Source organism: Phlebotomus papatasi, chromosome 1, assembly GCF_024763615.1.
Source record: "Phlebotomus papatasi isolate M1 chromosome 1, Ppap_2.1, whole genome shotgun sequence".
Taxonomy (NCBI): Eukaryota; Metazoa; Arthropoda; class Insecta; order Diptera; family Psychodidae; genus Phlebotomus; species Phlebotomus papatasi.
Genome location: NC_077222.1, coordinates 16147096 through 16218907, shown reverse-complemented (window position 1 = coordinate 16218907; position 71812 = coordinate 16147096). Strand labels below are relative to the sequence as shown.

Genomic DNA, 71812 nt, shown 5'->3' with positions numbered 1-71812 from the left:
GAGATCCAGTGGCTTCCATCCCTGTCCCTTTTCGCGCAAATCAGTCACGTCCTGCCCGAATATTGACTGCCCTCCGGGAAAAGAATGAGGAAAATTGTTCAGAAAATTGCATGAGACTTTCGCCGAAGGGAAAAAACTCACCTGAATCACTTCAAATTCATTGTCCTGCCTTTCGCGATTGCTCTGTTTCGTTGCCATTGCATGTCAAAGTGCGTCTTGGGAAAGAATTACGATTAAAAGCGTGCGAAAAACACCGGAAAACTACATTTTTCCTGCGACTCTTGTCACAAACAGCACTAATTCAACTGACAGCATAGATGGCGAACTGCGGCGAAAAAAAATTGGCGCTAAATTACTCGCCACGGGGTAGAAAATAATTTATTACACGCTTTAAGGTAGAAACATATTAACACAGTAAAAATCACAATTATTGTGCTATTCTTTTTTCATTCATTCTAATTAAATAAAAATCTGAGTTAATGAAATCAAAAATTGGTAATATAATAACTAACAATTTTATAAGAATTATTTAGTAAGTAAATTCTCGTAAAGCCTACCAAAAATCAATATTTTATAAGAAGTTGATAATATTCAATACAAATTCGTGAAGATTCCCCATAGCAAAAGAAAGCGGAATAGGAATAACAAGCGAAAAATTCCTCGGAATTTTCCACTAGTTTCCTTAAAAAAATTCCATAGGAAATTTTCATAATACATTCTAAGGAAAATTTAATGGATTTATTCTGGATTTTTTATATAGAATACATCCATAGAAATGCTCATGGAATTTATGTGGATTTTTCCACCAAAATAAAATGGAGAAAAAATGAAGCTGTCACATGCACCTCATGATTTTACTTCCGAATATTAAAGAATATAGCAAAGATTACGAGGATTCTAATATGTTTTACTAAACCAACAATAACGAATTAACACTTTGAGCAATAAAAAAATATTTTATAAAAAAAAATAATTTTTCCTAAAATATATATTAAATGACATAAAAACAGTATTATTTTAGGTTGGCGGCCTATTTAATGTAATCACTTCACTATTATCTACACGAAACGCAGTGTCGCAGAATTAATTATATTATAATTGCCACATGAATCACTAAAAATTTTTGCGGAAGGTTTGGAAAAATTATCCACGTTGTCACAACACCATTTTATTTGTTTGACATTCGAGAAAGAAAGTGGAAAAAACCATGGGAAACCCTATGGAATGATAGTGGAAATTTCCATATGATTTTTCCAGCTTATCCCGCGGACGTTTCACATGTGAGTTGCTAAGATTCCAATGGAATTACCGGCTCCAAATTATATAGGAAAGCTTAGTGGAATTTTAGCGCCAAATTCCGGCGAATTTTGCAATTTGGACGCAAGTTTTCCACTGGAATTTTCGCGGAATTTTGCTATGGAGTTAAAAACTCATTTGAAATTCTGACGGTAAGTAGGTCACAACTTCACCTATTTTGGTTCCCAAATGAATAAAAAAATACTAAAATTGAAAGTCGTTGAATTAAAATCCCAAAATAGCATAATACGTTAGTGCAGAAGGTGCAGAAGCTCTCAACAAAAAAAAAACTAATTTCCAATTTCAGTTGTATTCTGTTGCACAGGACTACTATGACATATTGATTTAATGATTTATAAATTGACATATTCATTTTATATTAATATGGGATGTGGGAATGAATTTGGAAGGATTTCACTGGGAACGTAGTACCCGATCAGTAGAAAAAAATAATCCAGAATCCTTTCCAATTTATCGGAGGAAGAAGACGAACTTTTTCACTCATGAATTACATTTTATAAACTAAAGCCGTTGTTTTATTTTAAAAGAAGTGTTTTCCCTAAATATCCCCTTTTTCTTGAATCTTACATTAATTTCGTGACAATTCACATAAAATGTCATGGTGAGTTTTCAGATTTTCTAAAAAAAACAGCCATTTTTTCTAGAACTCAGAAATTAAAACGTTTTGTTGCAAAATTTTCGCATTGTTTGACTTTTCGTAAATTTGGAAAAAGATTGTGTGAGATTTCAACACGGATTTCTTTAGGAAAGACATGTCGAAAATTATGTGTATGTGAGAGGTTTAAAGACAAGTTTAGCCGTACAATCTTACATCTCAAGTTGGTTCTTTCTAAAAATCTAATTTAAAAATTATTTCTTATTTAAAATGTTTTAAAAATTTGAATTCAATAAATTTTCGCCATTTTCATATCTTAATCGTTGTGAGACTACATTTGTCCGTATGGTATCCAGATATGGGGTTCTGCAAGCAAGTCTTAAGCATTATGCAAAAGTTTCAGTACAAACTGTCACGAAAAATTTCAACTGCCCTTAGTATGTTCGCAATGAAATCATTAAAGGGAGTTGTAAGTACTCTCAGCATACCAAGAAATCTTATCCTTAAGCAGCAACAGTCCTTGTAACCAGTTAATCAATAGTTTCAATCAACTAGTCAATCAAGCCAGACATGGAAAATACTTTAATGACTATTCGTAGTAGACAAACCAGGAGTTTGTCTACTCCTAACTAAAACTAATAAATCCTAAAACTAATAAATTTAGCAAAAGACCATCCTTTCTCGTAATGAAAGAACAAAAAAAGGAAAATCAAGAGGTGTGTAGTTTGTCAGTCGATTTTCTGCTAAAATTCTTTTTTATGTTAAATTTACAATATCACGCAAGGGTACCTGTTTTGTCTTATTTTTTTCTAGAATCCTAGAAACTCAATATTTTCTAAGAAAATTCTAGCTTTTCACAGTTAGAAAATTTTCAAAATCTAAAATAAATTAAAAATATATGAATGAGGATAATTTCCTTGTATCCCCTGTATTATTTATCTAAATTTAGTATTTGTTTATATTTACCAAGATCACCAAATATTTATAAAGAAAAAGCATAGAAATGTTATAGCGAACGGTTTCGGACTTTGCACACACTGTGGCTTCGAACGCTTCATATCTTTCCCATATTCCATTAATGAACTTCATCTAATTTTCAGGAAATGTGGAACTGAAGACTAGTTCCTAAAATATATGGCCACAAGGTTAAATTCATTAAATTAAAATTCATTTTAAGACCAAGATAAGGACTATGTATAAAATATGAAGTGTTTGAAGACAAAGTGTGTGCAAAGCCTGAAAGTCTTACTAAATATTTCTTATCAATTTTTTTTAAATAATTTTATCAAACATTTAATTACTTTTACTGAGTGTTTTTTTTTATTTTTAACACTTTAAAACCTGAGCCAAAAAATCACGTTAAATACCAAAGTGGCATAAACTGCCAGCGCTGATATTCTGAACAAAAGAAACATTTGTTCAATAGTTTTTTTTCCATAAGACTTCTACTACAGTTCTAGGACTCATAAATTCATTTTCCAATAAATATTTTCCCATTTTCTTGACATTCTTATATATATTTTCTAAAAATTAACAAAAAATTCCCAGGTGAATTTTTACAGATTTTCGTAGCGAAAAGTCAATTTCCATTGCATTTCCTTTTTCCTAGCAATTTGGCAAGGATTTTAGGACTCATATCAATATATTTTCCTGTAACATTTTCAAATTCTCATATGTGAAGCTCAGAGGCACATATGGCACATATCCTATGCTTTAGCCATAGGATATGTGCCATTTTGCTTCTGAGCTCCACATATATAGTTTGCGCTTTTTTAAAAAGCATTATACGTGAAATTCCAACAGTAATTCGAAAAAAAAACGAAGCATAAAGTAAATTTCCACCTTATTTTTGTCTACAGTACCACTTAACAACAATTCTAGGTCTTATATCACTTAATTTTTAAACATTATTTTAACATTTGCATGTATTTTTTGCGATTTTTTCGAATCGTGACAAAACTAAAAAAAATGTTAACATTTTTTTTAGGTTATGTGATATAAATCATTCAAATGTCCATTTCTGGTGCCAACTCCATATAAAAATGGTACCATTTTACGCCAATTTGGTATTATATGCCCGTTTTCTGGTTTTCTCATTATTTTTTTTTTAAATAATAGGAAAGTTATAAACTGTTTTTTCAACTAAACGAAAGCTAATTAAATTCCCTACATTAGTATTATCACTTTAGCATAATATTGAACAGAATTCTTGCTATGAATCTCTAAACTCAAAATTGGAGTAAAATGCCACTTTGGGATTTAAAGTTTTAATAAAAAATAATTGAAAATGAGTAGAGTAGCCAGAGGCATGACATATCCTATGTTTTCCATATGTTTCTAGCGCGCCGAAAACTTTTGAGTTTATTAGCTGTTTTCTCTCATTGTAGAATGAATTAGCAAAAAATACTAATACAAAATAAAAGTCAATTTAATAATGAAGAAGCAACAGACAACTCCAAATTGGCAACCTACGTAGTTTTGTAGATATCTCGTGAAATGTGTATGGAAATAGGAAAAAAAATTATACTAAAACTGGTCGCATTTTTCAGAGCTAATGTCACCCCCTGGAGAGTAGCTGTGTTAATATGTTTCCACCTTCATATAAATTTACTACACTTCGTGTAAAATACACCAGATTTGCGTAATTTATGTAACAATTGCAAACTCACAGCTTTTGTCAGGATGTTGAACATCACACAGCACGCTCGTTCCCCCGTAAACCCCTGGAAATCCTGCCTCATTGGCAATCTCTTCCACAGAAAAGTGCGGAAGTGCAAGCACATCCATCGCAGCTTCTCATCTACTCCCCAGGACGCCACTGTCGAGGCTGTTTTCTCCAACAGGTGAGACTTTTCCCATTTGGAGGTTATGTTTCGCCGGTTGTTATTGTTCTTTCTGTTGCAGTCGAACGCTCTCCCTGACTTCCGGGAAGTATGCCAGATTTGCCAGTGGCAGTGTCGTGGCCGAGATGGGAGATACAGCTGTGATGGTGACCACTGTGGCCAAGCAGAAGCCCACAAGTGGAGGATTTGTCCCTCTGATTGTGGACTACAGGCAGAAATCTGCAGCTGCCGGACGCATTCCCACCAATTTCCTTCGGCGAGAGCTGGGGCCGTCTGAGAAGGAGATTTTGTCTGCCAGGCTCATTGATCGCTCCGTTCGACCGATGTTTTCGCCAGATTTTCGGTATGAGACTCAGGTTGTCTGCAATCTTCTGGCTGTTGATCATGCCAATCTTCCGGATGTTTGTGCGGTGAATGCAGCTTCTGCTGCTCTAAGTGTCAGTGATATCCCGTGGAATGGGCCAGTTGGAGCTGTCCGGATGGGGCTGTGTGATGGGGAGATTATTGTTAATCCCACGCGGAGGGAATTGCAGGCTTCTTCGTTGGATCTTGTGGTCACAGCGACTAGGCAGAACCTTGTGGTGATGCTGGAGGGAAGAGGGGATATTGTTCTGTTGAATGACGTGCAGAAGGCTATTAAGCAGGGCACCAAGGAAGCTCAGCATGTAATTAATGCCATTGAGAAGCTTCAGAAGGAGCATGGAAGGCAAAAGAGGACCTTGGAAGCTCTTCCGGAAGTGCCAGAAGATGTTTTTCAGGCCATCCGGATGGGTAGTGAGATTCGCTTGAGGGAGATTTTCAGGGATACGGCTCACGACAAAATCAGCAGAGATGTAGCAGTCCAGGCTGTTCGAGTGGAAGTTCTGGAGAGCGTCAAGGGCGACTTTCCTGATGCTGAAGTGTCCCTGCTTGAGGGTGCTTTCAATAGATACTGCCGGGAAGTTTTCAGGGAATTGATCTTCGAGCGGGATTTGCGTTGCGATGGAAGAGGATTGGATGACTTGAGGAATATCAGTTGCAAAATTGATCTTCACAAGCCACTCCATGGATCAGCTCTGTTCCAGCGTGGGCAGACTCAGGTTTTCTGTACAGTGGCTCTGGATTCCCAAGAGAGTGCCATGAAGCTGGATACCATCTCTGCTCTCGATTCCGGAGCCAGAGCCAAGAATTTCTTCCTGCACTACGAGTTTCCGCCTTACGCCACCGGCGAAATCGGGCGAATAGGCCCCATTGGTCGGCGAGAAATGGGACATGGGGCTCTGGCTGAGAAGGGACTCCTGCCAACGCTTCCCAGCGACTTCCCCTTCACAGTTCGCCTGACGGCCGAAGTTCTGGAGAGCAACGGATCTAGCTCGATGGCCAGTGTTTGTGCAGGATCTCTGGCTCTTATGGACGCAGGAGTTCCACTGTCTGCCCCAGCAGCCGGCGTAGCAATCGGCTTGGTGACCAAATGCCAGGATCCCAAGCATCTTGAGGATTACAAACTCCTGACAGATCTTCTCGGCATTGAGGACTACATGGGTGACATGGACATGAAAGTGGCCGGAACTCGCAAAGGAATCACAGCTCTGCAAGCAGACATCAAGGTTCCCGGACTCCCTCTCAAAGTTGTAATGGAAGCCTTGCAGAAAGCCACTGACGCCAAGAGTAAAATCCTGGACATCATGAAGCTCACAATCTCCGAATCCAGGCGCGTGAAAAAAGACAGCTGGCCAGTCAGTGACAAGATCACCGTGGAACCTCATCAGAGATCCAAGTTAATCGGTCCCGGAGGAGTTAACCTCAAAAAGATCTACCTAGAAACAGGAGCTCAACTCACAGCAGACTCAGAAATCACATTCACTCTCTTCGCCCCATCCCAGTCGGCCATGGATGAGGCCAGAGAGATGATAGAGGTATTCCTGAAGTTTGATCGGGTGCCAGATCTTGAATTTGGAGCCATTTACACAGCCAAAATTGTGGATGTTAAAGACATTGGCGTCATGGTTACTCTTTATCCATCAATGCCCCCAGCCCTTCTGCACAATTCCCAGCTGGATCAGCGGAAAATCGCCCATCCGTCAGTGTTAGGACTAGAAGTTGGTCAGGAGATTCAGGTGAAGTACTTCGGGCGGGATCCCGTCTCGGGTTTCATGCGGCTCTCGAGAAAAGTGCTCCAAGGACCAAGTACAACAGTTAGGAACCTCGATAGGAGTGAACAATCCGACGTAGCGTGAGAATAAAGTTTTGAAAACCAAATAAAAGGACTTACAATTTTTGTTCCCGTAGAATTATTTTAGGTTATGTTCACTGGAAAGCTTATCCCGCTCAAAAGAGACCAAAAGATCCTAATCTGATATTCACTAGAAGTCACTAGTTTCTAGCTCAAATATCTCAAATTCTCGTGCAAAACAATGTTAAGGAGCTTCTTTGTTGAATAAGCCACACGTTAAACTTAGAAAAACACTAAAATTTTAACAATTTGCTGAATAAAAAGAGTGCAAATAATAATTGTCCAATGCAGACGACGGGAATGCTGTGAGTTAAAAACTGTGACACACTCACAGCATTTACCCTATAACAATCGCTTCTGCAAACATGATGCATGATCGGTTCTTTCAAATTCTTTTTGCAAAGCCAAGCAACTCAATCTTGTTAAAATTTTGTCAAAAGCATGCTATCTTCCAATTTGACAGCATTTTTCTGATTTTACGCAAAAAACACTTTTAATATTTATAAACGCTCACATTCTTTTAAGAATGTCACAATGAATGGCCCAATAATCCGTAAAAAGTTGACATTCATTTGATCTTACAATATTTTCGACAATGGGGAATGCGCTTTAATGGGGAATCAAACCTCAATTCTAGTTCGATTCGATTTATTCGCTGGGACTTTACTTGATTTTTTAATTTAATCAATACGCAAAATACGGTTTGAAAATTGTTTTATTTCTTGTTGTTGTGATTTTAAAAAGTGCCAGCCGTCAGCTGGCGCTGCAACATAACAGTTAAAAGGTTTCTAACCACTCTCACCACCATGACACATCAGAGGGCTAATTTTTGAAACTCTCACTCGCACCCGCGAGCTCTTTAGTGGCCGAGAGAAATTGACTCGCACACGCCGCAGATTCAAATCCTTCCGTAACGACTTCTTTATAACATAAACTACTCGTTGGACGTACTAAAGAATCTGCGGGGTGTGCGAGCCAATTTCTCTCGGCCACTAAAGAGCTCGCGGGTGCGAGTGAGAATTTCAAAAATTGGCCCTCAGAATTAGCTTCATTAGACATTTGCCTTGAGTTCAATAAAGACGTGAATTACGAGAAAAGGAATTTTACTACAGTGGCGACGACAAAATGTCAGAAGAAGGTGATTCGTCTAATCGTAAGGAAGAGAAAAAACTGCAAACGATGCAGTCAAGTACAGGAATATCTGGGCACCAGAATATTCAACTTACCTTGCCGACAAATTTGGAGTATTTCCAACCCCAAAAAGGCACGTGGAGTCGATGGCTGATGCGACTTGAGGAAAATTTTGAATTCTTTGGAATTACTGCAGAGGATAGCCAGAAGAGAATGTTGACGCAGTACATGGGCTGCGAGGCTTACGATAAGCTGTGTGACAGAATCGCCCCAAGAGTTCCGAGGAACCTAACCTACAAGGAGATTGCAGATCTGCTGCAGAAGTACTACGATCCACCTCCACAAGAAATTATAGAGGTTTATAAGTTCCAGAAACGGGAGCAAAATGAAGGGGAGTCTTGTGATGATTATTTGGCTGCGCTGCGCAAACTGGCTGTCAATTGCAACTTTGGATGCAGTGAATGTGATTTCCTTCTGAAAGCGTTGAGAAATCAATTCGTGATTGGGTTGAGAAATAAGGCAATTCAAAAGCGCCTGTTCGAGAAAAAGGATTTGACACTGGACCATGCTGTGGAGATAGCAAAAGCCATGGAGTCATCCGAAGAAGGACAGGAAGTTGTAGCCGGCAAGCAGAAGATGGACGTCAATAAGGTCGCCGAAGCGGAGAAGAAGCTGCCAGAGAACAATGTTCCAGAGAAAGAAGAGGAACAGGGTAAGCCGCCCATCAGGAGATGCTATCGTTGCGGAGTGAGTACCCATTTGGCCAATAAGTGCCCTCAGAAAGATGCTATTATTTGTTACGCGTGCAACAAGAAAGGCCACATGGCGAAATTCTGTCTCACCACCGGAAAGAAGGAGCAGAAGGGAGGAGAAAAACTCAATAAAGTTGAAGATTTAATGTATCAAGAGAGTAAATTTGTAGGGAAAGTTTGGTTAGGTGTCAAGGTGGGTGGAAGAGACATGAATTTCGAGGTAGACAGTGGATCTCCGATATCCATTATAAGTTCTCATGATAAAGATACCCTTTTTCCAAAGGCGGAAATTTTTCCTACAAGTAGGAATTTTGTCGGGTATAATAATTCAGAGATTGATGTGTTGGGTTATGTGAAGGCTACCGTGGAAGTGAGGGGACGTGTCCTTCGAGACATGAATTTGTACATTGCTCTGGGTTCTAAGAAAGCACCTCTGTTGGGCAGGGAATGGATACGAAGACTTAACTGGCTTAACTGGAATCAAGTAATGTCGATTCATAAGGTCTCAGAGAATATTAAACTTGATGAAGAGATTGTAAATCTGAAAAGGGATTTTAAAAACGTATTTGACGATTCCTTGGGAAAGATAGTGGGGATTAAAGCGGAACTTAAACTTAAAGATGATGCGAAGCCAGTGTTTTTGAAAGCAAGGGGTGTACCATTTGCAAGAAAAGAAGCAGTCGGGCGTGAGATTGATAAATTGGTGGAAGAAGGGGTTTTTGTGAAAGTAAATCAAAGTCCTTGGGCGACACCAATAGTTGTAGTTCCAAAAGCTTCTGGGAAATTGCGCCTTTGTGGTGATTATAGCACTACTCTTAATCCAAATCTCGTCATAGACAGGCACCCATTGCCAACGGTTGAGGAGCTTTTCTGTGATATGGCAGGGGGAGAAAAGTTTTCCAAATTAGACTTAACCCAGGCTTACATGCAATTAGAAGTTCGGGAGGAAGATCAAGAGATGTTAACGGTGAATACCCACAAAGGGCTTTACAGACCTACTCGAATGATGTACGGAGTATCATCTGCGGTTGCAATTTGGCAGAGAGTTATGGAAACATTGTTGCAAGATGTTCCGGGTGTCAAAGTGTTCCTTGATGATATTCGTATCACAGGGTCAAACGATCAGGAGCATTTGACAAGACTTAGGGAAGTCTTGAAAAGATTAAGTGAGAAAAACATGAGAGTTAACTTTGAGAAATGCGAATTTTTCGCGAAAGAAATCAGTTATTGCGGTTATATAATTGATAAAAATGGCATTCACAAAGATCCTAAAAAGATTGAAGCGTTAGAAGGGATGCCACGACCCAAGAATCGCGATGAAGTCAGAGCCTATGTTGGCTTTATCAATTATTATGGAAGATTTTTTGAAAATTTAAGCACAAAGTTGTACCCGATTAATAATCTCCTTAAAGAAGACAGTGATTCGGGAATTAAATGGGATTCCGATTGTGAGAAAGCTTTTCAGGGAATGAGAGATGAAATGAGGAAAGAAGTTTTTCTGGGTCATTATGACCCAAAGGAACAGTTAGTTCTGGCTGTTGATGCCAGTCCCGTAGGGGTTGGGGCTTGTATAAGCCATAGATATAGAAACGGTACGGAGAAACCTTTGTGCTTTGCGTCTCAAACGCTGACCGATACGCAAAAGAAATACACTCAGATAGACAAGGAGGCTTACGCGATTATTTTTGGCCTTAAGAAGTTTCATTCTTATCTGTATGGCCGTCATTTTATTCTAATCACCGACAATAAACCTTTGTCACAGATTATGAATCCACAAAAATGCATTCCGCATTACACTGCCCTTCGTATGCAACATTACGCGTTATTCCTAAAAGGTTTTGATTTCTCGATCGAGCACAGAAAGGCTGCTGCTCATGGAAACGCAGACGGACTATCGCGTTTGCCACTACCTAAGACTTCAGAATACGAAACGGATGATCCGGAAATTGTTCAATTGAATTCGATCAATACATTACCTGTGACTTTGTCAGAAATTCAGCATGAGACTAAGATAGATAAGGAAGTTAAGAAGCTGATTGAGGGCCTTAAATTGGGGAAAGTTATTTCCAAGGAAGATCGGTTCAATATAAATATGGAGGAATTTTCTTTTAAGCAGGGCTGCTTGGTCAGGGGGGAAAGAACATATATTCCGGGCAAGTTGAGAAATGTAATACTTCAGGAGTTGCATGATGGGCATGTGGGTATGACGAAGATGAAGATGATGGCGAGAAGTTATTGCTGGTGGGTCGGAATTGACAGAGACATAGAGAAATTGGTGAGCAACTGCACAAATTGCCAAGAGAATCGGGCAAACCCGTCTAAAGTTCCAGTCCATACATGGGAATCAGCAACTAAACCATTTGAGAGGGTACACATTGACTATGCGGGGCCAGTGTATGGGAAATGGTTGCTAATAGTTGTGGATTCATATTCGAAGTGGCCTGAGGTAGTCAGTGTTACAGACCAGACGACTGAAACTACTATTACAGAGTTACGAAAAATTTTTTCTACACATGGCCTACCAGAAGTGATTGTATCTGATCAAGGCAGGCAGTTTATGAGCTGCGAATTTAAAGAGTTTTGTAAAAACAATGGAATTGTGCACAAAACGGGTGCTCCTTACCATCCAGCTACAAACGGGCAAGCTGAGCGGTATGTAAGGACAGTTAAAGAAAAGCTTTCCGCATTGAAAGAAGTTGATAGACAGGATCTGGACAGAAAACTCTGTTCAATTTTGATGAATTACCGCAGAACCCCCCATAGTGCGACAGGCGAATCCCCAAGTCAAAGACTTTTTAAACGACAAATCCGATCTCGCTTAGATTTTATAATTCCGGGGGAGGGGGTGACTGAGAAAGAGGCAGATCAGTCAGAAAGAATACGCGAATTGAGAGTTGGAGAGAGGGTAGCAGCACGGAATTTTAGAGATTATGAAGGAAAGTGGAAATTCGTAAATATACGGAATAAATGGGGAAAACTACATTATGAGGTAGAGCTAGATGACGGAAGGTGTTGGAAAAGACACATTGACCAACTGCGTAAAGTAGGCAGAGAAGCGGGTTTTCCCAAAGACGCCACATACGTTAATCGTTATTGGAATGATGATGATACAATCAGTGAGCCAGATCTGTTAGAAGTGTCCGATTCCGATTCTCAATCAGAGGACGAAGTTTTCGAAGATGCTGTAGATGATCCCAGCTCTAGTACAAATGAAGTGTCTCTCGAAACAGGTCCGTTACCCTCGCACCCGGAACCTTTGCGTAGATCCAAAAGGACTATTAGGCCACCTGATCGACTTAACCTCTAGAACATGTCTTTTCCATAGAGATTGGATTTTCTTTTGGCCATCAGCACATTGTTATTATTATTTGCATTGTATAAGGGAATTAACTTTTAGGGGGGGAAGAGCTGTTGTGATTTTAAAAAGTGCCAGCCGTCAGCTGGCGCTGCAACATAACAATTAAAAGGTTTCTAACATCTAACCACTCTCACCACCATGACACATCAGAATTAGCTTCATTAGACATTTGCCTTGAGTTCAATAAAGACGTGAATTACGAGAAAAGGAATTTTACTACACTTGTGCACAATCAAGGGGTAATTGTTTTCTATTTTTTCTCACGATTGTTTCTGGTTGAAGCTAGATTTAATTTAGCTAGGTTGAAGCTAGAAGGTAGATTTCACGATACAAGAATTGGGTTTCTCGGGTTTGGCGAAACAAAAATTGGGTTTCTCGATGTATTTTTGAAATTTCTCGTGTTAAGCGATGCATTTTTTTGGGTTTCTCCGGTTTCGTGAAACGTTTCTCGGACAACTGACCAGAGCTTCCCAATATATATAACCCTTTGTGTTAAGATTTTCTAATAAGATTCGAAATTAAAGTTCGTACCATTACCATAAGATCTAAGATCACTTTGCAGAACTCAAAATTTTTTCTGTATTCATTTTATTTAATTTTTTTCTGAAAAATACTTTTATTTGAATTAGTGATTCCAGCGTTTTTCTGAAGTATTTCAAGAATGCGATTAGGCATTCTCTCGATTAAAGGACAATGGGCAAAAATGTATGGGAGTTGGTCTATGTGGCGACCGCAGATAGGACTAGACGCAGTTTATAGGTAATGGTGTAGGATGAAGAACCACTGAGACCCAGGACGATATTCGCCGGGAATCCTTGTAAAAACGCCTTTATTCTTTCGAAAAAATACTATTTTGACATCGAATTACTCAATATTAGCTAAAGGGATCTTTATGAAATTCGGTATGGAATCAATGTATGACTTAAGCTATTTATCCATGGATACTAACCCCTCCCGCCATTCCTCCTTCCAGTAGCCCCAATACAAAATGTGGACTTTTTTGCATTTTAACTTCCCTCTGAGAAGAAGTTGAAAGCTGAAACTTGGTATGGAATCAAGGTTTATGAAAGGTTCCTTAACCATGTATATAGGACCCTCCCCCCTCTACTCCTTCTTGTAGCGCCCATACAAAATAATGACTTTTTCCACTATAACTCCTCTGTGAAAAGAAGTATAAATCTGAAACTTGGCACAGGATCAAGGGCAATGGAAGGCTTTTTAACCGTTTATATATGCGTTTTCCCTCACTACTCCTTCCAGAAGTCCCCATACAAAATGAGGACTTTTTACACTATAACTCCTCTCTGAGAAAAGGTAGAAAACTGAAACACGGCATGGAAACATGATTTATGAAAGGCTATTCAGTCATATAAAGTCTGTTTACGATTTCAAAAGAATATAAATAAAAATCACAGTTAGAAGAATAAAACCAAATATGTAATGATTCTACTGAAATGGATGAATGCAATGAGGCCATACCCCTCTAAAACACATTTAAAATACCATACATACATATTATAAGATCATTAAAATCGGTTGAATAATTTCGAAGCTTAACCCATTTCTTGTTAATTGAAAACTTTGATAACCTGGAGCGCCACTTGCGGTCGCCTTGTGAAGTTATCCATATCGTCATTTTGTAGGATTTTTCGAGACCTTACGATGGAGTATTCATTGAATAAATTTGCTTGATAAATCTCTTAGATAAAAGGTTTCAGATTTTGGCTGTGAGCCACCATGATTCAATGTTCTCCTACGCATCTTATGCATTGTAAAGACATATATGCTTTTATGTCCATTTCGCGAATATGCAGTCATTTAATATATTTTATGTTACAATTTATTCTTTCCCTTAAAAAAAAGATGGAATAAATGCGCACATTTCGTATAAAAGATTATTTTTCTCTTAAGAAAATAGTTTTTTTGCTCTAGAACTTTTCCCCCATGGTTTAGTTTAGAACTTTGGTCCCGGAACAAAAGTTGTTATCTATTCCATGGCCTATTCAATGATACAGGTCTCATTGGTGGTCGCACCATAGACCACTTTTGCCCATTGTCCTTTTCGTTGAACTTATCTTCAGGCTTGTTCCAGGCATCCAAAATTGCAGATTTTAATTCCAAAGTTGTGAGAAAGTAAGGCAATTTTGTTCAAAGTACAATTTAATCTCACATAAATTTCGTTAGTTTTTAAAAAATCGTTCGAATTTGGGAGGTGAGAAATGTCAAAAATACCCCCCGAGCGTTCGAATTTAGAAGACTCTACTGTATACATTCAGGCGTATTTCAAAAATTATTTCATAAATTGACTCCCAATGGTAGGCAAACTGCATAATTGTATGTGCATAATTTCGTCAGGTGCATAATCTCGAAGTGCATAATACCGGGACTGAGTGTAATAATATAAAAAAATAATATAATACTTAAATCTTACTTTAAGAGGGATTTTGTGGTGTAGTTCCTTTAATAATACACTCGACTCTTCGTTATCCGGCTGACTGGGGGACAAAATTACATTTAGGTTTTTTGAATGATCAACGGTTTTTATATTTTGTGCTGTGTGAATTTATTTTCTGTCTGACGAAGAACAAGAGAATTTTCTTCATGGTGTGCTTATGTTTCATTTTTTATCACAATGTATTAAAAACTTCGATACAATGTTAATAATACTTTAATTCACTCTGCACAAAATTCATGTTTAGTGAAAATAATTGTGAATATATCAACCGCCAGTGTGTGGCAGCTGTCACCCGGATAACGAAGTGCCGGATAACGAAGAGCTGAGTGTAATATTTTTATAACAAAATTGTGCATGTTTTGGACACAAATACAGTGCCCGCTTTGTAATCCGGATGATTGGGAGACAAAATGACAGATGTCCGCTTCGTAATCTGGATGGATTTTTTGAATTTGTTCAACGTCTGTAAATATAATACAAGATTTTTTGTAGAATTAGAATAAAAGTTTTAAAGAAGTTTAAAAAGACATAATTAGAGAATTCTATATACCATTATACTTCATTTATTAAACAAAAACATCACAGGATAATTAATTTTCATTGTTGAACACACATGCATACATATCCTCAAAATTATTTTAAATGTAACCGTCAATAACTCGTCCGGATTACGCTGATCCGGATTAGAGAGCGGGCACTGTAGTGTAAAAACGAATTTATTGTAAATTGAGTTGGCAGACATGTCCGCGGACTTCGCACTGACATCCGCGGACGCGCTGTTGGTGGGTAGTGAAGTTTATAGCACAAAATTTTTGATGGGTTGGTGAAGTTATGGTGAACAAATGGTGGACGGAGCAATTGTGAAATTGACAAGTGAATTTCTCGGTGGATTTTTGCAGAGTAGGAACAAATTGAAATAGATGAAAAGTGGCTAAAACAATCAATTGGAGTATGATAGTAACGTTATGATATTGACCTGTGCGATATATGCCCATGTTTGACCGCAAATTGTGGATTTTCTCGGGGCTGTGTGCTGAGCATATTGTTTGAGCATTGTGTTCGCCTCAACATCACTATCCCAAACCAAAAAACCAACCTGACATCTTGGAAAAGCACACAACAAAAAAAGGTGAGAACTTTTTCTGCTCCATGGGGGCACTTTTTGGGCCCATCTGTCCCATCCTGTTGTCCTGCTTCATGTCAAAACTGCCAATTTGACGCTGAAATTGCCCAGAATTCCGTGATTGACGAGGTTTTCTTTTGGGTGTTTTCTCCACAGAAGGATTTGTCCAGCATCACAGATTCGGGCGGAAATGGAGCTCAGAGTGGGAAATAAGTATAGGCTGGGCAGAAAAATTGGTTCTGGATCGTTTGGAGATATCTATTTAGGTGAGATATGGGCTATTTTCTTTCAGTTTAGTTGTCCAGTCAGCAGCTTCTGCACAAAATGCAGTAGGCTGTTTTTCTCTTTGTTTTCCCATTTGAGAAAAACAAAATGGAAATGACAATTCCTCATTGGAAGTTCTTTCCGGAAATCTTACTGAAAAAGTCCCCAAATTGGTCCTTTTCCAGGCACAACGATCTCAACAGGCGAAGAAGTTGCCATCAAATTAGAATGTATCCGGACGAAACATCCACAGTTGCACATAGAGAGCAAATTCTACAGAATTATGCAGGGCGGAGGTAAATATAACCACAAAATATCTTCCAATCTTCCTTTTCAGTTTGACTTTTGCAGGGGAAAGGTACTTCTGCCCTTTCCCCAGAAATCTCTCAAATTTTCTCTCAAGATTTAAAAAAAAAATCAGGTTTAGTGCGTAGTTCAATAGTGAAATCCTTTGTTCCCTCGCCTGGAATTTGCAATTCACGCATAATCTTCCGTTGGAACTCCTTATGCAGTCGCCAGGGAGACGATTTGGGGAGGGATCGTGGAGGATTCTGGGAAGGTGGTAGGATGGGGGGATTTTGGCACGTGTTTCGTGCTTAGACACGAGGAAACACCTCGTTTTCTGACAGTGACCTTTAGAGCGATGTGACATCAAAAGGAGAATTTTCCTTTATAAATTTTCTTAAATTGCTCTGAATGGCTCCTTAACTATTTTTCTCGGAGAAAATTATCTCAGGAGCCCTTGATAACGAAATTTCCTGATGTTTTCTCATTGGTAACTTGATTTCTGCCGAATTTGTAGTGGTACTGTGCCTCCGTGGTCTCCGTTTTGGATAGAACTGGTTCTAATGCTCATCAACGTTGCGTATTTAGGTTATAAATCCAATTTCAATTTTAATCTTTTTTGATAAAGACGATTCCAGGAAAGGCATTGAAGATCTTCAAATTGCGCTCTACACACTCGGAGAAATGTAATTGAATTTTGTTCAAATATTGGCTTCATTCTCTTGTTTACCTGAGAAGTTTGCTTTGAATGTGAGGTTAGGTTTAACATAACTTTGAAAAAAAAAAATATTAAAATTCGAAAATTTCACGAATACAAAGAATTATTTAGACGACTTTATCCATTTTAGAAGCAAATTAACTCTAAAAAGATCATTAAAAACGAAAACAAGAAACGTGTAGGGCAAGTGTGGCAAATTCCGGCCAGCTTGCAATTCCGGCCATATTTTTTGGTCCTTTAATTTTCATGAACTTTTAGTTTTTACATACTCTAGAGGTTATACAATGCAAAAGAATAACAAAAAATGTAGCTTCGACAAACGAGATGACGTGAAAAAGATATTGGAAGAATTCCCGAAGAGCAAGGAACTATGAGAATGAAGGTGGCCGAAATAGGGCACCAAAGCTTTGTCTACAATTTTATTCATTTTAAAATGTATTAAGAATGATTTAGAGTAAATAAAGACGATAAACCGTCTACAAGGTTCCAAGCAACACTCCTTAAGAAGAAGCAAGAAAACAATTAATTTGTATTAAAAATATTAAATTTCAAACTTGAGAATTTAGCGCTTGTATGCAACTATGTCGAAATTTGGCACACTTACCCTAAGACAAATTAAAAGAGTAGAAATATTTAGGGCAACTGCTTGTAATTTCGGACAGGGCACATATAAGCAGTAATGTCCTAAGTTAGAAGTGCAATATTTTTAATACAAATTGAAGTTTATTTCGTTACTTTTTCAGTATTTTATCGTCTTTTATTCTTCTGAAATTAATCCTTATACGTTAATAAAATTAATAAAGATTTAGACATGAATTTGTTTTCAATTTTGGACACCTTGCTTGTAATTTTGGACAGCTGATATTTCGTAAAAAGAGTTCCATTGTCGTCCATTTCAAGAACACACATTACCTAGTCCTACTCTTGTTTGAGAGAAGGAATCTTAGGACGTCCCAAGGGGCCTAGAAACTTTCCTGAAAATTCATTAAAGAGTGTTGACTTTGACACTTAAAGTACGGGTAGATTTCAGGTAATCCTTTGCCTTCCGGGACTCTTTTTAAGGTTTTTTTTGTGGTGCATCTGGTTTGTAGAAATTATGTTTCTTTCATTGAGTATTATACAAATTAATCTTAATTTAACTTAACTTAATAAAAAAAACTGTTCAAAATATAAAAAAACACAATCTTCAGTGGTTAGCCTCTTGCAAGCAACTGTTTACACTGAAGCTCCAACAACTCAGCGCCTACGATATGCTAACCGATTTCAATACGCCTGAAAACTTAGCACTTTGTTCGAGAATTGCTGACCAGTCAGCATATTTTTCCTGATCGATTCAGCAAAAATAAGCTAAAAACGCTGCATCTTTCAACTAACTGTACTCGCCGGAAAACTAATTTTAATTCAAATCGTATTCAATATTAAATGAATTAAACGAATTTAGTGGTAAAAACTTCTAAAAAGTATAAATATTTTGATAAAATAAAAGTGTCCAAAATTACAAAGTTCTCTAAAGTAAAATCACATTTTCCTAAAATTTTTGTTCCTTCTGATTTTTTTCTTTGATGTTATCTAAGATTTTAATTTAAAGATTATTCATTAAATCCTTATTTGGCCTTCAAGCTTAGGAACACAACAAACTTTACAAAGATTAATCTGGATTGCTTTATGGCACATTTTAAAGATAGTTGCAAGACCTTTTAATTTAAGAAGTGGATTTGTTTTTTTGATTTCTCAATTTTGAAATAAATTTCGAAGCTTTAAGTTTACAAATCGTCTTTTTAAGGCTGATTCGTATTCTTTTAAAGAAATTTTTGATTTTTAGATGTGAAACTTCTTTAATCATGCAAAATAAAATGCTCAAAATTACATAAAAGCTAACCTGTTTTAAGTTCTCTCTTATTTTGAGCTGAACGATTGATCTTTGAAAACCATTATTTACTGAAAATTTCGACATGAATTTCTTTAATGGTCAACTAATTAATTACATAAAAATTTACAAAAATAAATCGAATTTATTATTGAGAAACATGACAGACAAAAAAAACAGAAAAACAGAAACTTTAAATCGGTTCTTAAATGCTGATCTACTTACGCTACTTACGACTTAAGCCAAGAGACGGTTTAACGTACTTATTATCAAAATAATGATCAGATTACAGTTACATCAGTTTCTGACTAATCCGTGCCTTGGCTTAATCCGAGAAACAGCTTAGTTACTGTGAAACTGATGAGAATTCAGTCAAATTATTATTTTGATTATAATTACATTAAGCCGTCTCTCGGCTTAAGTCGTAAGAGTGTCCAGGACATAACAAGCTTCACAATAACGAAGTTTGAATGGAAATGTTAAACAACTTTGAAATCTTTTTTAATTTTAAAGTTGATCGCATTGAGCTCCTAAAAAACCTTTAAGTACAGACAATTTTAAGGTAATTGAATCAGATGAAGCATCGTCAGTCTTTATCTTTGAATAGAAAATATTAAATATCTAACTTAAATTTATGTTTTCTTCATCTGAGAATTGAGCAAATCATCTATCTAATTTTTTAGAAGAAAAAAATACAATGATCCTTATGTTACTTTTCCTAAATATTTTAATAATGAATTTGGCTGACAAACTACTTTTTTTATGGACCAGGTAGCAGAAGGTATCTGTTATGCAATATGATTTAGATCAAAGATTTTTGATTCGTACTAATAAATTAATATAATACTTATTTTTTTTTTTACAATCTGACCGCAGAGATAATAATGACTTAAAAGTTTATAAAGTTCTCAAGCTTTATCTTATAAATTTAAGTCGAAATAAACAAGTCAGATAACTTGTTATGGTCATTATTTTTTAGAACTCATTTTAATCGTTTAATGCTCATCGCAGAATAACTTTTGCTGTGTAAACATTTTTTTCGGAATTGCTTATGAGTGTGAGCAAGATGACTAGATCTAGATCTCATTCACTCTCACTGAAATAGCAAAAACATGTTTACAAAACAAAAGTTATTGTGTGTTGGGCATAACTCATTAACCCTTTAACGACGAGACACTTTTCACGGACCGAAAATCAACAATAAAAATTTAACCGATAAACAAAATCAATGAAACGTCTAACATCTGATTTTAGAAAATCGAACAGATTCTGATTCGATGCATTTTTTTACCTCTACGAGCGATAGGGACAAAAATAGCCCAAAAATTTAAGTAGTTTTTCTAACAATACTAATGAATAATAATTTTCAGGCTAGTGAAAAGTATTATGTATGAGTATTGTAGTTTCTTCTTCCAAAACGGTTTTGCTTAAAAAAATTGAAAGTATAAAAAATAATTAAAATCATTTTTCAATATGACAATTTAAAAATTCGTCATCTTTAAGCTTAAAAATTTGCTATATAGCAAATCGCTAGAGACTTGCAAAAAATATCCTAGATTCCTCCAACCTTCTTCTACTTTGTAATTATGTACAAAAATAAGAAAAAAGTAACTTCAGGTAGTCAGGAAAAATTATTTTCTTTATGGGACACCGGTGTTCCAATCGTCCTAAAAGGGTTAAAGATTAAAGTATCTTGACACTTTAAAAATAAAAACCTTTACGATTTTCAATGTTCGAGGACTCTTCTCAGACTCAAGAGGGTTTATACTTCAAAATTATAGATGTTTCTTTTTTATCTCAATCTTGAACGCATTTATTAATAACTCGAACTTGTCTTTAAAGCTTTGAATTCCAAAGAATTCATAATCTTTTGCGATATTACATACCAGGAATTTTTATGCTAAAGTCAATTTAATCAGATCTTTCGGGATTCTGTTTAAATTGTAAACATTTAATATTAATTTTCAGGGAATCCTCTGTGTTTTCGAGGAACTCAATTTCCTATTAATTCTGTTTTTTCCTCAAGCAGAAAATTATCCTTTAATATTTCATAATGTCTTTCACTTTCGATTTCTTTAACTGCAAACGCGAATAAAATCAGCCTTGTATTTTTGCGGTTTTGTAAATGCTTCTCATTTTCACCTTTTCTGTTTCGTTTTTGTAAAGTAAACTTTGCTTTAAGTTTAATCTTAAAAATTTAAAAAAAAATCTGTGTTTTTTTTTTAAATCGTGTCGAGGCATAAAATTTACACATGACTTTCCAAATAAAGGGACACGTCTTTTCGACACTCAATTTTAGGCTCGTAGTGGAATGATCAGTCAGTATCCGGGGACTGTACAGGAGCACCGATTTAGTTTCGTCAAAAGCCTTAAATACACGTGGAGGTTCCTTCCTTGCTCCCAATAAGTCTTTGAAATTAAATAATCTTATAGTTACGATTAAAAGATAGTTTTGATTTTTTTTGTATTTGATGAGAAAAAGGCAGTTTAGGGGAGACTGGGGCACATGTAACCATTTTCGATACATGCGAATTTGAGGTGATTTTCCAAGGACACCGTGATTTTTTGGAAAATATTTCTTAGCTCATGTTTTACCCTTGGGTATAGGCAATTCGTCGAGGGTAATGCGGATGCTGGAAAACAATTGAGTTTTCCATAAAAATAAAATTTGTGTCCCTGTGCATTTTTCTCTTTTCACAAAATACCTGGGGTAGAAGTAACCACTTTCTGGGGAGGAAGTAAACACCTTTTTTCCCACCCTTGAAATTAACTTTGCACCACTTTCGATTATTTTAATTACTTAAGAGATATATAAAGACTGTATATTTTTCAAAAAATCACGACACTTTTTACAAAGAATAATTAAAATAGCAAAAAAACTAAAAGCATGCATATCAAAGACATTTTTCAATGGATTTTCCCCATATTTTGACACCATGTGACTTTTTATTGAACACAGTGCCACCATTTTTTTCGTAATCTATGAATTATAGATATTTCGCATGAAGGTCAATTTCCCGCTCTTTTACCTACTCATTTTGTGAAATTGAAATTGCCTGGTTACATCTACCCCAAATGCTGTTTTCTGACCAATTATTAATTCTTTTGAAATAATGAGAATCTCAATTTCTCTAGTAAATGCATAAATATAATCCTAAAAGATGTAGGAAAGAACTGGTATTGCTACACATCGATTATTTTACACAATTTTTAATTTCCAGGTGGAAATCCAAATGATCAAAATAATCGAAATATCAACATTTTCAGGAAAATGATTTTTATTTTTAAAGTATATTAGGATTTTATTGACCAATTTATCTGTGGACATACATCCCCATGGTATCTATGAATGCTTATGGGTTTTATCCTCTGGAGTCTTAAAATTAATGAAAAAAATCACAGTGGTTACAACTACCCCAGATTACTACTGCCCCAGTTCCCCCTATCTTTATTTAAACTGAGAGACTGAGCGCTTGAATAAACTCAGGCTGATCGTCGAGGATATTTAGCCTACAAAATTAGACGGTATAGAAAATTTATGCAAAGGACCTATAATCGATGATATTAAGCCCTCAGTGTATGACAGTTTGCGATAAATCTTTACTACTAAATTTTAAAGGGTAAATACATATCTTCGAGAATCAGCCTGGGTCTATTTGGGCTCTAATGGCCTCTACACACTTTGAGAAATTTCTTTAAAAAATGCCTTTTTAAAAAAAATTTCCCCTATCCTTGTAGCCAGAAACGTGAATTTTTTTAAAGAAGGCAATTTTTGACGAAAATTGCTTCTAGTGTGTAGACACCATAACAGAGATCCTACGTGATCCTGTGAAAATTATCTTTCTTTTCTTAAGGTTTTAGTTTTAGTTAGCAAAATCGAAAATTTTTAAGGGAGCTATATCGTTTCTTTCTAGTGTTTTTATGATAAAATACATTTAGAATATTCTCTTTAATTCCGAGACACATTTTCGAACTTAGAAAGCTTCAAAATTTGCATTTTTGAATGCTAATTTGCATTCTGTCACTAAGATCTTTAATTTTTTATAAATAAATAAAAAAAATCATATTTATAGATCGCATAAAAGAGATCATATTAAAATGTTCTCTTGTCCTCAAGATAATTTCAGTTTGATATTTTTTAAAAATTTATTGACATGTTTTTTTAGGTGCGATTCTGTCATAATCACACTTATATTAATTTATTTATTTAGAATGGGGCACGAAGTTTAATTCGATGTAATCTCAATTCTGGTACATCAATTTCTCAACTTAATAACTAAATAATGTTTCTCAGATGAGTTTTTTCAATTTACTGGAGATCAAATGTACAAAATTAGGATTCAATGATGATGGACTGGCGCAATGTACTTTGAGAGTGAGAGTTAGAGAGTTAGAGTTGAGAGAGATTTTTCATCAAATTTTCCTTCCTAAAATTCGTGAAAATTAGTTGAAAAAATTTGAGAAAAAGTTCTCCTTAGAGTAAAAAGACCAAACCCCACATTGACATCCTGATAGTGATGAGTGATATGTATCCCTTGAACTTCACGTTCCCGAAGAGTAATTACGAGAACATTGTTCAGTCGACCACTGAAGAAGGTCTACATCGGGACCGAAAGCTCTGGGCAAGACGAACAAAGTGTTTTCATCTTAGGGTGACCGTTTTCACTGGCGAACACTGGAAAGTCCCTCTCAAAATTAGGATTTGCCAATTAATGGCCCTCCTCAATTATGAACAAGTAGAAGAATATTCATTGAATGACGTCCTGTTGATAAAAAAATAATTAAAATATTAGAAACGATAAGAGATCAAGTTACTCCTTATGTTAAATGTTCTGCAAGGTTGAAGCAAAAATAAAAAAAAAGAGCTTTTATTGTTTTGTTCTGGAGCAGGGCCGTAGCGCTTGGAGGGCACTGAGGGAAAATGTCCCACCTTAAAAAAAACCAGATATTGAGAAGATATACTGAATAAACGATTTGTTTGTAATGATATCATGGAAAAGAAATTAAGCTTCGATTAAATATCCTGCTGATATATCTAATCGCTTGAAGTGCGTAATGCAATTGGTTAAGATCGTATGGCAAGTTGTTTTGGGATTGTTCGAAAACGCGTTGTGTGATTTTTCTCATTTTGGATAAGTTTACCCAGGCGGATATTTCGTCCTTATACTTTAAGTCATTCCTATTGACGGGTCTTCAAGGTCAAAGATTAAAAATGCTCTTAGAGTGCGTATTTCTCATCCGAGTAGTACCATGTTTGGGCTCATTAAAAAGGTATTAGAATTCGGTTTTGAACCGGTAATGAAGCGGTTCAATTATATTACTCCTAAGGTATTTTGGGAAATATTTTTAGTGATTTAGAAATCGAAAGTCATTTTTATCCAAATATCATTTTTTTTTGCTCTTAAAATTATTTTGTGGGATATTTCGAGTGATTTACAAATCGGTTTAAATCAGTTGAGAACCGGTAAATAATAAATCATGCGAAAGTATCTTTGAAATATTACACCCATTTTTCAATTTCTTGTTTAATATATTACCTCATCTGATATCGGCTGATAATAGTGATAAGACGGAAATGGACATAATAGAAAATGAGTTATGGGTTACAAAAAAAAAGAAAAAAAAATTATAAATAAATTAAAAAAAACTAAATTCATCAGCTATTTTATGCCTGTTTTTGGATGTTAAAAAAACATTTTTTAATTGTAAGTTTTATTACTGTTATTCATGTTACCGTCGTTGCGGGTGACTTTGCACTTGGGGGGTGACTTTGCACTCCGCTGTTCGTGAGAGTTTGAACAATTCTAGCACTTATTGATAGTCTTCGCCGATCCGGTCTACCATGTCAAAGTATATAGGGATATGTTAAGTACCAAGTAAGGTACAATGATCCTCAAAAGGATTCTTGTAGTTTCAGTAATAGTCAATGAAATTCTAGTATAGGTATTTTGTCAAAAAACGACTCCGCGAAAAAGTTATCTGAAGATGCAATTCCAAAATCGATTTCAGAGTAGTAAATTGCCTAATTCTATTCTAAATTTATCTGGCTAGAATAATCCACTTCGATTTTGTTCATTATTTTTAGTAAATTCCTTTTTTTCACTATAGTCTTCCTAAGAACGCATGATTTATATTTATAAAATTGCATATAATGGACTTTCTTAAGCTTTATTACACTGTGCAACAATTTCAAACTTTTTTTTTGTCGCCGGGTTCTCATGCTACTTTTTCTATTGCTAGGGTCAAATGATTTACGAAAATACTTATCATTTTGATTTCATTTGGATTTTGCGACTGGTATTTACGAAAAACGGTTTTTTCCGTTTTTTGATACTTGGGTGCCTATATCTCCGAATCTACTGAACCGATTTATTTCTCACTAAGGAATAATTTGTTCTCCTTTAGATGCCCGATAAATCCTCTGAACAGATGAAGTTCGTACAACCGACACCAGGGGCGCTGTAGTCCCATAAATGTCAGAAAACATGTAAAAATCGAAATTTGTAGCAACTTTTATCAAGAATATCTCGAAAACTAAAACTGTTCTTAACAATCTTATTTATGGGTTTGATAGAGAATTTTATTAGCTACATTTTTGTTCATATACAACTTTTTGCTCAGATTATTTTTTAGCCTCGAAATAGAGGTTCAAACGAAAAATGAGCACCCAGCCAACTAGAGAAAACCCTCATTATTTCACACATTTTGACTTTTTCTTTTCAAGTTGAGGTAAATCCAGGATATTTTCATACTTTTTCTAAATTGCATAAGTTTAATAAATATATACATATTTTTTCTTTTACATCGGAAAATTTCTTAGCCCAAGATACACAGTCTCAAAGATGGCGTGACGCGCTTCATATTTCACTTGTGATTTTTGACAAAAATTTTAAAGTGCTCTATTTCGGGAAGAGGCCAAGATATTTTTTGCTATTTTTTTGCTATTGATTGACCTTGAACTTCAAAATGACGAATTTTCTGCTCATAGGTAAGTTTAGACAAAATGTTCACCTGAACTACCTCTAAAACATATGTGAAAACCATTGAAAAAGCTTAGATAAATTTTGAGAAAAACCGAAAAAATATAATTTTAGAGAGGATGGAGGGGAAAAGGGGAAAAAACATTTTTAGATAATGTTTATTTTTGGGGATCATCGAAGATCGAAAGTTGATATCTCTTACTATTTAAACTACAGAGTGATAATAAGTTGGAAAAAAGGAATATACATATAACTGGGGCAATCCACAGAGAGAGAGACAAGCAGATGGAAAATTCATAGTCTTAAATATTTGTGAAAATACATGAAAAAAATGTACACATATTTTTTTTTCTTGGCTAAAAAAAAATCCTAACTCGAGATACACAGCCAAAATAATAAAAATTTTGGATTTGGTATTTAAAAAAAAGAGTCCAAAAAATTTTTTTTTGTCAAAAACAAAACTTTAACGTATATTTGGCACATATACTCTATTTTGAAAATGTTTTAGACTTTTATTGCGAAATATATAAATAAAAAGTCCAGTACGACTCTGATAGTATTAATTCCTAAAAATTTCAAACACAGTGAAAAATATGTAAAAATATGTAAAATTTCAAATTTAATGTCAAACTTTTAAACTACTTTTGTCGAGTAACAATCTGAGTCAATTTTGAATGAGTGAAATAGTAACTTCAACAAGAAAAATAACTTAGAATATTGCAGACATGACATGTGTTGACTCTATTGGAGTCGTACTGTATTTTTTTCGAAAAGTAAAGTGATCAAAGTCTAAAACATTTTTAAAAAAAATAGCGTATATGTACTAAAAATGTGAAAAACTTTTGTTTTTACCAAAAAAAAAATTTGAACTTTTTTTTCTTTTAAATACCAAATCCAAAAGTTTCAATATTTTTCCTTTTGGTAAATACTATTGTGGTGCTATACTCCCTGAAAAGAAGTCTATCCATTTTTGAGTTTAACTACTCAATTGTTTTGGGGAATTTCCAAAAAAAAAAATTAAGTAGTTCAACAAAAAAGTGGACCCTCTTTCTTTGAGGGAATGTAGTTTTTTATGTTAATAATATACTTTTTAATTTAAAAAAAATCAAAAGTATGTCGATTTATGGTGTCTATACACTAGAATCAATTTTCATAAACAAATTGCCTTTTTTTTATTTTGACGTTGCTTCCTACAATGGTAGGGGAAAGTTTGGAGACGCCTTTAAAGAGAATAAAATTACATGTCAGATTTAAAAAAAAAATAGCAAAAAATATCTTGGCCTCTTCCCGAAATAGAGCACTTTAAAATTTTTGTCAAAAATCACAAGTGAAATATGAAGCGCGTCACGCCATCTTTGAGACTGTGTATCTTGGGCTAAGAAATTTTCCGATGTAAAAGAAAAAATATGTATATATTTATTAAACTTATGCAATTTAGAAAAAGTATGAAAATATCCTGGATTTACCTCAACTTGAAAAGAAAAAGTCAAAATGTGTGAAATAATGAGGGTTTTCTCTAGTTGGCTGGGTGCTCATTTTTCGTTTGAACCTCTATTTCGAGGCTAAAAAATAATCTGAGCAAAAACTTGTATATGAACAAAAATGTAGCTAATAAAATTCTCTATCAAACCCATAAATAAGATTGTTAAGAACAGTTTTAGTTTTCGAGATATTCTTGATCAAAGTTGCTACAAATTTCGATTTTTACATGTTTTCTGACATTTATGGGACTACAGCGCCCCTGGTGTCGGTTGTACGAACTTCATCTGTTCAGAGGATTTATCGGGCATCTAAAGGAGAACAAATTATTCCTTAGTGAGAAATAAATCGGTTCAGTAGATTCGGTGATATAGGCACCCAAGTATCAAAAAACGGAAAAAACCGTTTTTCGTAAATACCAGTCGCAAAATCCAAATGAAATCAAAATGATAAGTATTTTCGTAAATCATTTGACCCTAGCAATAGAAAAAGTAGCATGAGAACCCGGCGACAAAATCATCGTTGCACAGTGTTATAGAAGTATTTGGCCAAAAATTATCCAATTTTTTTTATAACTTAAGATAAAATGACCGAGATCTACAAGATGGTGTGGTCGCCATCTTGATTTGACGATTCTGTCCGCCATTTTGAATAACTGTCAAACAAAAAACTTATCCGATTGAGCTGAAATTTTAGTATGTTCTGGCTGATGTCAAGACCTTTTCAAAACATATATAAAATCCGACCTAGGTCAAGCGATTGTCTGGATACTGGAGCTCTAAGTTCAAAATTTTGACATTTTCATTAATACAGAACTACGGAGAGCTTCTTTTATCGAAACCATCACAAAAAGGCAGTATTATCGTTAGGCGATGAGATCTAAATAACAAACAAAAAGAAAAGTAATGTTTTTCTTTATAACAGCATATTATTTGAAGATCTGAAAAACTTTTGCAAAGATGAAAAAATAAAAAAAAAAATAAATGCACTTTTCATTTTTTTTTAATTAAGTAAGAGTATGAAAATATATAAAATAAAAGCCTCAACCATTTCTAATGGTTTCTGAGGCATTTCGTTTAGGTTTTAAAATTCAGGATTAGAAAATAAAGATCGCCAAAATATGAATATTTCAAATTTTTAAACTTTGAGCCTCTGTATCAGAGTAAATACTTGACGTAGACCGGAACATAGATACGTTTTGAAAAGGTCTTGATATCAGCTACAACATACTAAAATTTCAACCCAATCGAACCTGTTTTAGATTTTGACAGTTATTCAAAATGGCGGACAGAAACGTCAAATCAAGATGGCGATCATGTCATCTTGTAGATCTCGTGCATCTTACCTTTAGATGTGAAGATCTCCATTGTTGTTTATTATCAGAAATTGTTGATTTTTTAGTATTTATTAAAAAGTGCAAAGTCACCCGCACCTTATCCCCAGTGCAAGCCTTTTTTCTTGATTTTTTTAAACATAGTAAAATTTTATAAAATTAATGCTAGTGGCACAAAATCCATTCATTAACAACTGAATACAAATAATTTTATTCAAAAACCCCCCTTCCTTCACTTTAACTATCCACTTGTAGAGGGCAAAGTTGAAAAACAGCGAAAAAACGTGCAAAGTCACCCGCAACGACGGTACGCCATTCATTGAAAAATAAAAATTCCATTTTTAAAAATCAAATCTAAAATTCTAAAATTTTAAATTTTAAAATTCAAAAAATTCGAGTTTCTTAGATGAATTATTTGGGACGAATATGGCCTTATTTCAGTTTAAGAACTTGATACCAGTGATAAAACCGTTCTATTTTTAAGGGTTTTATTGTTTTATTAAAAGGTCTTTTATTAAAATATCTTAAAGAGATCGAAAAGCACAAAGGGAAATTAAGGTCATAAGGATTTATAAGTCTATGAAAAGTACAGATATTTATGATTTAGTTGATAATTTAGATAAGCTTCTGGCCTAGTCTAGTATTAATCATTGGGGAAGCTGGGGCAATTTGTTCAGTGGGATATTTTAATTTATTTTAGAAGAAATACTGAGCTCTGCTTAATCGAATTTATCTCTCTTGTTTACTATTTTTTTTTAATATTTTTAATTTTTTCACGCATTTTTACGCAGAATAAATTAAATGGGTGGTAAATTTTGCCCTCGTTTCCTCTATATTCCATTATAATACCATTACTTTGGTTTTATAGTTTTACTTGCAATACGATATTGCTTGCTTTATTCTTCCTTCTTAATTCCTAATTAGTCGCATAACGAGCATTTTTGCCAATGCTTTTTCATGTCTTCAATGAAGAATTGTTAATAGATCATTATTCTAATTCTAAGAATTTTAAAGCCATAATAACGATTTCTTGGCAATATTCTCAAATGTTTTCTAATTTCTTCGATTAATCCTATTATTGTGATTTAATGTTATATTCTTGGATATAAGCCACTTCGAGTTGACTTTCCAAAAATTTTGTTTTCCGTCCTTGAAAAGTCTTTTGAAGCACCAGAAAGTTTTCTCAATTTTGTGAGTAAAAGTTTGATAAAAGTTCTGAAGATTTTCTCTCAATTAGGAATAATTTTCAATCTTTCAAAATAATTTTTCTTTTAATTTTCTGCACAATTGAAGCTATTATTTTGGGAGGTCATCTTGAGCCTTTGTCTCTTTCTCTCTTTTTTTCTCTTTGCTATTGATAAACACTTTGGTGGATTATCGTGTGAAAATTTTTGCTATTTTCCAGTCTTATCTAAATCATTAATCAAGAAGTGACCCAATTTATTGATGAATATTTTGTTGTTGTTGTTATTGAGTGCTCTTACATGGGGATTTTTTTTTCTGGTGTTCTGGAACGAAGACTAAATCGCTTGATGTTCTTTTGTATAATGCTTTTCCGGCGATTTTCCCTTTTAGAACAGCTTCTCTATCTCTCTATAATGTTGATATGGGTGTTTTGTGACAGAAAATGCTTGTGTGCCGATTATTACGTGAATGCACCTGGGGAGAGACTCCACCTGAAGTTTGTTGAGCCATTGTGAGGCCATTTGTGTGTGTCTTGTGATGCAAAAGTTGGCTTGGGAAAGGGTGTGGGCGTCCAATGCTGTATAGTCGTCATAAAGTATTTTGCCTCTCATTTTCCATACCATTTTTCCATTGTTCCTAAAAGACTGCAGATGGATGTTTTTGTGCTAAAGTATCTTGAGGTGTTTCAGCAACTTTTGACAATAATATTAAAAAAAAAAGAGAAAAAGAAAAATTTCTGAGGGTGGTTGAAGGTTAATTTACTGCGACCTCTTGCAAGAGAATTGTCTCAATCCGGAAAGATTGTTGATTGGTGGCCAAAAGAGGTGTCATTGATGGAATGATGTAAAAGACTTCTGTGAATGAGAAAGAGAGGACGAAAAAAATTAGGTGACAAGCATATTGACCGTCAAAATTTTCACGGACTTATTTAATTATTTGCAGATTTTTGGCTTAATTTTTAGCCTCGATTAATCATAATTTCTAATGGTTTTTTGGACAATAGAGATATTAAAATTTAACGAGTTTATCGTTCACATTTTTAATTTGAGTGGAACAGCTGAATTTTTAGCTTAAAAAAAAGAAATTTTTTAGCTTGAATTACGTCCTTGTAACTTCTGATGAACGATATTTTTTATAAACGAATTTTAGATATTTTGAAGTTATAATAATTTGCAACCAAAGTTTATTTTCAAACTAAAAACTGCTTGATATGCCCAGTGGGGTTATTATGCTCAAAATAGGCAATGTTCTCAACATTTAGTACATGAATGTACTAAAACAATTTTTCATCCTTATTTTTATTTTTGCGTTTAGGGAAAAACTTAGAGATCTTTAAAGGCTAAAAATTGAAAAATAAAATTATTTGATATTTTATTTGAGTAGGAGGAAGTGGGACTGCTTTAGATTGGTGAACCTTTGAAATTGGGCTTTCTTCTACTATTTTTAAATGGAACTAGACCTTATCATGATATAATATTGCTTATATCATAATAAGGTCTAGTTCCATGTCCAAGTTTCATGATTTTTTACCGAATGCCACACAAGCCGTATTAATTATATTACTATGTCAAAAAAAGTCTCTTATTAGATTCGTAATCCCACCTCACAAAATTCCTAGAAATCCTCAGATTTTCCTTTAGAGGAAAATTAAAGTTTGCTCAGCTTCGTATAAAATTTTCTCACCTATGTACGCTTTATTTTCACCGTAGACATTATACTGGAACCAATAAATTCCACATCGCTGTTTAGATGGTATTTTCATCTACTTGCTTTAATCATTTGTAAAAAAAATTATTGATATAGCTTGAAAAATAAGAAGAAAAAATGAAATTTCCAATGAATTACTCATAAACGGGAGCCTACATGTGTACTAAATCTATTTTTTTTTTAAATAAAAGTAGATATACATGATTTTTTTCTTTTAAGATCCTAGTTTTAAGGATCTGAATATTACAATGAAGTTCAAGTCTACGCATTTAGCACATGTCTGTACTAAAATAATTCTGTCAGTTATCTTTCAAATTTGATTTTAAGAAATAACTTGAGGATTAAAAAGGACTATTTTCGTAGAACATTTAATAGTTTCTTAAGAGACGGAATGTTTCTAGAATATAATAAAGGGAATTAGGCGCATTCGTGTACTAAACGAAACCCTCGTCTAAAGTTACAAATTGTTATTTTATTTTTATTTTTTTAAATAAAATGTGTTGAATTAATTATGTTGCATATTTGTTTATATCATAATATATTTTTGTTTTTTGAAGATTAGAAAATAGTAAAATTTTTAGTGTAGGGGAAAGTGCCCATGCTTTACATGGTCCCAAGCTTAATAATAACTAAATTTTGCCAATGTTTTTCAATAAATGTGACTCATCTTATCCATATTTTAAAAACTAGGGGAAAGTGTCTTGTCTTTAAAATATATTGCGGAGTCGCATTTATTCAGAAACATAGGAAAAATTTAGTCATTATAAAGCTTGGGACCGTTCAAAGCATGGGCACTTTCCCCTAGTGTATCATTTAGTTCTGTACTAAAGCAAAAATTCATGGCTGAAATAATCTATTTGTGTGTGAAATGCAGTGAATCAAGCAATTGCATGATTCTATATGATGACAGAAAAATAACTACTATTTGCGTAGTGAAGTTACGTATTTAGTACATGTCTGTACTAAATTTAATTAATACTTGAATGTTTTTTTCCTGAAATATTTTCCAGATTTTAAGGAATGTAGGCTTATTTCTTGATAGATTTTGAGCTTTTTCTCTAAGGAAAAGAAAACTAAAATGCTGACAATATTTCGTGTACTAAAATTAAAGCGTCATTAGAACATGAACTTAAACTTTCTAAACAAATGTTATTTGTTTTTTTCTTACAAGAACATTTAGGTCTAAAAAGCCCATTTTGATAACATAATTTTCAACTGAGATATTTTGGCGATTAATGTGTTAACACCTTTATACGCAAATTGTCAGAAATATGCTAAATTTTTATCATATTTTTCATGAATGGATTTCTTTACCATTCACCCCTACTGAAGTGATTTTTCGAGTAGAAGGGGACAAATAGAGATAAAGATACCCGATCATCCATGAATGAATTGGTATTGCCAATGGTTGATTGGCAGAAAAGTAAAAAAATTTGCATAGAAATGTGTCTCATTTGAATGCTGACTTTATTCCAAGTTTTAACTTTGTATTTGTGTCTTGAGCAATGAAAATTGTTGCTGTGGCGCCGTGTCTTCTTCCTTCCCAACTTCTTCATTCTGATTCTTTTATTTTTTTTGTCTTTTAGGTGTATCTCTGCTTGTTTTCTTTTTTTTTTTTGAATTTTTCTTACTTGTTACCTCTTTCGGGGCATTTTGATTGCGTGTCACTTGGCGGAAGAACAAGTCAATGAAAGAAAATGAATCCCTTCTTACACCTTTCTTTTTTTTTGTCTGAGAAAAGTATCAACGAAATGTCCTCTTTCTTATCCAATTTATTGGCAAAATGTAAACAATGCGTGTTTCCTAGGTTTTTGTCAAATGGAATCATTGTCAGAATATACGCAGAGATATAAAGTAAACACTTTACTAAGCACATTCCATTGCAATGTGCTGCAAGTTTGTGATGATTGATTTTAACGATAGGGCTGGTTTTGTGGACGTCCAGGTAGTTGTTGTTATGGAATCCAATAAAGTGTCTCTACCTTTCTTATAAGTTTGATGTACTTTTCTTGGAGTTTAGTTTGGATAAATGGGAATTCTTGACGATTGTGTGAAAGTTTACAACTTACAACTTGTTTGTTTTGAACCATGGAATTATATAAATTTTTGCTGATATTACAGAATTTAAATTTATTTCTTTATGTCAAGAAAATATCCCTAAAACGGTCTTCAGACTAAAGGTTTATCCCAGTTCCCGAAGGTTTCAAAATCCTAAATAGCGAGCAATTTCATTACTTTTTGAGAGCCTAATATGTTATTTTTCTTTAATAATCTAATCCAAAGTTAAATTTTTCCAAAAAATTGTGATTGATCAAAAATTAGAGGAGTTAAGCCATATGGCTAAGCGTTAGGTCTGAAGCCCGTATAAGTTTAAAAATATTATGCTAAAATTAGGAAAATCAAGACTGTAACTTCAAGGCTTCTTTTTATGAGCTTAAAATAAAAATAAATATCCCAAAATTGGGTAAATATACTCAATTTTGGGACACATTTAACCACCGGTTTTCAACCGAAATTTCGTACCGAACATATCAATATTGATCTTTACTTGATACACAGAAGTTTACTGATGTTAAATGTATTATTTAAATACAAAAGAAAAGACTGGATCATTACTGATTTCAAGACTGTTGTAGGGGGGTGGGGGAAAAATAAAAATCATAGTAATGATCCTTGGGTCAACTTATGGGGATCCTGAAGACCGAAAATTCGTATCTCTTACCGTTTGGCCTCTAGTTGGGTTGAAAGTTTACAGACAGAAAAAAAGCATAAAGTAGACTCTCTCAAATTCGGGCATTTGGGACCGAAATGTCGCCCGATTTAGAGAGAAATTTGTGCATCAAACTGTTTGAAATGCAACGACTTTTTGTTCATCTGCATACTCATATTAAGTTTACATACTCATATTTATAGTAAATTTCATGAAAACTCCTTAATAATGCAAAATAACATCGTAACTAAGAAAACCCATGGAAACTTTGAGCATATTTTCTTCATTTAACAAGAATAAGCAAATGTGAAAAATGTCAACAAACTTTTTTCAAATTTAACTGCTGCCCGAATTAAAAAGTAGCCCTATCTTAAAAGAGCCGAATTAGCGAGAGTCTATTTAAGAAAGATAGGTCATTTACGGGTACTTGATAAACAAGGTGACAAGGTCTCCTGTACAATACTTCGTCTTTCCGTATGCCAGCGCCGCAACACTCCCAGGGTTTTGAAGACATCGTCCACTATATTTTTCCATCTCGTCTGGGATGCCCTCTCCTTCTCGTCTCTTCCGGGTTCTGCTTATGTAGTTTCCTAGGCATCCTTTTCCCTGGAATTCGGTAGATGTGACCGACCCAGCTTAGTCTTCTCGTCAATGGGGTTCAAAGATTCGTCGTAAGACCGGTCTTTCAGAAATCAACATGTTTCTTTCATTTGAGCGGGCCAAGAGTGTTGTTTCCAGACCATCCGTGATCATTGGTAGTAGTATGGATATGTAGATCTTGATCTTTGTTCTCTTTGTTGACCATGATGGCTAACTCGAAGAATGTCTCCTTTATCGCGAGTCTTCTTTATCATGACTTCTTATTATACCCGGATCTGCGCACCGCATACACCAAGGCAAGGTTCTAGAGGGTCGGAAAGGATCATCCCCATGTCTTAGGCCCGAGTACACATTGAAGGCTCCTGACCTGACTTCTCTCTTATCGCCTTTACTTGGCACACTGAGTTAGGGATGGTCATCCCCACTAAACTTATCAACTTTGGGTGTAGGCTAGCTTCCGTGCGGCATTCCACAGATCTCATCTGTTGATTGTATCATAGGCCTGTCAGAAGTCCACGAAAAGTGGTTGTACTGCGATATTGTGTTTCCAGCATTTTTTCCAGTACTTGGCGAGTACTGAAGAGGTGGTCAATCGTGGATCTTTTATTCTGGAAGCCTGCCTGCTCTTCTACAATGGCTTTGTCAGCGGATTCAGTAATCCAATCCTCATCCTGATGACGTTTCTTTTCGCTGTGAGACATCAGAAATTGTTTCGCTTTTTGTTACTTTTTGCTCTATACCTTTTGTTACTTTTTACCCCAAGTGTCCATTTTTAATAAAACGATTTCTGGAGAAAAGAACTTTTGCGAAATTCTAAAATAGATAACGGATTCGTATTCAAAAAATTCAAATTATTTAGAAAATATTCACCAGTGCATCAATTTTGGAAAATAAGTAGGTAATAATTGTTATCTTCTGCGAGGAAAATATTTCAAAAATAGGGCTAAAAATTTCGATATTTTTTATTTTCTAAATTCCTTGTTCGAATTCTAAGAAACTTACGACATTGAAGAAGGTCTATGAAGGCTATCTATAGAAAAAATTTGAGCTGCTATCTTTTTTATCTTGGAAGATATTGAATTTTGAAATTTTCGATTTGTGACTTTTTGCCCCAGTCTCTCCTATTCTCGAGGATCAGTCTGTGTCTATTTTCGGCAAAAGCCTAGCGTCCAAATAGATTCAAGCTGATCTTTTGGAAACTTGTATAGAGTCTATAAAATTTGGTAGTAAGGGATTAGGTAGAGGAAGTTTATGCACAGGTTGTCAAATTAATGATTCTAATGTTTAATGCCCTAGACAGACTTAATGCTTAAACCGAGAGACGGTCTAGTGGAAAACTGATGGAAATGAAGCGTAATAATTATTTTGATTATAATTACGTTAAGCTGTCTCTCGGCTTAAGCCGTAGGTGTATCCACCACATAAGGGCTTTGGCAGACCTGAGGATTAGCCGAGAGACGGCTTAGCGTAATTATATTAGAAATAATGGTTAAAGTGCATTTTCATCATTTTCCACTAAAAGTCGTCTCTCGGCTTAAGTCGTAAGTGTGTCTAGGGCATAAGTGGGATAAATCTTTATTGCCAAAATTTACAGGCTAACATACGCTCATGGACGAGCCTGAGTCTGGGGTTTTTAAGTCAGAAACCCGTATAAGGCAAATTAGAACAGTTTTCTAGCTGATTCTACTAATGTTCTTGTAATATTTTCATTGTTTTCTACTTGTTTTTTTTTCAATGGAAAAGTATTTTTGTTGTGAAACAAGAACAAATTGTCGAAAGTTTTCTGACATTGACAATTCTTTCCTCCGCGTGGTAGCGCTGTTTTCTCCCGCAAGTGGCACTGCCAACTGTTCTCAATTCTTAATTCTCAATATTTAGTTAAAAATCTTCTCATATATTTTCTAAAAAAATATCCTTCATTAGAATTGGTGATTAAAGTAGTTATTTTCAAGAAAGGCTTAAGAGTTGATTTGAAATTTGCTGCAGCTTTTGCTGACAATAAAAGTTGCTAAATTTGTCTGATGTCTTAATTATTTCCTCGACAATTATTCTGCAAATATTATCGTCGTGTTAGTTTTATAAATCTCTTTCTGTCTCGTCGACAAATGTAAACATTAAGTTTTTTTTCGGTGTGCCTTAATTGAAGTCAAAGAATAAAACTTCTGTTATTGTATGTTTTTGTGTCACTGTGAAGAAAGGTTTATATTTTTGTTTCATGGAATTTTTGCTAAATTTAGTGAGTGAAATAAAATTGGATGTACATTTTGGAGTTTTCTCAGAAACTGACACAATTTTTTTGTTGGATATAAAAAGAAGATACAACAACGAATAAAAAAAAATTGCCTTCCGTATATTTGCTACACCAATTACGTTCGAGAAAAATATGTTGTATTGTGACGGCATTTTTTTTCTTGTGTTCTGTTGTCTGTTCATTCATGTAAATCAGAAATGATGGAAATGATTATACTTGTAGATATTTGAATTATTAAGTCGATATTTATTGGGTTTTGAGTATGTCTTGATAGATAGAAAGAGGAGAATATTACTTGGTTTGCAATTGGCCTTTGATTCCTTTATTTTCTGTATCTTTCACTATTGAATTATAAATCAATTGGGGAGAGGTAGAAGAGTAAAGATCCGTGTTTTTTTTTTTGTTATTTTACGAAAGAAAATAATCGTATATACAGCTAAATATCTGGATAATATGAATTCTGCAGTTGCTTTTCTCAATCTCGCAATATGAGCTTTAATTCACTGCGTCATTGATGCAATAATCTTATCAACTTTTTTTCTGTCTTCTTTACTGTTTCAATGTAAAGAGGAAAATATACTCATTATTTTCTGTCTTTTTATTTTACAAATAATGTAACTACATGAAAGGCTTTGTTTAGCTTCTTCTTGTTGGCTAAACTTTGTCTAATAATACGAAAAAAATCTTGGTTAAAAACTTTATGATACACGGAGATATTTCTCTTTATAATGCTTGAGAAAGACAGAGAGAGAGAGAGAGAGAGAAAGAGAGAGAGAGAAGACAAAAAAAATCAACAACGACGATAAAAAAGAAATTAAAATAAAATAAAACGATACACAAAACCTCAACGTTTAATAACATTGTTAATCTGCAAGAGAGAATGTTGCATAATCCAATGAAAATTTATGCATTTCAATGTTGCGTCTCACTCTCGTTTTTCTGTTTTTTTTTGTTGTTGTTGCAGTTGGCATACCACGAATTAAATGGTGTGGCTCCGAGGGTGATTACAACGTGATGGTGATGGAACTTCTGGGACCATCGCTCGAGGATCTCTTCAATTTTTGCTCCAGAAGGTGAGTTTATTTTGATGCTTCCTCTCTTTTTCTTGACACACATTATCTATCAATACCTTTTGTGGTAATCTGATTTGCGGGTGATTAAGGATTTGCCGGATGAGATATCACAAGTCGTAATCTGATTTTTTTTTGGTTTCGAAAAACCATCTCAAATGACAATCCATTGATGGAGAGGCAGAAAAAAAGAGATCTTATCAATGAAATGGTTGAGATAAGGAAATTTTGTGGCTATTTTCGTTCTATTTTGGACTGATTGAAATAGAAATATAACATGTATCTATTATTACGATGTTAGCAATATTCCGCACTATTGATTTAATTTAAGCCTCTTCAAGATCATTGTGAGTGAGTCATTTTTTGAACAATTCAATAACGACTGATAGCGGTAATGTTTATCTTTGCATTTGGTTTATTTTGGTCGTATTGGAAGAGAAAATAATTGCTATTGAAGTTCTAAGGACATTGAAAGTTGATGTGATTGCCGCTAGGTGCGCTAAAAGCCATATTGAAATATGAAAATGAAAGCACTTGAATGAAAAGGACCTTTCATTACAAAAATCACTTTAGTAATCCAAATAAAGGATCTAACGTACTAATACTTAGAAAGTTTATTCCATTCATTCATTTTCAACCGCTTATCCCTATTGGGGTCGCGGGCCCATGACATCAAAATTAGTAGCCCACGCTTGTCGATCGTCCGCCACTTCAGGAATATGTTCGGGTTCTATCCCAAGGCGTTCCAAGGCAAGATTCTGAATGTGATTCAGCCACCTTGTCCTAGGTCTGCCCCGAGGTCGATGCCTTCTCACAATGTTTTGCATAGCTTTTCTGGGGAATCTTTTTCGAAAGTTTGCTCCATTCAACTTTTATGGGAAGATTGACACTTAAGCGTATACTTCGGGAGAGAAAGGCCACAAAGAAACATTTAAATGAAACACTATGGAATTTTGAGACAACTATCCACCGTAGTATACTTTTAATGCCTCTACACATTGGAAGCAATTATCGTCAAAAACTACATTTTTGACAGAATTTTGACGTTTTCACCTACATTAGTGCAGACAATTTTCTTAAAAAAAAGCAATTTTTGACAAAAATTGCTTCCAATACCAATGCGTAGAAGCCTTTAGCTATTTTTAAACAAGTTAGAATCAAAAATGCATTAAAGATTTCTATAAAATACCTAGCATATAAAAATAACACAAGCCCTCCAAGTTTATGGGGAAAGTGCCCATGCTTCGTACGATCCCAAGCTTCGTAATTACTAAATTTTCCCTATGTTTCTCATTAAATGTTACTCATCGCACCCATATTTTGAAAACCAGGGTAAATTGCCCAGTTTTTAAAATATATTGCAACGTTACATTTGTTCAGAAACGTAGGAAAAATTTAGTTACGAAGCTTGGGACCGTATGAAGCAGGGGCAACTTCCCCTACATTCATGGAGAAATAAGGATATTGGGAAACTGAACTAAACCTTTAACCCTCTAACGGTGTTTTCTTTAATATGCGAAAAAAAGTTCTGAAACAATGTTTTCTAGGATAATTATGATCCAATAAAGTCAAAAAAACCATCCATTCTTTATTATCTTTTTTAGTTTAGGCGCTAGGTGAGAAAATATAAAATTTTTTGAAACTCTTTTTGCTTCTAAAATTCGCATTTTTAGTTTTTTCAATTTTTTTTTAAAATAAATACACAAAGTAGAATGACATATCTTTCAGTATAAAATAAATTTATTTTAGTCAGATAACTTTAAATCGGTATTTTTATGGAAATTGGAAATGAGTTTTTTGCACTAATATTTTTTGTTGCTTTTTCTCTGACCGGTCACACAAAACTGGTAATAGCAACAAAACGAAGAGTCAAAATGAGTTCAAACTTTCAAGAGATGTTTATAAGACTATTACCGAGCACACTATAGCACATTTAAATAAATAAAACCTTTATTGTCGCTGTAAATGTGATTTTTGTGAAGACCGCCTGGAGGCGGTCTTACCCGTTAGAGGGTTAATAAAAAAAAGAACATTTTTTTTTAGCAGAAGACTGTTCTCAAGTGCTTTTACATTACCGACTTATCTTTGTGTTGGTTCTTGTCACGATTGTTTGGTGGTTTTAGAACACAACAAGGCTTGCGAAAACAGTCAAGACTATAACCAACACAAAGAAAAGTCGATAATGCAGAAGCACTTGAGAACAGTAAAGTGCTAAAAAAAATTTAACATAAATAAGCAATCAAATAATCAATCTTCCTGCACTGAGAAAAAAGGGAGTGCGCTTAACTTTATTTCCTCATAACTTTAACACTTTTTAGGTGTAAAAATACAGGGTGGCTGAAAAAAATGCAACAAACTAAAGCGCTATATTATCTTCATTTTTTGTTCAACTTTTTTGAAATAAAGAAAAAATGGTAGTAAATACATAAAAATTTTAGAATATTATCGGTTTTGTTCAATACGATCTTATTTTGACTTGACTATGGTCTTAAGTCTGTCAAAAAATGCATCGTAGTTTGCACGAATGTGAGTCTTCTGAATGTCCTGCTATTCACGAGGAAGGGCTGCCATCAGCTCATTGATACTTTGCTACTTTTTAGTCCTAACATTGACCAACAAAATGCCTCTTTTAAAGAAGTCAAACGATTTTGCATCCAAGAATTGTGGAGGTCATTGTTTTCCCAAAATAAAGTGCGAAACGTTTTTTTTTAAGCCAAATCTTGTTCGGAGCAAGATTTTTGCGGCGTTGTCGAGTTTTGATCGAACTTCCATTACTTCTTACTAAAATTTTTGTTTGTCCACGACTACAACACTCCTTCCAGGACAATTTTCAGAAACACATTGGCATTTGTTTACTGTACAGCCTAAAAACCTCAGTGGATAGCGATAATTTGTCTTCAAGGAAGTCCAGACCTTCAAATGAGGTGGTTCTTCACTTCCGGTGGCCATTAGAACGTCTAAATTATCGTATGATCTTTTCTTCAGATAGACACAATTATTTTGTTTGAACATTAATTGCTCAATTAAAAATTTTTCTTATCAGAAAAGATGACATTTCTGAAACTGACCACTAACGTGCAAGCGAATTTACTCTGTCGTCGATCGAGCATAACTTCTTTATGAGGATCGACGATGTCTCTTCATTTTCAGGATTTTTAAGGCTTCATATAGAGGTCCGTGAACAATATTTATTTCATGGTTATTTGCGATATATGCGTCTCACAGATCGTTTGTTTGCAAATGTGACGCAGATTTTGTTCAATTTGCTTCGTCATTTTATGAACGATGACTAGGGATGAAGCAATTTTTTTAGACCTTCACCAAAGCATTTTAAAATGCTACTAGTATCCCTGTACTAAGTTATTTTTCGAAAAACGGAAAGTTTAATTACATTCCGGTTTTGAAGAGCCCTAACGATAGCTGCTTCCGCATTTCCTGCAAAATATAGCGACATTAAATTGTCACGTTTGAGTTCCATTACGGTTTAAAAAAGTTTTACAAAATATTATCGAAAATGCTTTTGTAGGCTTTCAAGCAATAAAATGAACTACCACTATGCAAGATATGAAACCGCTGTCACCAGCGGTTTGACAGCTATGCTCTCTGAAAGTTGTTGAATTTTTTTTCAGCCACCCTGTATATCAACATTTTTTAATGTTAATTTTACACCTTCTTAAGGGTAAAACTAACATGAAAGAGGGTAATTTTAACGCCTAATACACTTAAAAAGGGTAATATTTACACTGATTTTGGATCAATCCTGCAGGGTAAAATTAACATTTCCGGAATGTTATTTTGACTTTTTCGGATTTCTCTCAGTTTTTCAATTTCTCAAATACTAATATTTATATTTTGTAAAATGTTATTTATCAAGCAAAATGTTAAATTTTCCAAAGTTTTCAGAATTAATTACAGAATTTTTGTTATCAAACTGACTTTGTTGTGTTGTTCGTTTTACTTTGAAAACAGGTTCACGCTTAAGACGGTCCTTTTGCTTGCCGATCAAATGATTTCGCGTATTGATTACATCCATTCGAGAGACTTCATTCACCGTGACATTAAGCCAGACAATTTTCTGATGGGTTTGGGCAAGAAGGGTAATTTAGTGTATATCATTGATTTTGGTTTGGCGAAGAAGTACCGTGACACACGTACACAGCGACATATACCATATAGAGAGAATAAGAATTTGACAGGAACTGCCCGATATGCATCAATAAATACACATTTGGGCATTGAACAGTCAAGGCGTGATGATCTGGAGTCATTGGGATATGTCCTGATGTACTTCAATTTGGGCACATTGCCGTGGCAGGGACTGAAGGCGGCCAATAAGAGACAGAAGTACGAGAGGATTTCGGAGAAGAAACTCTCGACGCCCATTGAGGAATTGTGCAAGGGATTCCCTGCTGAATTTCCCACCTATCTCACATACTGCCGACAATTGCACTTTGAACAGAGGCCCGACTATTGCTATCTGCGAAAACTCTTTAGGACACTTTTCCATAGACAAGGATTCACCTATGATTACGTTTTCGATTGGAATATGCTGAAATTCGGTGAGTGACAATTTTTTTCTTTCTTTTTTTCTTCTATTTTATTTCTTGCGTGCATGGATTTTTTTTTTGGCGAAATTCTAACTTTCAGCTCAATCATAAATCTCTTCATAAAAGATGATGAAGAAGAAGAAAAAATGATGAATCACTTGTAGATATTCCATTTGGTATTCAAGAAAGAAATGAATTAACATTGTTAGAGGCACCATTCATTTTCACTAGCAACATTCTCTAAATATTGATTGTTTCCATTGGTTCTATTGTTATTGTGGTGTTTTGATAAGCTCCTCTCTTGTTGAACTTTCTGACTATATATCCATGGTGTGCTTGAGGTGTCTGTTTTGTATCCTATACGTGCTCTATATTTGCCAAGAGGAATGTTTGGTATTTGGTATAATGTCAGAGAAATTGTCTGTATTATTCAAAAGATGCCGCTAATTTTGAGTAAATTTAAGCTTAAAAATATTGTAGGCTCCAAGCTCTCCTGCTTTTGCTTTGGAATGTTAGAAAAATAGTAAATTATGGGTAGTTAAAAGGTTTACGTGACGCTTCAATCAACAAGTGTCGTAGGAATGTTTTTTGACTAAAAAAAATTCTAGGGGGAGGCTTTGAACTTTCGCATACTAAAATGATGTTCAAGTTCAGTGATTTTTTCTGACTACCATGCAAACCGTATGGATTCTCCAACTATGCCAAAAAAATGTCTTACTTATAAGGTTCATAATCCCACCAAACATAATCCCAGGAAATCCTTAGATTTTCCTCCAGAGGAAAATGAAAATTTAATGGCGATTTATCCGATAGATGAATCAAGTTTCTATTATCGCACACGATTCACGCCATCATTGAACACCCCATTTTCACCGTAAATTTTGCACCGGACACTAAAAGTTGCACATCATTGTTTAAAGGGAACTCTAATCTACTTGATTAACCCATTTTTATAAGGAATAAAACATTTTAATATCACTTTTTTGGAACTTTTCTGAGAGATGTTTTATTGACATTAAAAACCATTTTTTTGCTTGATTCTACGAGAATTTCACTCCGGAAACGGTTAAATCTGATGAATACTTTCTTGAAAAGTCCAAATATCACCAAATTTACACGAATCAATAAGTTTTTAAAGCTAAAAATTGACTAAAACTCTGCAAGCGAGAAGACTACACAAGATTCCACCATTCCTCCACGGAGCCGGATATGCACAAAAACGTTTGAATGTGCATCATTGAAGATTTCTCTGTTCCTGCAGCTGCAGGAATCGGGATTTAGCACAGATATTGAGCTTCAGCAGGTGAACAAGCTAAAATTTTCACAAAACATCTTCTTACGGACAGTTTCTTTTCTTTGTCATGCAAAACAACACAATAGTGAGGTTATGTCAAAGATTGTCAAAAACCAGTTGTAAACTGTATGAGCTTATTACAGATGTGATTCTTTCATTGCACATTCAGTTTGTGCAAGCTTGAAAAATATTTTTATATCAAAGAAATGCAAAATTGCTTAATAATTACTCAACTGCAACCTATTTGAGTCAAATTACTTCTTGTTTATCAATTTTACGATTTTTAAGTTTTCCTTTTTAGTGATGGATCAAATCGGTAGATTACAATAGATGTGAATATGAGGGATCGTATCTAAAATGAAGTTTCCTGGAAAATATCTGAAAGAAGCAGTCTTCTATTTGCGATCGATGAATCTGAGTCAAGTTTGTGAATTTTGTTCCACCCACAAAAAGTGTCTGTTCAGCCTAAAAGATTTTTACTTAAATCTGATTCCTAATAACCCTTCTACCCTCTGTGATAGTAGTTTTTCAGAAAAGTGATATTAATTCTGCACAATCGTATGAAATATTGCACAGCAAAATTACAGTTTTTGACCTGTTTTTATTTTTTGCTTCCTGAAACTAGGAAAAAAGGATTAGACTCTCAATTTTTTCAGGAAAGATGGGATTTAAGGTTAGCTATTACAATATAAAGCCATATGCCAGATTCATAAAGGAATATGGGAGAAATATGAAGTGTCCGAAGGTAGCGTATATGCGAACGATCAAAGCCTCCTCCTACTGTTTTTTTTTAAATAAAAAATTGACAAAGTAGTAGCTAGTCAATTAACTACTACTACTACTATTGTTTGAGCCCCTATTGAGGTTTGAAAATAAGATTATAAATTTTTTAATGAGACGTAAGACAGATAATGTAAAAACAAAAAACGTTTAAAATGTGACTACAGCGTCTCTAATGCAGGTTCTATAAGGTTTTCTAGGTTTAGAGAACGCTCGGAAATTGTAAGGCTTTGATTTTTCTTTTTGAGAAATAAGATCGGTACAAACAGAAAGGCAGATATAGTCAATTGTGTGTTAAAAAATGCCAAAAAATGTTTTGCCTACAATACAGGCGCTAAAATAAATTAAAAAACAAGTTTGAAGTATTTTTTTAAATGATTAAGCGGGTCACGATTAAGATACTGATAGCCAAATTCCGAAAGCCAAATCCCGAAAGCCAAATCCCGAAAGCCTAAAACGCAAATGTCAAATTTTCTAAAAACCGAAATCCCAGAAGTCAAAATCCCGAAAATCAAAATCTTGAAAAGCCAAAATTCCGAAAAACCAAAATCCATAAAAACCAAAATCCTGAATGCGAAAATCCCGAAAACCCAAAATTCCGAAAACACCAAAATTCCGAAAGCCAAAATCCTGAAAAGCCACAATTCTGAACTCTTTTTTAAAGTGTAATAGTTACTCCAATAATTGTGCCCGTGCTTGTGGGATCCAAAGGGAAATTTTGAGAAACTTCTCGACACATTATCCTCCGTAAATTTTCGTCCCGAAATTTTGGAATGTTGGCTCTCGGAATTTCGGCCGGAACTATATTAAATTTAAGTCATAAAAGAAAAAAAACTGAGAATCCAGGCAATAATTTTAGCATTGTGAAATTTTAAATTTCTTTATCTATGTTCAAGGATTACAAAAATTCGTACCGGCTATATTTCCTTAATTAGATATGATTAAGTAATATTGTTAAATAAAGCAGAAAAATTTGCACGTATCTTATGCTTTATTTTTCGCCTTCTTGCTCCATCTGCCAAACATAGACTGTCACATAGAAAACATCGTTTTTTTAGGGTTGCCGCTGCCACTGTTCCCCGTTGGCGCCATTTCTGACAAATATTTCTTTTTTTTTTATAATGAAAAATTAGAAATATGTTAATCATTCAGATTTATTTTTTAATATGTAGGCGTTTCCTAGAAGTCAAACTAAGAAAATAGACTACGCCTCTTTAAGTGTTTCACATAATTGAAGCAAATATTTAATCATTGCACAATATTTCTGTAATGCAAAGTATTTTAATAAGTTTTCTGACAATTTTGAAGTATTGTGGATAACAAAATTTTGGATTCTGGGTGTGGACAAAAAAGTAGCGTTACTTTGTGTAGTGGCATCACTCAATCTTTTTTTATAGCTCTACATTTTTGACAATCTTACTTTAAATTTTAAGTCAACAATTTTGTAAAAACGTAACCGGTTACCGGTTTGGAACCGGTGAAGACTTGTCAGAAAGTCCAAGACCTGTATAGCGAACTTAAACACGATAACATTCGGTTGAGAAATATGCTCTCTAGAGTCTTTTAAACGTTTGACCTTGAAAACTGTCATTAGGAATGATTCAACGGTATTTTCGTATCCTAGGTAACCTCAAAAAATATATCCAAAAATGTAAAAAAAATCACGACGCGTTTTTGAACAATTTAGACTTATGGATGAGGGGAGACTCCAATAAGAAATGAAATAGAATTTGAGCAACGAGAAATTATTAAACTATAGACAATACTCAGGAGATATTTGTTGAACTTAGCTTAAATATAGCTTAGAAACATTCGGCAAATAAACCTTAAAAATAAATTAGCTCCCCTCCCCTATAAACGAGAATGATACCAAAAGTACAGAAAGCTTTTGAATACATTACTTATCTTGCCTTTTATATCGTCTACACAGAAAAAAAAAATTTGTAAATTCGTTAGGAAATGTTTGTAAACATACAAAAAATGTTCGTAAAATTTTGTCATTTGTTCTTAAAGTTTCGTGAGATACACAAAAATTTACAAACAAATGTTTGTTAAAGAACAAAAATTCTCGTCAAGTGATCAAGTGTTTGTGTAAAGACTATAAACTTTTACGACCTTTTTTGTGGGTTAGACGATTTACGAACATTTCGTAAGGCCCCAATACTTTGAAAAAAAAAATGCAGTAAAATTTTTTGTAAATGTTTCTGAATTCCTATTGGGGACTTATGAAGTGTTCGTAAATCGTATTACTCACAAACAAGTTCGTAAAAGTTTGTATTTTTTTCACAAACATTGTTCGTAACATGAACACTATCACCTTTTTTGTTCTTTTACAAACATTTGTTTGTAGATTTTCATCTGTCAATAATTTACGAAGAAATGAAAAAATTTTACGAACTTTTTTTTTTGTATATTTACGAACATTTACAAACAAATGTTTGCAAAGGAATATATAAGCGCGTCAGGTGCTCAAGTTCAGAACAATATTTGTGAAAAAAATTAGAAACTTTTGCAAACTTATTTTGTTCTTTTACAAACATTTGTTTGTAGATTTTCATCTCTAAAAAATTTACGAACAAATAACAAAATCTTACAAACTTTTTTGTATGTTTATAAACATTTACGAACAAATGTTTGTAATGGAATAAAAATGTGCGTCAGGTGTTCACGTTAAGAACAATTTTTGTGAAATAAATTACAAACATTTACAAACTTGTTTTGTTCTTTTACAAGCATTTGTTTGTAGATTTTCATCTCTCAAAAATTTACGAACAAATGACAAAATTATACGAACTTTTTTTTGTATGTTTACGAACATTTACGAACAAATGTTTGCAAAGGAATAAAAATGCGCGTCAGGTACTCATGTTAAGAACAATGTTTGTGAAGAGAGTTGAACTTTTACGAACTTGTTTGTGAGCTATATGATTTACGAATGTTTCGTAAGTCCCCAGTAGAGGAATTCACAAATTGTTTGCTGCTTGGCTGGCTTGTGGTTAACAGTTGTCTTCACTTAAGTGTGTAAATAATTTATACTAAAAGCTTTTAAAACACTTTTAAGTCTGTTTATTCGAAGGTAGAGCTTTTGTAGGTATTTATGGACTTATGGAGCTATTTAACTCAGCGATTTTGTCTACATTCTTTGTAATGAAAATTTTGAATTTTGGTTTTTGTTTTATTAAATTTATTTACTTTGAAGAGTGAATGAAGTGATTATAGCATGTAATGATAGCAATTATCATTATCGCACCATCTGCAAGAATTCCCAATGTGCTAAGTATTAAATCAATAATTGACTCTGTGCTTCTTGTTTATTTTAACATTTTCACGCTTTTTACTAATGAAACACGCTTAATTTTTGGTAGTTTGTGTGAAGAAGAGATCGAGTGTGATGAAGTTGATGACTGACGGATGATACGACAAGAGTGTTTACGAAGAAAAAAAGAAATTGAGAAAGATGCTAAATGAATCCTTTATTTTGGGGGGTGGTATCCTGAAGGTGGCTCACGCAGTACAGCTGGCCCCAATGAGGAAATTGAGGGCGGTGGTGGCGGAGCGAAACGCACCCAAATGACCACCAATACAATGGAGGAGCCCACAAACTCCTCACGACCATACGATACGCCCGAGAGGAGATCTTCGATACGTATCCGTGGGCAGAGTGTGGTGAATGATATGCGAAATGTGAAATAGTTTTCATAAGGGGAATGGCATTGAGGAAAAAAAAATTAATTAACACAGAGAGGACGCATAAAAAATAATTATTAAAAAAAGAGATGATGCAAAAAAAATTAAAGATTTAAGATGAAGGAAAAAAAAAACTTTAAATATGGAATAACAAATTTATCCATATTTAAACTTACTATTATTAAAATGCAAATATTCTGATAGTGAGCGAGATGTGAGCGACAACATGAGAGCTGGGGAACATTTTTAGTATGAGGGTAAGTTTTATTTATTTTTATTGATTTTTCTTTAATAAAATAGGATTTTTTTGCAAAGGTTTTAAACAGCTTTGCCTTTTTTTCAGGTCCGTTTAGTCCCTCGGCCCTAAGACTTAAAAAAAAAACAAACAAACAAAATACCTTATAATTAATTATACAATTGAAAAAATAATTATTTAAGGTGATGAATAAAAAAACGTGAGCGTAAATTTCAAAAACAAAATAAAAAAAGAATAAATTATTCATAATAATTAATAAAAAAAAAACAAAAAACAAAGAAAAACCGATGTGAAAATTCTCCTCAGTCTTTAATTTCGTTTCACATCAATGAGACAATTAATTAAAAAAAGAAGAAAACTCTCGAAACACGAGAGATGATAAAGAAAAAAATATATAAATATTAAAAAAAAAATCAATGGTAAGGGATAAAAATATCATAAAGTGAAAAAAAAAAACAATTTTTAAGTGTATATTTGATCACGTTAAAATTAAAAAAAAGAAGAAACAAAATAAAACTATAATGAAATTATTTAGGAAGTGATTAATTGATAAATGTAAAGTGGAATTTAAAAAAAAAATACGAGAATTAGGTGAAAACAGAAACTTTGATAAAGAAAAAACTCAAGAAAAAAACAATCCAGCCACGCGTCTTTCTAAAAAAAACATAAACCAATTTACCGATGAAGAAAAAAAAGAAACATAACATTTAGTAATAGCTGTGTTTTTAACTACAATTACAAAAGAGAAAAAATCATAAAATGAAACGAATTATTAAAAAAAAGCTACATTTTTAGCATTAAAGGGAATTAAAAAAAAAAAACAAAAAAATAATGGGATATAAAAAATGCTGAGAATAACTTCAAGGATTAAAAAAAAGAATGTATAATATTAAAATAAATTACTTGTACACTGACTTGATCTTACAAAAAAAAATCATGATTTTACCCTCAAATGCTGCATTTTTGTTTTCCTCCTTTTTTATATATAAATATTTATGTAAATTTGATAATTGTGAGCAGAAATTGTAAAACGGGGAAAAAAGGAAACACAAAAAATACACTCTGGAATTAATCGAGTAAAACATTTATTAAAAATAATCCATTGAATTTCATGTTGTTTCATAGTGACATTGTAAACTATAAAAAAGAAAGAAAGAAAATTGAAGGTAAATGAAAATCTTGTAATATTTCATACTTTACTCATATTTGATATAATTGTAATAACTAAATAATGCTAAAAAGCGTGGGAGAACACATTTTATTTTCTAGCGATTTTAGTCAGCAATCGTTGAAAGTTTAAGGGGAAAAATCGGCAGTTGAAGATGGTTTAAAAAAGTAAAAGTTTACAGGAAAATGTAATCAATTGATTAACTTTTCCTAAAGTCAAAATTTTCCTCTTTCTTTATTTTCAAGCAGAGAATCTGAAATACCTAAATATTGGGTGTAATTGTCTTATTTGATAAAGAAGTTATTCTTAAATTTGAGGTTATGTTGATCCTAACCTCAAAATAATATTTTATTTTAATAAAAAGTTCCAACATGCAATTTTCTCTAAAATCATTAAATAAATTATCATATTTCAGAATGCGAAGAAAAACAGTTCAAAAACATTTTTACAGTCCATAATCCGGTAATTTTGAGGTTATAAATAGAAAGATCGAAAAGTACTCTTATTTTGAGTACTTCCCGATGAGTAATTTCATTGACAGGAACCGGTGAGTTTTTGAGGATGGACCAGTTTGGGAAATCTAATTTTTCACAAAGATTTTTGCCCGAGAATTTAGTAATTTGAGGTTATGCTAAACCTAACCTCGAAAAATTAAAGTTATCACGTAATAAAAAATTCTAAGTACAATACAACGCATAAAGTACTCAAGAATATTTTTAATCACGTTTGGGAATATGAAAAAAATACAGCCTGTAAGCATTCTTAAATTCCCACATTCTACTGATTTTGAGGTTAGAAGAACAATCTAAAAATACTTTTAATTTGAGTGTTTCCTGATGAGTAATACCATTGAAGGGAAATCGGTGAGCACAGAGGGATGAATAAGCTTGGAAAAAGACAATTTTTCTCAAAGATTTTGGCTCTAGGATTTCTAAGTTTTGCTAAACTTAACCTCAAAAAATCAAAATTTTCAAATAACAAAAAATTCTAAGTCCAATATTGCAATTACTTCCAAAAGCATAAAATAAGTTACAATATTTTTAATAATTTTTCATGATCCAAGAAAATAGTCTGCAAGGATTTTCAAAAGTCCACGTTTTGTAAACTTTCAGGTAATGAATAGAAACTAGAAACATTAAAAAAATATTATAATTTACGGTATTTCCCGATGAGTAATTTTATTAACAGGAAACCAGTGAGTTTCTGAGGATGGAATAGTTTGGAAAAACCGATTTTTCTCCAAGCTTTTGTCTCGAGGATTTGGGAATTTGAGGTTAGATAACCTAACCTCAAAAAATCAAAATTATCACGTAACAAAAATTTGTGAGTTTAATACAACGTACAATTTCTTCCAACACCGTAAAATAATCTGTAATATTTTTTTTATCATGTTTGAGATTACAAAAAAAAATATTTTAAAAGCACTTGTAAATGACCATAATCCGCTTATTTTAGGTTAGAAATAGAAAAATTTAAAAAAACACTCTTATTATGAGTATTTTCCTACGAATAAATTGAAGGAATCGGTGATTGTTAGGGGATGGATTAGCTTGGAAAAGCCGATTTTTGTCAAAGATTTCGACTGGGATTACCCCAGTCACTGAAGAGGGCTTGGAGTCCGAGCCGAAAGCTTTGGAAAAATCGTGTTTACCGGTTTCCTATCATTCAATACTGATCAATCGTTGATCAGTTTTTTTCAACACTTTAGATTCATAGATTTCGTCATAAAAATCTGCCTTCAATTTCTCAGTAAAGGCTAAACATAACCTAAAAGTTTTCAAATTAACAAAAATGGTCAAGAACAAACCGTTGTAAAAATTATATCGATGGAGAATCTGGAAATTTTCGGGAAGTGGATATAATTCAGGAAAATGCATCAATGTTTTCCAGAGCTAGACCTAGCTCCAGAACTGAGTGATTTCCACTTTCCGACGATTTCCGGATGCCCATCGAGATTGTAATTGTCCAAATAAGAAAATACGTCCAGTTTGTGGCACTTTTCTAATTTGGTTTGAAGGTTATGCTGGTCAAAAATGAGATCTTGTGGGACATAACCTAAAAAAATGTAACATTTTTCATAAGAAACTTTCTAATGTTCATTCTTTTTGCTATTTAGCACTGTTCAGGTCATTTTAATATTACTCCGATATGTTTGATTCTGAATTCTGACAGCGCAACAGTTCCTAACCTTAAAAGCATTATTGCCTGTTTTGACCAAGGCAGCGTTTGAAAAGGGCCTTGGGATTTGAGATAAAAGGTCTTCCAACCATTAAAAATCAAAATCAGTCAATAAAATCAGTGTTTTCTAGTGTAAAAACGTTTTGGGAAAATATATTAGGGTATGCTGTCTCTAGCCTTAAAGGTTACTTCGAAAAGTTTTAGGTTATGTTTATTAAACCTATTCCTTCATTCATTTTCAACCGATTGGTTGCAATTGGAGTCGCGAGGTCATCCAGGTTAGGAACACACGCCCATCGATCCTCCGTCACTTCAAAAAGATATTTGTGATCGATTTCCATGTTAAACCTAACCTCAAAAAATTATAACATTATTTTGTTTAGCAGAATCTCTTCATCTAGCTATTTTTTATACAGCCCCATTTAGTACTTAAAATTTGTACAGGGACATGAACTTATAAATAAATAAATAAATAAATAAATAAATAGAAGAATTTTAAATCAAAAATTTAGTCGAAATAAGAAAATCTATTCAAAAGTCCTTCATTTATTGCGTGTATCAATTTCTAACCTCAAAAAATAAAACGTTCTGGACAGGGGCATGATATTTCCTATGTTTCCCATATGTTTCTAGCGAGCCGAAATTTTTTTTGAGTTTATTAGCTGTTTTTTGTCATCGTAGAATGAATTAGTAAAACATACTAATACAAAATAAAAGCCAATTTAATAAAGAATAGGCAACCAAAATCCCCAAATTGGCAACCTACGTAGTTTTGGAGATATCTTGTGGAATATGTACGAAAACAGGAAAAAAATTACACTAAAACTGGTCGCATTTTTCAGAGCTAATGTTACCTCCCTGTTCCTGGATATATTAATTATTTTTGGATTGCTTTTTTTCAATTGTTTGTGTGAAAAATTTAAGATTTTACGAAAATTAGGTAAATTGTACTTGAAAATCTTTTTTTTATGATCTTTTCTAGGTTAGGTCATTCATAACCTCAAATTATCGACTTTAAAATGATGATCCGGTGATCGTCGGATGGAATTTGGGACGAAAAGGCTTTTATTCTCGCCTTATTCCTCTTCCATCTAACGATTACCGGATTATCAAATTATTGAATAATCACTTTATCAAAGAATAATGCCCAATATAGAAATTATTGCAGCTAAAAGCTGTGTGTAATCTGCTAAATTTTTAAGACAACTTCTATTTTTTAATTCTAATTTAAACTCCCGTTTTAACTTTTGACGACTGCTGATTGAATCGACAGGGAGCCTTTCAGACGGAAAAAGAAATCAGAACTTTTGTGGAAAATTGTTGCAAATGACCTTTGTGGGTGTTCTACTCTCTAGAGTGGAGCATCGGGAACGACAAAAGCGACGCCAGAGTAGGTGGCTAGCGTGTCGGGAGATTCTCCGTCCGCTGTGGCTACAGCAATTCTCCCAAGAACACGTTCTCGGCTCGAATTGGTGTACAGTGGGATGGGTATTTCTGTGGGACCACCTGTTGCCATCGCGTTGGTGTACGTGATGCGAAAATGCGGCGTGCGAGTGTCGTCGGTGCGTCGCGACGTGAATGTGAGGCGTCCACCTCGCATGGTGGCGCCATCGATTAGCAGGGGAGCCACCTCGACGGTGGGCTCTGCTAGAGTCTCACTGGCGTCGAAGGTGGCACAGAAAGTTAAGCGACAGGTCGATATTGAGCGTTTTCGGGCGGTTGAAAGCTTTAGGCTGGCCAGGAAACTCTCAAGACTGAAGATTGTTGCAAAGTCGATTCTGTCGCAGAATCCTGCAGCTCCATTGCGCTTCTGGAAGCGTTTCTCGGCCTCGTGAGCACGAATGGAGACAGCTTTCATGTAGTCTGTGGCCAGACGGGGTCCTGACCAGAGTTTTCGCCATTGGAGAGGCACTTGATTTTCGCAGAGGATCTGCAAAGCTGATCTCTCACTTGGCGACATCTCTGTGCTGGATTCTCTGATTGCGTTATGAAGACTGGTCAGCATTCCATGAATTGTCTGCCAAAAGAAACACAATGCATGAGCTTTGAGGATTACTTTTGTAAACATTGAGGTTATGTTAATAATAAATTCGGTCTGGAAAATTACATAACCTAGAAGTTTTCCTTAAAGCGTAAAGTGAAATAGAACGAAAAGTCTATTTCACTTAGCGATCATTTATGTTTCTCGTGGACTATCAGGGCGACAAAAAATTAATGAAAAAAAGGTTTGTTGTTTGAGAGGTTATGTGGAGAAATCCGTATGAAATACTCACATAACCTACAAAAAGTTTTCCTAGCGTAAAGTGAAATAGAATGGAAAGTCTATTTCACTTAGCGATCAGTTATGTTTCTTGTGGACTATCAGGGCGACAAAAACTTAATGAAACCAAGATTTGTTGTTTGAGAGGTTAAGTGGAGAAATTCGGATGAAATAATTACATAACCTACAAAAAGTTTTCCTTAAAGCGTAAAGTGAAATAGAACGAAAACTCTATTTCACTTAGCGATCATTCATGTTTTTTGTGGACTATCAGGGCGACAAAAAAATTAATAAAACCAAGATTTGTTGTTTGAGAGGTTATGTGGAGAAATTCGTACGAAATGATTACATAACCTATAAGAAGTTTTCCTTAAAGCGCAAATTAAAATAAAATGAAAAGTTTCTACCTTGCAGACTGGGAAAACAACAAATTAATACAGCAAGGAAGATTGATCCTTTGAGAGGTTATGTCAAAAAATCGGTCTTAAGTGCTACATAAGCAAGAAGAAACTTTCCTTAAAGTGCGATGTCTACCACAATTACTAGATCGACACCATTCGATCTTAAGAATTTTTACATTTTTGCTGCAATGCAATTATGAGCAAGGCAAGCGACATTCTATTGGAATATCGGGAATATCTATTGACTTACGTTAAAGGGATTTTTTTCTTGGTGCGATCTTTCAAGATAACTATGGTGGAATTGTTTTTTAATTCTCATAAAAATACAGAATGAATTCAAGTACAGTAGACTCTCTCAAATTCGGGCATATAGGACCGAAATGTCAGCCGAATTCCACAGAAATTCGGGCGACAAACTTTTTGAAATGCAACGATTTTTTATTCATGTGCATATAGATATTGACTTTACACACTGATATATATCGTAAATTGGATGAAAATCCCTCAATAATGCAAAATCACATCAAAACTAAGACAAACCATGCCAAATTTGAGCATATTTGATTCATTTGATAATCGTAATCAAACTTGAAAAATGACAACAAACATTTTTCAAATGTAACCGCTGCCCGAATTAAAAAGTAGCCCGATCTTAAAAGAGCCGAATTTGCGAGAGTCTACTGTAATTGTTTTTTCAAATACAAAAACGTTACATAGTCTAAATTAAATCGGATAGTTTTTAAAATTTATTTTGTAAAAACGGTTCTATTAGGTTATGTAATTTCTATCACTATCACATTTTGTGTGATTGAGAGATTTTCTTTGTAGTGAAAAAGTTTGGTAAATAGGTAAGATGTAATTTTAAATTGTGATATTGGGTCTTATTCTCAGCTGAAGTTACTTAACAGTGTCAGGTTAGGTCGAATTTCCACATGGATTTCCCATAAGGGAATTACATGGATTTCCACATGATTTTCTCGCGGAAATTACATAACTTTCCACAATGGATTTTCCTCGGAGAATTATATGGATTTCCCATGGAGAATTACATTGATTTTCCATGGGAAATTACATGAATTTCTCATGGAGAATTAAATGGATTTCCACGTGGATTTTTCAGGTAAAATTACATGAATTTCCAAAATATTAACTTCTCATGACAAAACCGTGGGAATGTCTTCAAGTTTTCCCGTTTTTCCAAGGAAACTTCCACTGGAATAATCGTGGAATTCCATTAAATGTTTTCCCAGAAGATGGGGAAATTTCCCTGGCTTGTCCTGGCTAGAATGATTCACTGGATTTTCCAGGAATTTTAAATGGAAAAATTGGAGAATGGTATTTGAAATTTCCCTTGGAAAGCTGCAGATAAAAATTTATCTAATGAAGAAAAAAAAGGTTATCAAAAAGAATGTCTTCCATTCAGAATAGGGAAAAGTTTTGTCAAATCAGTGGCTTACTGGATTTTGTTAGAAGCTTGTCAGAAGGATGTTTCTCCTTATAAAATGTCAGAAAAAGTTTTGTGAAATGAGTGAACATCCTTTTAACAAAATTTTAACAAAATACATTTGACGGCTTGACAAAACTCTTTCAGAAAATTCGTTGGGGAGGAATGGAAAATTCCAAGGGATTTCTCTACAGAGCACTGCGTTTTTATAAAGGGACTTATGCCCAACGCACAATAACTTTTGTTTTGTAAACATGTTTCTGACATTTTAATGAGAGTGACTGAGATCTAGATCTAGTCATCTCGCTCACTCTCATACTCTGAAAAAAATATCTTGTTGAACAAATGGATTTTGTTGAAATTGTGTCAAGAGGATGTTATTTACTAATTTGACAAAACTTTTTCTTGCATTTACTATGGAAAAAACCATTTTGACAAATCTTTAACAAGATCCAGCTGGCCGCCGATTTGACAAAACTTTTCCATATTCTCTATGGAAGAACATCCTTTTTACAAACTTATCTTGTTAATTTGACAAAACACTTTTTTCAGAGTAGGAAATTATGAAAACTTATTTACAAACAAAAGTTATTGTGTGCTGGCCGATAGAGAAACGTCAAAAGATGTTTAGAAAGCAAAACAAAGCAATTTGCAATAATTTTCCTGACAAAATTTCACAACATTTTGCAAGATTTTGGAATGCAATGGGGATTGGATGACTAAGTAGAGATTCCATTGAACATTTTAGTGATCATCTTTTCGGTATAGACAACGACTTAACGTGTTTTTTGCATTGATTACCCCAATTCTCTACATAGAATCATCTTTACGTCCAGCCATTGCAGACCTATTCCAATCATGTAAACCTTTAACTCCTAATTCTCAAATAACACAAAAAACTGAACCTCGGGTTGGGGATGAAGCTAATGATGACTGGTAGATATTTTTGACATTTTAGTAATTTTTTGGTTAGTACACAGATAGGGTAGTAGAGGGTGGATTGTGAGTGAATCTTTGGAGATTCCCACCTCAAAAGCCTATATTCTAAATTAAATGCAATTTTGGCCAGAAAAATTGCAATTGCGTCGATTACGTTAAGAAAGGATAATTTTTGTAGGAAATATGTTTCGGACTTACAAGTTAGATCTTATGATGTTTTTTTTTTTTTAAATTGATTGACTTTGAGAAAAGTTGCGAGTGTTTACTGTGCAAATACAAATGGAAAAAAAATACTGTTTATTGATTTTATTTTTTACGAAAAAAAAAGAATTAAAAAAAGATGAAAAAATTTCAGAGAAATCGTCCTTAGTTTAATGAACGATTTTTCGAAAATTGTGAAAGGATGAACGTGAAGGAGGAACAAAAAGAAAAAACAACTGATAGAAGTGAAAATTCTTAAGTTGAAACAATTTAGTCTATACCTAATAAATGAATATATAACTACATAAACATAATATATATTTGTCATAACTGTGTATATATTAAATTAATTAAGGTGACAATTGATAAGGATATAAAAAAAATGGAAAAAAGTAACTAAAAAATGGACGCGACTTTGTGCACGACTTCAAACTTCACAATAATTTTTTTTTTAATTATGTTGAGCTCTTTTTTACACACAAGTATAATTATTGCCTTTCGAAATGGTGGATCTTTAAGATTTTCGAAGGTGAAGTTATTCTGAGTTAGAGCATTTAACCAATGCTATTTCATGTTTTTTTACTATTACTATTTCTTACAATAATTACAAAAAAAAATGATGAAAATATGTTTCAAAACCGATAAAGAATAATAGTATAATAAATTGAAACATTTTTATTAAGAATGAAAATTGTTTTTTAATTCTTTCTCTAAAATCCTCCCTTTACTAAATTATTAATGTTCTTTTAGTTTTTTTTTTTAAAAAAACAAAATTTTTAATGCTTTGGTTATATCTGCGAAAGGTTTGGTACAGTCTGAAGCGTCTGTAGGGTCAGCTCTGAAGCTCCAAGTAAACTTAGGCTGATTCTCGAGAATGTTTTGTCCGTAAAATTTAGAGGTAAGGAATCAGGTTAGGGAAGTTCATGCAAAAAAAATTTGGTCCTTGATCCTAGGCTCCCATCCAGTGTATAACAGTTTTAGTTTTAGCTGATACTTTACGGACAAAATATTTTCGAAGATTAGCTTCAATTTCGAGCTTAACCCTAAGGTTAGTATTTAATTTTAATGACCTTAATAATGAATTGTTTTTGATTTTATCCAATTATAGAAATGTAGGGGAATATATCCGCAATCTAGGGGGCCAAAATCCCAAAAAGGCCAGAATCCCGAAAGCCAAAATCCCGAATGTTCAAAAGCCTGAAAGGGATGAAATTATATGGAGGATAGTGTATAGAATAATTTCCCAAGACACAGAAAATTTCTAGAGTAGGGTGAAAGGAACGTCTGTTCGACAGGGAACCCCTATTGACACTCTCATCAAAACATTGAAATTTATTTAATATAAATTGTTTATATCTAGTGAAATTCATGTAATCTGACCTGCTTTCCTTTAACCTATCCTTTTCTAGAACTGTTCTGCGAATTTAAGAAGGTTTTAAAAAGGTTTAAGCAATTTCAATTGTCGACGTGGAGAAATTTCAAGATTCTTATGAAAAAGTGTAAGAAAGAAGCTTTTACAAAAATATTTTTTTTCTATTTTTTTTTTTAATAAAATGAACGTATATCTGTTGCATAACAGTCAAAAAATAACTAAATTTTAATTTAATACACAATTTGCATCAATTTATTTTAATTAAAATTAATTTAATTACAGTGTCAATAAACCGAGACAAAATCGTCGATTTCAACGTCTATTGACAGGTACAGATTGCCGACTTTTGTATCAGCTTGATAGATGAAGAAGAATAAGAAGAATGAATAAAAGTAAACAAAGTTTGTGCATTTTTGTGAAAGAAATAGTGAAATTACTAACAAGTTAAGTGTTTGTGCGCAAAAAAGACTAAGAATGTTTGTTGGTGAGTTGCCACTACTGGTGATATTTTTATAGTAGAACTTCCTTCAGCTCTAGCACTGCAGAAATCTAATGCGTGACAGAAATTTCGACTGCACCAGAGATGCCCCAATGGAAAGAGTATTGTCTATAAGCTGTTGAGAGAGAATTCTTAAGGAGAGTGTCAAGTTTTATAAATCTAAAAGCTGCCCATTGCATCCTGTAAGGAATACAATGTAAGATTATGAGGATAGAGAAGTTCATCATCACGAGAATGGCTGCTGTGAAGGGACATAAGATTTACAGAAATCTCTGTGAGGAAGAGTTTCTTACGGAAGGACGGGGCATTCTGGATGGAGATTTAATAGATTCCCTGGTTGGCAGTCCCCCAGATGGAGTCATCCAGTGCAATAAGGAAGTTTTCAACCAAAATCTCAATCAAAGGTGTAAAGAAAAAGTGTCCAATAGGTGTTCAAATTTCGTGTGTCAATAGATACCGAAAGTGTCAATAGATATGGCATTTAGTCATGATCTTAAAAAATACAGTTTTTTTTAGTTTTTCAAACATTTTGAGAAAAGTGAATGATACTGAACGGTAGTCAAATTAATAAGTTGATGTAAGTTAATATTTAAACACAAAAAAATTTAATACAATAGAAGATATCAGTCAGGAAAGTTACGAAAGTTCTTAAAGTGTCAATAGACGTTCCTTTGACCCTAGCTATAACAGTTAAGAATTCGGATTTTTGATCTGCGGGATTTTGGCGTTCAGGACTTTGCTTTCGGGATTTTGACCGGGGCCCATCCGCAATATATTTTGAAAACAGAACCCTTTACCTTAGTTTTGAAAATACAGGTGCGTTGAGTTACATTTATTGAAAAACACAGGAAAAATTTAGCCATTTGGAAGCTTGGGATCTTACGAAGCGTAAGCACTTTCCTCTACGTTACGATTCCTATGGCAATTAAGATGTGATATTTACGATTATATACACTTAACTACTTTTAGAAAATATTTAATGTTTAAAAATTGCGTTTCTTTTAGAGAATTGCTCTGAAACCCGTCGTGCGATATTTTTTTCTTCATTTTTGTGTATATTTTAGTGGTTACCTAGATCATCTAGATGGACATTTCGCCTATATACGAAGAAAACCCGTTGAGTCATTGATAATAAGAGTACTGACGTGAGAAACCTTTTGAAATAATGCTCTTTTCTCTTGCTATTTTTTAATTGAACAGAACCTAATCATTATATAGTTGAGATCCACAGACTGGTTGTAAACCAAAATTACAAAGAGAAAAAATCCTGTTTAAAGATGCCCCAATTTATAGGCCTCCCACTTCTCTCACGGTTTTTAAGAATAAAAGTTAAAAGGCCTCTGAACGCTTATTTCTCAAACACATGACATCGTACTTAGGTTCGCTGGAAAGGTCTTCGATTTTTTTTAAAAATCGGACCCGATTACAGTCGGTTATGAACCGATAATGAACTTAGTCTTAGAAGGAATTCAATTGTATTGCTCCTGACTGAGCCATTTTAGGCAATTCTTGATCATATTGAACATATTGATCGGGTCTAATCGGATGTGAACCGATAAACATAAAAATAATAGCACAAAGAAATATTTTGAAATTCTTGTACTCGTGGATACTACTTTTCCCCATGAATTGATCTCCTAGACTAGAGAATCCTATTAATTCATAAATAATACAAAAACACTTTTGAAGCATAATATCCTTTCTACACATTGAAATTAATTGAGACGCTCAGAGCAGAAGTGGACTATTTTAATAGGGAAATCCATACAAAGGAGACCACTTTTGCACTGAGCATCTCAATTTTCTTCAAAAAGTAGCTTTTTGACAATCGTTTTTTTTTTCAAAAAGTCATTTTTTACATAAATTACTTTCAACGTGTAGGCGTACTGGCCTATTAGCCTTAGTTCTTGATTTTTTCTTTATTTTCTGATATTTTAGTTGATGTAGGGGAAAGTGCCCATGCTGTGTATGATTCGAAGCTTCATTATGACTTACATCTGTTTCTGAGGAAATATGACTCCGCAAAAACTGTGGAACTTTCCCAGTTTTTAAAATATGGATGCGAAGTGTCACATTATTCAGAAACATAGGAAAAATTAAGTCATTACAAAGCATGGTCACTTTCCCTATAGTTCCTTTTAAGGTAAAATCGGAATTTCAGGCAATAATAATAATAAGAGAAAGTGATGACAAAGCGTCCCAACCTTGCAGAATTATGCTCGAACTCACGAGATAGAACTCTCCGTGAGTTATTTTTTTTCGCATAGTCTGTTGGTGCTGACTGGTTGACTAGTGATTAAATTGATTCATAATAAAATCATAAAAGCATTTCAAAATCCAAAATTGGGTAAAAAAAGCATATTTCAAAATGTTCTGGCATGAGTTCTTGCATGAAATATAAGCATACGGACAAATAAAAAATGTAAGTACGAAAAGTTATGTACGGATATTTTACCGATTCATCACTGATTTCCAACCCTTTCCAAAAATCTCAATGTAACCAAATCGGTTGAAAATAGGCCCTTCGGACTTCGGAGAGGTTAAACTTTGAACTTTAAAAATTCAAGATTGTGATTTTTTAGGATATAGGTCTGTTTGGACCGTTTGGACGAAATGTTCATCTGAACAACCTCCAAAACATATCCGAAAATTAAAGAAATCGTAGGAGTGGTTTTCGAAATAAACGAAAAAACATGGTTTTCGAGGGGATGGATGGAGTTGGTGGAAGTTGAAGATCATAATAATGATTCTTGGGGCGAATTATGGGAAGTCCCCGAAGACTAGAAGATCGTATCTGTTACCGTTTGGCCTCTAGTTGGATTACGAGTCTACGGATAGAAAAAAGAAATATTTTAGAAATATAAGTTATTTATGGGTACTTTACCGATTCATTACCGATTGTGACAGATGCAGCCGCGTTGGAAATTTTAAGATCTTTCCAAAAAATTCTAATTTAATCAAATCGGTTGAAAAGTAGCCTCTCTTTATAATGGGTAAACTTTGATTTTAAAGGAATAAATGTCTTTAGATGTTTTTTTTTTTGGGGATCACCAAAGACTTGAAGCTGATATCTTTTACGGTTTAAGCGCCAAGTCGGGTATAAGTTGAAAAGAAGCGGATTATTATAACTGCTCTCTCTTTGACTTCGAGCAGTAATACAATGGTAGTAGTATAACGTTCCAGGTGTACTAAGTCTTCCCGAAAGAGAGACTTTCGGAACATTCATTTTAGTTTTTCACTTATACAGGGTTGAGGTTGTCAGGCTAAAAATTTGTTGTCGACTTGTGGGAGGCGGGGGGTCGCCGAAGATCGAAACTCAATGTCTCTAATCGATATTTAGGAGTCGGAATGGTAAACAGTTGGAAAAATTAAATTATTATAGAAAATGTTTTCTTTTGAAATTCGAGCCATGAGCTTCTACAAAAAAATTCCAACCAATAGGATTTTGACCTAGATCCTTCCCCTTCCTTATTAGTATAACAACGTTTCGGAGCTTGTTGGCCCCTTCCTCTGGTATGCAAAGTAATAGGTGGGAAACCTGGTCTGAACACAGAAAAGATTCCCAAGATAGGTGGAATTTTTCAAATAACTTACGGAAAATAGATTTCCAGCAAGACGCATTTCTGAGAGGACGAAGGTCATCCAAGGATCCGAGTGATGATCATCTTCCGATATGTTCTGGTAGGTTTCCATCAAAGTAGATCCCTAAGATTAGAAAAAATCATTAGCTTTTCTATCTAAAAATGTAAATGGAAGATATTAATTTCTCACCGAAACTAGTTTCTTCCAAGTAGCCAAGATAGGTCTGATCCTTTTCTCTAGGTTCTCTTGGTCATCTATTTTGTAGTAGGTACTTCTTAGGTGCTTTAAGAGGTTTCTACAGAAGAGTAGGTCCCTTGAAATATTCGTTGTAGTCGCTAGTCCAAAGACTTCAGGATCGTCCGAATCACTGAGACTGTGGATGAAGCTGTAGTAGTCTTGAATGTTTACGCTTTGGGGAATGGGTTTTGAGAAATTTGGTGGAACCCAGCGACTGGTTAGTAGGGCGTCACAGAAAAAGTCCTGAAGGTGATGAAGGAGAACCTGGTGATCCTGGGTATTGTCTATGCGTCCTCCGAAGGCAACACAGTCAAGCAATCCCTGTAAGATTGGCCATTCCATCTTTACGGCAAAGGTAGTCTCCATCCACTTGACGCAGTCTATCCCTGCCCTCAGATCTGAGTCACTGAAATCGTACCATTTAGTAAATCCCTGTGGGATGTAGTTCCTTCTCTCCTGAAGCAATCCATTGAGTAGGAGCAGTGTAAAGAATAATTTAACGAGTCGAGGATCCCTCTTCGACGTCATTAGAGATTCCCACTGCTTCAGAAGACGCTGAACCTTGAATTTTACGCCATTTGGTAGCTCAAATAGAAGCTTGAGACACTTTGAGACGAAGGCTTCTGAGAAATCTGATGTGGATTCGCAAATTAGCCACAATCTGAAGTCCTTGTGTGCAGAAATGGACGCTAGTTCAGTTTCTAGGCTTTTAATCCACTTTGGCAGGAGATGGATGTTTTTCAGGCACATCCACTTCCCGGATTCTGCAGCTTGTCTGAGAGCTTGAATGCTATGCTGTTCCTGGCCTTTTCCTACGGAGATTTCAATAAATTTCTCAGGAGACATCTTCTCTTGAACGAATCCTCTGAGATCCTTTGAAGGGTCTGTTCCTGTGGAACTGATTATCAGGATGGGTTTGTCACTCTTAGCCTCTTGAGCCAATTGCTGGATTGATGGTTGGACCACAGACATAGTGTTGAAACCCAGAATTCTTGTCACTGACTCCCGGATAGTTTGTATCATGAGATCCGGACGTAGGATCTGAGTAATTAGTATCCTCTGAAAGTCACTGACCCTTACTGGAAGCTCACGACCCCCTCCAGCGAAATTACTCCAAAGATCTCGGTTTTCAAGCTGGAGCACTTCATAGAGCTTCACATGGGCTGATCTCAGGGTAGTTAGCTTCGGGATCAGTTCCTTCTTGATCCATTCGGGGAAGTGGTACCCAGCAGAATCCTCAGTTGAAATGAAATTCGTTATGAAGAGCTCCCATTCTTTCTCAGGCACCCTTTCCGGAAAGGCATTTTTGCAGACATGAAGAGCCAATTGCATATAGTTTTGCTTAGATACACTTCGGGATAGATTCATGTACACCCGATGGATTAGTTGAGAAAAAATCCTCTCTTCATCGTAGTCAGATTCTTTCCCGAGTGTGTCGGTGAAGATATCTCCGAAGAGATTTACAGAAAGGGGATAGATTCCGGCGATTCCCATGAAAAAATTTGCTGATTTCTCACACAAATTCTGAAACTTGCTGTAATCTTCCTTGAGTTTCTTCCTGACACCTGTGGATTCCTTAATTGAGGCATCTATTGACTCAGAACTCTCCTTGACAGCGTTAAGACTTGCTATTAGTTTGTCGTTTTTGAGTATGTCCCCTTGGGCTTTGGACAGTTCATTCAGGAGACGTTCCTGTAGCTTCTCCCTTTCCTTTAGCATACTTCCTTCGCTCTGCAGCAGGCTTATGCGTTTCTCCTCGAGTTCTGGCCTCTTTAGGAGAATACTCTTGCTCATCAGTTGATCAGTGAGACCACTGATTGTCGTGGTGAAAGGAATGGGAGTCACCAGAGCATCTATATCTGCAGTGAGATCGAATTTGTCGAGGCTTGTTATCAGAACCAAGTGAAAGTCATCATGTAGATCTATCAGTTTGTTTCCTACTTGAAGAAGTTTCTTATTGAATCGTACGTGAATTTTTGAGATGATCACTGAGAGAAGAGATGGTAGGAATGTTTCAACATCTCGGACTATTAGTATTTTCCCGAATCTAATAGCAAGTTCGAGAGTATAAGCGAATCTTTCTGTATTTTGCGAGGATACTTCGAAAGATTTCTCTTGAGAATTCAGGAATGCAACAAACCACCGAAAACTACTCCCTGAAGGATCCAGAAGGAGGGGAACTGGAGAATCTCGAAGAGGGAGGGATAGAATCTTAACCAATATCCCAGCATTTTGAATAGATTGAGCATCCGGTGTCAAACCCATGCTTTCCCACATAATCTTCTCTTGCTCAGTCACAAGACTTTCTGTAAGATCAAACGGAGGAAGGTCAGTTGCCTGGATAATTGTTTTGAGACAGTACGATCTGTCCTCGAGAGTTAGATGACTCAGGAAATTGATACAGAGACTCACAAGGAAAGCCTTCATGGCTAGAGAATCTAATTCATTTTGGAGGTTTTGCATCTGATCGCTCCAGCTTTGATACTCCGAACTGAGCTTGTCCACCAAGGTCTCTGCTGAAGTTAGGGTACTACGGACGTCATTTAGCTTTATCTCGAGCACAGCAGCCTCTTGTGTGTAGATATTGAGCTGATTGGAGAGTTCCTTAACTCGGGAATCAACATCATCGAGTCCAGACATTAGAGACTTCATTTGAGTTTCTGCTTCATCGAGATTCTGCTTCAGTTGATTCTGTTCCCGTTCCAGCGGTTTGATACTCTGCACTACTTTAGCGTACTGAACATTCGCAATGACCCAGGAAGCTAAAGGTGCTGCAGCAGCTGAGGCTCTCTTTGCGTTCTTCATATCGAACGAATCGGCCTTTGTGACGAGGAGTTTCTCAACCGCTTGGTAATTTTCCGGTGATATCCTTGCCGGATCAAGAGATCTTATGTCCTCCTTAACGCCTCGCTTAGCCAAGAAAGTCTTCATGCTATTCCATGACGTATCACGAATTCCCATTAATCGAAGAACACCCTCTAGAATATCTCTGATAGTTTCCGGAGGAGCTCGAAGAGAACGAATCTCAGACAGAGCTTCTGTCTTGATTTGACCAACAGCAGCAATGGCTTCCTTCAGCAACGGCTCAACTTCCTTCAGTTCCAATTCAATTGCTTTCTTACGTTCAACCAAAGCTCGACTGCTTTCCTCAGTCTTCTTCTTCAACTCCAAAAGATCCGTTCGTTGATCATTTGCTGATCGCATCGTGGCAGAAATCATCTCCAGCGATTCTGCTGCTAGTCTTCTCTTCTCTGTCACTGCTTCTTCTTGCTGAGTGGCTTCGTTTTTGAGAGAAGCAACCACACTGTAGGCTTCTGATAGTTTTTCAACACCAGCCTTGAGATTTTCCATCCTTTCTGAGATCTTCTTTGACCATGAAGATGAGATCTTCTTGTATCCTATGATTAGTTGCTTCATTCTCTGTGGAGACTGTGTCCACTTCCCACTCGTAGCTATCACATCTGTAAAGTATTTGGGAACAGGGAATTCTTTGAAATTCTCAAGTGATTCTGGGAAATTTCTTGAGAAAAGATCCAGATCTCCTGAGGAAAGAGGATGCACGAAAAATATTTCAGTGTTCCGATACAGAGAAGGGTATTTTGTGAAGAGTTCTTCTATGTTTGGAGACGAACTCTCCAGGGTGATAATCAAGTGAAGATTTTGCCCAACTCTTTTCAAGAAGTACGAAGCTAGGGATTCCTGGTAGCCTTCCAGTTGAGCAGCGTTCCTCAGTGGATTGGCTATCGTTTCGAGATCATCACCAAAGATATCTGGAACTTCACTGCCCTCAAGAAGGGCTTCTATAGGTTCGAGAATTGTTGGAAGGAACTCTATCCAAGTGTGATCAATTAAGAGAATAGTGTTTTGATCCTCAAGAGCTGCACTTTGCATCGCTATCTTCAAATCATTTAAGAAATCTGGCATTGAATAATTCGAAGAAGGTTGTAAGGTGTAAATCTTCGTTTGAAGAAGTACCCCTGCTATGTATACGCATTCCCTTCGTCCAGATCCTGATAGGCCTGCGATGACCATGTGAGTCTCGGATCGAGAGATCACTCGGCAAATTGCTGCAACTGTTGTAAGAAGTTGATTGGTCATTGGCGTATCGATGGCAATGTGTTCCGTATTACAAACTCCAACAGATCTCTGAACTCTGTCCAAGAATTCTTCATCAGGAACACTATGGAGTTGGGTTGTTTTAGTTGATGAAGGAACGAAATAAACCATTTTGGAGGACGAAGAATAGAACTGCCTTGTGGCTGAAGAAAAGATCTCGTCAAATTGAATGATTTCTTCATTCGAAGTCAAGCGATCTCGAAGCATTCGGGAAGCTTCGTGGTGAAGCGCTTCAGGGAGATTATCAGCAGGGTAGTACGAAAGATTTAGCAGAAGTCTGGTAATCATCTTTGGAGTAAATACATAGTGACTGTGTTGATCAATTGTAAAGGTAGTTTTCATTTCCTGATAGATCGCAATAATTGATTCGGCAATTTTCTCCATTCTTATTCGTGATGTTTTGAAGCGTGCGAAAATCGGCGCGAACTGATTCTCTACAATGAGACTCATATCTTTCTCGCTTGGATAATCCGTAACCAAAAACCGAGTAACGGAGAGGAATCTCTGCGAAAGAGATGATTTGAAAGTGCTTGAAAAAGATCCGCAAACTTGTAGTCCCGTAACACTAATCCATTCCAAAGTATCAGCATAGAAACCACTACGCTGGATTAGTTGTAGAAGAAGTTCAACAACTTCTGACGTTCCCCACTCATCTACAGGACACAAATGTATGTTACGGAAGTATACAACGATTCTGTTGTATTTAGGCTTGTACTCCCGTCCTCGAATACCAGAAATCACGAGGAAATGCTGCTTGAGTACGTAAAGGATGTAGCTTACAGATAATTGTGCACTGCAATTGATTGTAACAAGCTGGTAACCAGGAAACTCCATCACCGTTGTCTCCAAAAGCAAAGTCTTACCGCATCCTGCTGGGCCAACTATTAAGAACGGAGCTCTTGAGTCTCCTTTTAAGAAATTCCTCAAGACATCCATATTCGCTTTAGCAATTGGGGTTTTAATTAGGGATTTATCAGCTGTATGTCCTGCCGATACTTCTAGTTCATGGATTTCTATAGCATCCCTGAATGAGTTGTAATTTACGAGTTCAGCCTCAGCTCGATTAGCTAGATAGATATCTGCCCATTCAAAAATCTGCTGAGAAAATTTCTTCCTGTCTTCAATTGTTAAAGAAGCTCCTAATCCTTGAACCATTTCCACGCAGAACTCGTCTTTGCTGGCTGTATCTGTAATAGCTTGAAGTGCACAAAGGATCATGTTGTTGGAAACTGTTTCAACGGGACGGGATACATTCTTTTCGATCCAAGACATAGCTCGTCTTAAATATTGGTCTAAGAAGCGCTTTAGGGTCTCAGCATTTGATTGACGTTGGAGCCAGGAATCAAGCAGTAGATTTCCAGGAAGATCTCTAGTACTTAGGTTAATGATTCCCATACGAGAGATTGTAGCTGGCGAAGCGTGACTGAGATCATGGGTTTCAAAGACAAAGTTTACGTTGTTCCCGAATTGTATTCTCCATCCAGAAGGCAAGGTTAGGAGTTTGTTGTCATCCAACACAGAATTAAGAGCTTCAATCCATTCTGGATCAACATCACCATCGCAAATGATCCAAGACTGAATTGAAGCATCTTCAGCGTTAACGGCTACTGCTGTTGTAGTAAGGACACCATCGTTCCACTGTCTAGTGTCAGGATCTAGGTGACCTAGTAGTTGCTTTCGACTCATACTCTTCGGAGCGATAGTGTACGTGCGAATGACTTTTCCAAGGCTCATTAGAGCTTGCTTAAGGACTGTGATCAAGGTTGTTTTCCCAGAACCTGGAGGTCCAACAACTACAACGCCCATTCGCTTTGACAACTGCTCCTGGAGTTCAAGACACTTTTCAATTTGCCTTTCATTGTGAACTAATCCGGAGCTTTTGAAACTTTCCTCAAGTGCATTTTGTAGGTTCTTTTCTCTGAAGTCCGTTACTCCAATTCCAGGAAAGACGTCCTCAATTAAACCATCGAAGAGCCTACAATCCTCTAAAGTTAGCTTCGACATGGTATTGGACCTTACGGCGTTGACAGCTATTTCCATTTCTTCCTGAACCGTTAGAGTTGAAGATCTCCTCTCTCGCAAAGATTTTCCACAAGCAGTTAGCACAGTTTTTAGTTCCCTAAGGCCCCAGTCGTAGTGTCGTTGAGGAGATAGGATCTTTTTAGCTAGTGTAAAGAGTTCCACCATTCGTTCCCCAATTTCATCGGCGTTCTCAAATCCTTCGACAAAGAGCAGAACCCTTGCGATCTGTAAGAAAAATACTTTAAGATTTAGGTTCCGCAAGGATCATTGAACTTACTTCTTTTGGTTTAGGTTCCTGCATTACTATAGGCCGGAATAGGCTCTGAATGTTGGCTGGAAGTTTCTGTCGTCCTCCGTACTCTTCGCCAGCAGGGTTGAGTGTTACAAAAATTCCACAGTGCGGATTTAGAGGAATCTGAAATGATTGAAGTTATCAGGAACTCTTTTACTAAGATAGGGACAAGATGTAATCTACCGGTTCATCCAAAATTGTCACAGTGTCTCGTTTCTCTTTAAGCGCTTGCTGTAGTGGTTGAATTTGCATTGATATGGCTGAGAGAGTTGCCTCTTGAAGACGATTGAACTCATCGAAACAGCCAAATGCTCCACATCTTGCCAATCCCGAAAGAATAAGCCCTATTGCTGCACTATCCACATTTTCGTTGCAGTTGAATACGAGTACTAGGCGACCTAGCATAGCTCCAAGGGCTTTAACGCATTCAGTTTTTCCTGTTCCTGCTGGTCCGAATGGATTTCCTCCTAAGCCTAGATGCATAGATTGAGTTAGGGTTAGATAGCACCTATGAGTTAGGGAAGTGTTGACGAGTTTACTGGGATTTCCAAGAAACTCATACGAGTATTCGAATTCTGTGTAAACCATCCTGGCTGTAGCTGTAGCTGAGTTCTTATCGATATAGAACTTCAGTTGCTGCAACCATAACCAATCCTGTATGTTGGTTACATTGTTTTTCTGAAGATCTTCAAGAATCGTAGCATGATGTACAAGATCCACTAGAAGAGATCGAATCTTTAATTGAGTAAGAGTTGATTGTGTTGTAGCTGCCATTGCTGTGAATCTCTCAATGTCTGAGCGAGTGGATTTTAGAAGATTGCCAATAGTCATTGAAGTTATGGCTTTGTCAGTTAATCGAGTGAACGAGATGGCCCTTGCCAGAGTCAGAACTTGTATAGGAAATTCCTGGATATGCTCTTCAGTGAAATCCTTGATTTCAACGCATTTTCGAACAAGTTCTCTAAGGGTAAACTTAATTTCAATCACAAGTTGATTGAGCCATTCTTCAACAGATCCGGTTATATGGATGATATTTCTCAGTCGAACAGAATCTCCTTCAGCGCTGTGAATACTTTCGATGAGGAGTTCTCCATCGCGGGTTGATATACCCAAGCGATGAACTCCTGGAAAAAGTTTCTTTATGTGCTTTTGCAATATCGCTTCCTTAGAAGCTTGTCCAAGAATCTCAAGTAGATCATCATCCCCGAGAAAGTAGAACCTCGGGAAAGCGTTCCTCTTGCTAGTGATGTATGCTGTCAGAGTATTTTGGCAGCGAGACAATTGATTTTCTAAGGATTCAATCACGTTGAGGATGTTAGGTATTTTTGATACACTCAAGGCCCTAGGATCTTGCACAATCTCGCGCATAATGTAACGAAAATCTTTGTCAATCCGTGAGAAGACGAGTTCTTCACTTCGAAGGGTACCACAACTGAAAATAGGTTCCAGGTAGATCCACTTTCTTTGTATCTGACTTAAGCTTGTAAGGATTCGATCCAGTGATGCTAAACGTCCTTCCCAGATTTCAGCTTGGTCAGAAAATGCTTCAAAGGCTGCTGAATTTTTTGCAGATTGCAAGAGGCATTGGTTGTCACCGATTTTATTGAGGATCTCTTGGAAATCTCTGATCAAAGATACATCCTGTCCCTTGGAATCCTTATGGGGTGTCAGTTTCAGAGATGCAGTTACTCCCCATTGTTCTAGCTCTGTCAAAGCTTGCCGAACAATTTGCTCCGAAGATGCTTGTCGGACAATAGATTGAATCTCTGTGGTCTGTTGAGATAGACTTTCTCCAGAACTCAGAATATCCTTGAGGAGAATGTCATGCGTAGGTTTTGGCGATTTTCCAAGGAGATGAAAGATCCTGGCCCAATGTTTTTCAGTTAGAGCGTCTGATTGTAGGCTCTGAAGTACCGGTACAATATTCTGACACATTTCTATCATCTGATGGATTCTCGTTGTTGCTGAAGTTACTGGAATTGACTGGTCGTTTTTCCATTTGGTCAGTAAGTCTGTAAGGATATAGGGTCTCCTGCGATAAACAGTCCACTCTTCAGCTCCAATTTCATCAAATTCTCGTGTGAATTTTTCAAAGTGTTCCCATTGCTTTCCAAGCTTCGTGACATCTTGTTGAACCTTCTTGAAAGATTCCTCGACTTTGGTCGGAAGGGGAACGTTGAACTTTTCGCAGTTGGCTTCCAGCTGTTCCTTTTTCTCCTTCAGAGATTTCCATTGCTGTTGACGCTCTCGGAAAACACCAAGATCAGCTTTCTCGTTAGCTTCCATTTCGGCAAGAGTAGCT

The 71812-nt window shown here is 35.1% G+C and overlaps 5 protein-coding genes across 5 annotated transcripts in view; 3 read left to right on the top strand and 2 right to left on the bottom strand.

Moving 5' to 3' along the window:
- Positions 1-326, bottom strand: part of LOC129797999 (eIF-2-alpha kinase GCN2-like) — a 2182-nt gene extending 1856 nt beyond the window's left edge. Inside the window, exons 1-2 of the mRNA XM_055840928.1 lie at positions 142-326; positions 1-66 (exon numbers count right to left, since the gene is read on the bottom strand). The exon at positions 1-66 is cut by the window's left edge and continues 98 nt beyond it. Of these exons, the coding sequence (XP_055696903.1) occupies positions 1-66; positions 142-198 (123 nt within the window). The 5' untranslated portion in view covers positions 199-326. The remainder of the gene's footprint in view (positions 67-141) is intronic.
- A 4244-nt stretch (positions 327-4570) lies between these two features.
- On the top strand, positions 4571-6998 carry LOC129797997 (polyribonucleotide nucleotidyltransferase 1, mitochondrial). Its single transcript, XM_055840926.1, has 2 exons — positions 4571-4755; positions 4817-6998. The coding sequence occupies exons 1-2, from the start codon at positions 4595-4597 to the stop codon at positions 6969-6971; spliced, it is 2316 nt and encodes a 771-aa protein (XP_055696901.1). The 5' UTR covers positions 4571-4594; the 3' UTR covers positions 6972-6998.
- Positions 6999-8092: 1094 nt separating this feature from the next.
- Positions 8093-12157, top strand: LOC129799339 (uncharacterized protein K02A2.6-like). Its single transcript, XM_055843146.1, has 4 exons — positions 8093-10016; positions 10116-10374; positions 10711-11502; positions 11968-12157. Exons 1-4 carry the CDS (start codon positions 8093-8095, stop codon positions 12155-12157), a joined length of 3165 nt encoding a protein of 1054 aa, XP_055699121.1.
- A 3321-nt stretch (positions 12158-15478) lies between these two features.
- LOC129797998 (discs overgrown protein kinase) lies at positions 15479-49337 on the top strand. The gene is made up of 7 exons (XM_055840927.1): positions 15479-15792; positions 15943-16052; positions 16236-16346; positions 38130-38238; positions 42205-42794; positions 48356-48800; positions 48887-49337. The coding sequence occupies exons 2-6, from the start codon at positions 15977-15979 to the stop codon at positions 48547-48549; spliced, it is 1080 nt and encodes a 359-aa protein (XP_055696902.1). The 5' UTR covers positions 15479-15792; positions 15943-15976; the 3' UTR covers positions 48550-48800; positions 48887-49337.
- A 4092-nt stretch (positions 49338-53429) lies between these two features.
- LOC129799338 (cytoplasmic dynein 2 heavy chain 1) overlaps positions 53430-71812 on the bottom strand; it is a 21524-nt gene continuing 3141 nt past the window's right edge. The window contains exons 3-7 of the mRNA XM_055843145.1: positions 69694-71812; positions 69496-69633; positions 63033-69443; positions 62856-62966; positions 53430-54162 (exon numbers count right to left, since the gene is read on the bottom strand). The exon at positions 69694-71812 is cut by the window's right edge and continues 2481 nt beyond it. Of these exons, the coding sequence (XP_055699120.1) occupies positions 53497-54162; positions 62856-62966; positions 63033-69443; positions 69496-69633; positions 69694-71812 (9445 nt within the window). The 3' untranslated portion in view covers positions 53430-53496. The remainder of the gene's footprint in view (positions 54163-62855; positions 62967-63032; positions 69444-69495; positions 69634-69693) is intronic.

Bases quoted from the DNA above. Each gene is read 5' to 3' on its own strand.
- LOC129799339 (XM_055843146.1), top strand. From the start codon at position 8,093: ATGTCAGAAGAAGGTGATTCGTCTAATCGTAAGGAAGAGAAAAAACTG. The intron at 10,375-10,710 runs GTTAGTTCTGGC...GATCGAGCACAG, and splicing joins CATTATGACCCAAAGGAACA to AAAGGCTGCTGCTCATGGAA. The intron at 11,503-11,967 runs GTATGTAAGGAC...TGATACAATCAG, and splicing joins ACAAACGGGCAAGCTGAGCG to TGAGCCAGATCTGTTAGAAG.
- LOC129797997 (XM_055840926.1), top strand. From the start codon at position 4,595: ATGTTGAACATCACACAGCACGCTCGTTCCCCCGTAAACCCCTGGAAA. The intron at 4,756-4,816 runs GTGAGACTTTTC...TTTCTGTTGCAG, and splicing joins GAGGCTGTTTTCTCCAACAG to TCGAACGCTCTCCCTGACTT.
- LOC129797998 (XM_055840927.1), top strand. From the start codon at position 15,977: ATGGAGCTCAGAGTGGGAAATAAGTATAGGCTGGGCAGAAAAATTGGT. The intron at 16,053-16,235 runs GTGAGATATGGG...GTCCTTTTCCAG, and splicing joins GTTTGGAGATATCTATTTAG to GCACAACGATCTCAACAGGC. The intron at 42,795-48,355 runs GTGAGTGACAAT...GGTATCCTGAAG, and splicing joins TTGGAATATGCTGAAATTCG to GTGGCTCACGCAGTACAGCT.